Genomic DNA, 60,948 nt, shown 5'->3' with positions numbered 1-60,948 from the left:
TATTTTGTGATTCTGCCAATGTAAAATTAAATTATCATAGTAAAGAATGGTGGTAAATTTTAAGCTAATTTTGTCGACAATTTGAAGATTAATTTTAAAAAATACTAGCATATAAATCACTGTGTATTAAACCTAATGTATGTCAATGAAGTCAAAAGCAATAAACAACAAACACAATGTATCTTTTTTTTTAGTTGCCAAAAGCCTCAGAACAATCTAAGCCTTTTTTAACACAAAAAATACTCAACTAATAGTGAATACCACAATACCTTAAAAGTTTATTAGCAGTCAGTGATGTGACAGTATATTCAAAAGTATGCAAGTACAAGCGTGCTTTTCTTAAGAAGAGGCAGTACATTACGTAGTAACAGAAAAACATGATCTTACAAACATCAGAAATATCTTATTTTTATTGTCATTAATGTTTATATTTGTGAAAGACAGCTTAAACTACATGATAATACTGTTACTTCTTCAATAAGATTATATAAAACCAATGGTGATACAACTATACTGTATACATACTGATGAAATTGGAAACCCAATAAAAGGAATACAATTCAGAGATGGGGGTATATAAGAAAATAATTGTTAGAAGAAGAAAATACCATGCTAACAGGTCTAACCTGTAGCAATACCATTGAGGTCATTCACGGTAAACTGCAAAAATATATTAATGTGCATACACCACATACCAAAAGTGCCAGTTACAAAAATGTAGACAATAATATTGAACCAAACATTTTCTAATTCACTCAAATGTCACAATTATAAACAAACATAATAAATGTCAAAAAATATTATTAAATGGTAGCAAAAAAAAGAAACAGCTGTGTTCAAAATTTTGCTTCAATATGGCAAATGCCAACATGGCATCTTCACTGGCAGTACTGATTGCTGTACTAGCTTGCCAGCACAGAATGTATGTGTAAACAAATAAGCTGTATACAGCTGCTGATATGAACATTTGGCATACAGTCTGATAGCATATTCAATTGTTTTTAAACTAAATACTGCATCATTATCTGGATGTTTTGGAAGTAGCTGAAAATGCTTGTGTGCTACCTTATGTATTTATGGCTTTATAACTCAAATCTAGGTTTATATAACAAACCTTGCTATGGTTGAATTTTAGTCTGCCTAATAACATTTAAATGAAAGTAGTACATCTATGCCTAATAACTATTGCTCTTGAGGAGTGATTTTTGTAATTTTTGTTCTACACCTTTGATATCTGGTGTATAATACACATTAACAAAATATCTAAAAGCTATAACCTTCACTAAACTCAATGATATTTTCACAAGGTGAGCTTACAACAATACTATTGTTTTCCTATACCTCACCATTTTTCATTTATTTTTCTATCAACTGACTTTTGATTGTTTGTTTGTTTTGAAGTTCGAGCAAAGATACAAGGACTATCCACACTAATCATCCCTAATTTAGCAGTGTATCACCACCTACTGCCAACTCATGGGCTACTCTTTTATGATTGAATAGTATGTGGAATTGACCATAACATTAGAATACCTCCATGGCTGAAAGTGTGAGCATGTTTGGTAGGATAGGAATTTGAACCTTCAACCCTAAGAATGCAAGTCGAGTGCTTTGACTTCCTGGTTATGACAAACCTGACTGACTTTTGAATAACCCTGTTCATACAATTTCTAAGGTATACAATAATTAGAATTTTCTTTTGTCATAATTTCTTTAGACAAATGATGGACCAAAAATTTATGTAGGTATATAAGCAAGTTTACAAGATTCTATTGATAAATGACTTTCTTCTTGCATTATATAGTTATTCAGTTAAAATTTTGTACTTGAAACTAAACTCTCAAAAATCAATATAATTTATATAGAAATTGCCTAAAACTTTACATAAAAATAAAATGAAACTTTTAAACTGCAATTCTGTATGCAGTGCCATTGCCAAGGTGTGTTCATGTTAAACCGGTACACTTGCACATGGGTCTCCTATACAAAGGAGTTTATAGTCACAAATATCCATAACTTCACATTATCTCACCTGTTTCAAAACAAACAAATTAATACAATTTATTCTAAAAGTTTTCCTCTCACATTAAAGTATAAACTGGTTTCAAAATTATGTAATTTCAGATTTATTTTAGAAGGAATTACTTGACCAGTTTTTTAAATTACTGTGTTTTCACTTTCTTTTACACACAAAAAATATATTAAAAATTACTCCATTTGGTTGTTAAAAGTGCCCTATATTTTTAACATGCAACAGGGGGCTTTGTGCCACCCCCCTGTTGCATGTTGAAAATATAGGGCCTGTGACAACAAACCTGTTTGTCCCACATTTTATATTTATGTCTTTTATAAAATTATTAAAATGTTCATGATAATATTTCTTTCTGCAACTCTACACAAAAAAATCTTGAGATTCTTAAGTTCAGAGAATATTAAATAGTGTTAAGCCTAATATTTACAATCTATTTCATGTTCTCTAGGAATTTTGAACATATGTTCAAATATATATTTCCCTTATTTCAAAAGATCTGAAAATGTTCTTGTTATCCCTTATTGTGAGTTTTGATGAATGTATATCTGAACAGAATTTGTATGAAACAGGAACTAATATGACTTCAGTCAACATCAACATACACTTTCTATTTTCAACTAGTTCCATAAGTCATATCACAAGAGGTGTGACTTAAGGAGATACTGTACAATGACATTTATTCTCATGTCTGAAAATATATTTTGGAAGTTACCTACAACAGATGGCACACAAATCCATTCTGTTAAAGGTGTACGTAACAATATAGATCAAAGCTGCACAAAACTTTGTAGATACAACTTTTCAATAGTTCCTTGTAATGAAAAAAAAAAAGACCACTCATTTGACTTAGCCTAAAAATCTGTTTTAAACTGGGATTACCAATTTGTAATACCACTCCTCATTACCAGATTTAAGAAAGCATTAAATTTACTATTAATATATCATGCTTGTACTACTTGTCCAGCTTTCAAGGTGTCAAAGGCCAAAAAATTAATTAAACAATAAATCACTATTTTAACTGTAACCAAGTGTGCTGTGACTTATCTATGTATCATCATATTAATATCCTGCATGAAAACGTGTTTTACTTTAATTGCTTTAATTTTTTTAATAAATCCATTTTAGTACCTTTCTGATAGTATGCTAGACCAGAACTCAAATTCGGTATATATATTCCACATTGATGACTATTAATTATTTAACAAAACAAATTTTTTCTTTGCTGTTTATTTTAAAAAGTTGTGAACAAAAGAATAAAATCCCCATAAACTGAGAAGTAATATTCAAAATTTAAATTAAAATAAATGTTTTATAATTTTCTAATGTACTTATTTTTTGCTCAATAGAAATAAGCTTTTTTTTATTAACACATGTTTCGTGCATGTGTGTATACACACACACAGAATTATGAAAATATTTTATCAAGATTCCTTTTACTTCTTATTGATGAGAAAATATTTTTAAAAGAGCATATTTGTAATATAATATTTAAGAAACATTATGACAGTTTTCAGTGCCCAATCAAGAGATGTCTTCCTAAATATCTCTTATAAGCATGTTTTACAAGCAATAAAATGCACTTATTTTACTTTGAAATACTAAAACAGCTTGATTAAAAATGTAACTCCATAATATCTATACTCTCACAAGAAATATTAATTCTAAATGAGCTTTAATTATAACTTTGTGAATAAATTATGAACAGTATTAACTTCAGGTATGGTACTTGCTTTTTATTTCTTAGAATATATTTCTTTTTTGTAATTCTGAAATGTATCTAAATTTTTACCTTCAGAAAATTATAAAGAAATTAATACTAATTCTTAGTACAGACTAAAAAAACAAAATAAAATTTAAACGGTAACGTGTAAATACACAGTGCACAAGGCCAAACACAAAATGACATGGTAACAGATTTCTCAAAGAAGGAATAAAAAGACATCAAAAAATGCCAAGACAAAAAACAATCCACAAAGAAACTTAAGACAGATGTGTTGACACAGAAATCACAAGGAAACAAAGCAGTTAAAAGCAAGAATAACAAGAAATATTCCAAGACAGAAGCATCAATCTAAAATTAACTAGAATATAAGAAATTTAAAGTGTTGACACAAAGAACAACTAGAACTAAAAATTAACTCAGAAGTCAGAGAGATACAAAATGTAATCCAAGGATAACGTCTTAATGCAAAATCAAAAAGTTATCCACCACAAACAAGTCAACAGAAATCAACTGGAAACAAGTAATTAAAAATAGATGCAAGCATTGACAATGAAGATTCCATGTTTTCTAATACGTGACCTCTAGATTAACATTAATATAGTTTTATACAAATTTATTTTGATCGGTAACATATTTCATACATATGGATCAGAGATATTTATATTCTGTTTACTGATTTTACAATTCAATAATCAAACTGAAATGTCTATCTACCCTAGTCTCTCATACTAGAAAATTTAAGAATTTACTGACAAAAATTTATAACATCAGGCTCTTTATCAAAAGTCAAACCACAATGAAGAAAAGTTAATATCAAGAAAAGTAATTCTTTAATAAATTATGTCACAAGATTCTGTTTTTACACCTCACTCAACTTTTTGTCATATCACTTAAAATTCAACAGTTATTTTAAAAAAAAATTCAACAAGAGGATAGATCACTTGATCATGCTGTGATGTTTTGGTAAAATATTCTTACATAACTGACTTCTACTGTATCCTATTCTCCATTTCTCAAACAACTCTTTGAACATTATATTCATATATATAATTTTAAATTTTAAATGCTTTGATTCTACCTACAGTATATTATTGAATTTTATGAAAATAGATTAAATGGAACAGGATTCAAACCAACATACCTACTAATTAGAAAGGTTATTTTAATCAGTGAGCTACATTTTTAGTATAGTTTATTAAAGCACCTTCAGGGTTAGCAGGGAGTGTTGATTTTTAATCTAAGTCTGTCAAAATTCAAAATGAAATTTTCCATTTCTCCTTTGACTTCCTAGCATCCCAAGTAACAGCTAAGCAGCAAAGGAAATATCTACTTACGCTCCACAGTTTCAACAATTCATGTCTAATATCACAGGCATATACAAAAATGAGAATCTCTGCTCATCATTCAATCCCAACTTCTCTTAAGAAATGTTAATCATAACTATACAACATTGAAAGCATGTTTATATTTAATAGATCTTTCATTAACTTTCAGATAAAAGTTTGTTTTAAACACAATGGTGGACTAGAGAAAATATCATCACTTACTTTCAAAAATAGCAATCTGAGTGCCTTATGGTTATAATTTTAGATAGATAACAATCTCTTATGAATTCACTTTAAGCTAATTCTATGAAGTGCTTTATGTTAAAACAGATGAATTCCAAAAGCTAGAAAACTAATATTGTTATTAGAAGAGAAATAAAAACTAATTAGAAGCATTTACAAATGTCTTAATTTTTTTTATCAATAAAATTTCATAAATATTCCACATGTAAAACAATGACTGTGCTGATGTATAATTTTGCAAGTATAGAAATTACTATTTTGACAACACAAAGTGTTTATCAACAATGATCTGTGATATTTTAAAATGACAAAAAATTTAATGGATTCAGAATTATGTGAGCATATATCTACTGTGAGGAAGTAAGCTGTGAAGTTTAAAAGTATAGTGAATTTACTAAATAAGGAATGAAAAATCTATACAAGATCCATGATTTCATTAAATTAAAATTCATTGATTGAAATTTATAATAATGAATCAACCAATTTCAGTACAGATTTGATCTGTTTTAACACACAAATCCACAGCACGAAACAGAATAAACTGTACATGCACCCTAATTCAGATTTTCAGTGTGTACTTTTGAAAATATCAACAGATAAAAATCAATTATGAGCTTTAAACATGGAAGCATTCTCAAAATCCTTGTGCAAGGACGGTTTATATTCAGTATTTCAATCTACAAATTTCTGTAATACTAAAATATGTGGCTTCTTCAGCTGTAATTATAAAATAAATCTAAAGACAAAACCAAAAAATGCAAGGTTTTTGGGGAATGCTAAAATCATTGATACGTGGAAAAGTTCTTCAACTAAATTTTTAAAAACGTTGCATAACTAATTATAAACAGTTCTGTACATATTTCTTCTATTCTTACTGAAGGGAATATTTACAGACCAGTAACTCCTTTATTCAATAAGCTCTGTGGGATTTTGAAATTTCACAGAGTGAAATTCTTAACATATGCGAGAATCTTTTCTTTGTACTAACATCATCTTTCCTGCAACAAAACTATAACAAGTTCTAAGTCAGTTAAGATTTACAAGTTATCCTATTTGATAGAAAATATAAAAATAAAAGGTATTTTTTAATGTAAAACATAAGAATTTTAGACGCTAAAAAATGTAGCTTTACATATTAAAAAAATATAAAATTATTTATTTTTCTAATAGGTTAACTTAGGAAGTTAGAAAAAAAAAAATGCTTTCCTTATGCAAATTAAATAGTTTTTCATAATGTGTTTAATGAAAAATTAATTATGTAAACACACTATTAATAAACATTTTCTGTGTTCCGAAATCTTGAAAGAGTATCCCTTTAATATAAATGTTTTTCACATGTATTAAAAATCACATAGAACTCGTGTCTATCAATGAGCACTATGTCATGATTTGCTGTGGTCAATATACTCTAAGGTGAGCTGTACTATTGCTCAGGAACATTCAACAATAACAGTATACAAAACGTTAACAACAACAGGATTGAAAACAACACAGAGTATCAGTTTAGTTGTATACACATATCTTGAAAATCTTAACGCTGCTGCCGTGTTATAAATCGATAGTGAACAGATGTCAAACAACAGCAATATAACACTTACTAGTAGTGAGAATTAACCACACACTCTTAATCTATGTATATAATGGATTATAACATCATTAAACATCAAAATACCAACAAAGTAACCAAACTGGATGTGATTTCCACATGGGGGGAAGGGGACAAGAACAAGATAGTAAATGCTATATATATATTACATTTTCAATGATAAAAACTCTAATATGTATATGTAATTAACAGCAAATTAATTAGCATGTCTCTTTTGGGGAAGCATTGTGAGAAATAATGTGGATGTGTAGGAGATCTTGCAACAACCCTGATGAACCAGATCGGTGAAAAGTCACATTAGTGACAGACTTACGACATAGGAGAACAGGAGAGGATCGATGGACGAAATTGACTGAATATATCAGTGGAGAGGCCCCATGGAATTTTGCCGAGCTCTCTTAGCTTCTTCTTCGGTAATCTGCTGCTCAATAAGATACTGTGCAGTGCTAACAGAACTAGGGGATCCCGTTATCGTCACAATTCGATCACGAGTTCCAGGTGCAAAAATTCCTTTCTTAGAAATCTGAATATTTGCACCACTAAATCTTTGTATCTCAACCAGTGATTTTCCTCCAGGACCTAGAATGGCACCTACAATGTTTTCACCTACTTCAATTTCTAGCTTACTTGATTCAAATCCTATTTGACGATCACTGGGAGTGGAGCTTTTCTGGATAAATGAGGAACCAGGGCTGAAGCTTGTCCCAAGTCCAAAGGAATTGTTATTGATGGGTAAGTTAGGCACTCCTGGAGATCCCAAGGCAGGTGAATTTCTTCGAAAGGGATCATAAACTGCCTGGTCTGCTTGAAAAAGATATCTTTCACCTGATTTACTAACTGTGGGTGAGGAGAAATTTGGACCAAGTCCTAATCCTGATATGCCATTCCCTATGTTACCACTAAGTGTACCAAACATGTTGGATGTTCCACCCATGGATGCAGAAGAGGCAGCACTTACAGGACAGGAACCATCCATGGCAGAAATTGCTGTGCTTGAGTTAAACATTCCTTGACTGGCCAAACCACTCGGTGGAAGAGCTGCACAACTATTAGAGGCAGATGTACTAATTCCCATGCTACTCATCATTGGTGCTCCACCCATGTTATTTATCATACTTCCCAAACTGAGTCCTAATCCTAGCACTCCATAACTTGCTAGTGTATGCATTGCTGCAGTGATCTCTGCAGTAGCCTGATCTGAGTATCCATTTCCTCCAAGCATTGCTTTAATATTTTCAATCAGTTGAGCAATGCTACCTGGAGTTCCAATGCTCATTCCCATACCAGCTGAAAATTGCATAACTCCAGTTGGATTGCCTGCTCCCTGGGGGCTCCCAAAGTTGTTGTTAATAGTTGGACTTAGACTATTTAGACTGCAGTTAGAACTGTAGCTTGTGTTGCTTGCACTCACTCCACTACTTCCTTGAATATTACCAGCAGCAGCAAAAGGAGAACCAGTTGGATTAAAATTTGCCACAGGTCCAGATGTTTCTGCATAACTAACATTCAAGCAACTACCACTCTGAGGATCTTCAATAATCTTAGCTAAAATCATTTCACAGGCTTTTTTGTTATTTTCTACTTCCCCTATGACAGTAATACACCTTTCAGCTAATGCATGGTCTTGCGCTTTCTGTGATACTTGCACATATGCACCACTTTCTTCTTTAATCTGCTTAATGTAACTTCCACCTTTTCCAATGATCATTCCAGCAGTGCTATTGGGAACTAATATTTTTACCTAAAGAAAGAAATAATAAGGGTATTAAAATAAAGGTGACAATCTCTTTTTAAATACTTGTTTTATCTTTATTAATATACAGTTGTACATGAAAATTGATCAGAAATTATATACGATTAACATGTTTTATATACAAAAAATGTTTAATATGTGTACATGGAAGCCAAAGTTTAAATACCAACCTTCCTTTACATCTAGCTTTTCAAAGTAGGTTAACCTTTCCTATTGAAATTAGTTTCATACTTCAAAATCTCAACAGCCACTGTTTACTGACAACAATTATAGTTAGCTTAACATAACACAATATACTGAAGGACCTCTACCTCACTACCAGTTAGATGAATTTCAACATACTACTATCTACTAAAAGTATTTGAATATCCCATTATTTGCTGGAAAGGGATATACTTGTCAACAGAGTTTAGTCCTAACAGAAATATCTTAGGTACTGGATTCTGATAAAAAGAATATATAATGTTTTAATACAAAATTACTTTACAAAGTGAAATGTGCCTAATGATCATTTCTCTCTTGATTATTCTCATATATATTTCAGTCATTTATACAAAGATAAATAATTAATAAATAACTACATTTCTTCAAGGAGCTCAATCCAGATAAACTATTTAAATCAATAACCACAAAGGCCATTTACATTCTTAATAATACAGATATTTTATTACATTTAAAGAACTTCATTTTTTAAGAAATAAAGTAAATTAACAAAACTATATTTGAAACACGTTGTCAATAATGTACTAAATACCTTCAGAAAATAAACTGAGATTAAAGTACATAGTGTTCACCTCTCACATTTGTTATTCCTTATAACGAAAGATGAAAATATTCTGTTAAATCATCTTTTGGTTATACAAAATTTACATTATATTACTTGCTAAAAACGTTATAATATTACTACAGCCCAAAATTGTAGTTCATGACTGTTTAGGGCATGGATGTTATTCTACACGAGTTGGTATATTCTACTAACAGTACACACACATCATGTTACCCAAAGTATAGGACAGAATATCTTTTGTTCAAAATGGCCCGCCTTCAATGAATTTGTATGTAAACCCCAGGTTTCACTGCAACACACACTGAGTTTAAGTTGAGATGAATTATTACTGAAGCAAATCAACCATGGGTTGTGATGAAGAAACAGAAGATCAACTAATAACTCTTTAACCCACACAAACTGAAATATTTTGAAAACTCAAATCTGGCATTGAACTGAATAACCACTACTCTAATGAGAGTGTACAACTACAGGCAAGTACAGCAATTGGTTTAAAGAGATTCAAGCTTCTATATTTTACAAAATAAGACTGCAGTTCTTAAAATGCTAATCACAAGTGTATTATCATTTGGAAATATAAATACTATTACCTATATTTGTTTTAGGTGGACAGCAATTTAGATATGGATGTGACTATAGCATCCCAACCATGATGAATGGTAGGGTTAACAACATAGTACAAGCTTATTTTAACTTGTATGGACTTAAACCACTGATCACAGTTCAGAAAATGATTAATTTCTTGCTATATTCTAACTTTCCAGTTAATGCTGCAACAATGAAAGTATGTGAGGAAGGAGCACCATTTGTTCAGCATGATAACATACCATTTCATACAACATGCTCACCCAGTAGCTTTTTTTGAAAATGACATCAAGAACCTGACTTGGCATATCAAAAGCCAAAACCTGAATTTAACTGACCTACTCAAGAATTTTCATGACATCACAAAATGAACAGAAGATATCAGACCTTGAAACCTAATAACTCTTGAAATTGGTTTGCTAATGAGAGGTTGACTATGCAACTAGTTGTGTACTAATGACTGGAATGCAACCTTGGTCAATATCATAGCTGCTAGAAGTGATGTTATTTTTATTATTAAACTTAGTCACATTATCAAAGAATTATCTGTAAGCACAACTTTGTGGGTGTGTGTATGTGTGTCACTCACACCAGACTATACAGGTTCTCTTGCACTAATATACATGTAAAAAAGCTCTACCTAACTCACTTGAGTTTCATAATGGCAAAGTACTTGTATATGATATTTTTTGCACATTTAGCTATTTTATCCTCATAGACATAAAAAAAGAAGTTTTTACAACTGACTTATGATTGGTTAAGCAATAATAATAGATGAAAGAAAAAACAAGAGAAGAAAAATAACATCCATGACAGTGAAATAACATAATAGAAATTTCACTGTACTGTAAAACTGTACTGGACCCAGCAAGGTAAACAATAAAGATAATTTAAGTTTTGCAATTTGCATCTACATCATGTTATAACAATATTCAGAACTTTGTTGAAAACATCTTCTGAATACTTTAGATTATCAGGCATGTTTAACATTTTTCACTACAACATTTTAATGACTGTGTATATTTGCAAAAAAATAAAGTATTAGTGACAACAAAAGTAAAGTACTTGTCTTTTAATCTCATTAATTTCCTTTTATATTTCATAATCTTTTTTAAATTATAGTTCTGGTATTTGCAAACTTTGCAAATTCATTTACTTCCAACTTACGTAATTAGGAAAGAAAAAATGTTCATTCAATTACTTCTAAAAAAACAAAAGAGCATACAACTTTAAGATTAATTATTTTACAATATTTGTCTTTACTGTATCTTTATTTTTTTCAAATGATTATACAAAAAGACAAGAACCCTTTCCAATTTATCTGGACAATACAACAAGGTTTTTCAACATTTTCCAAGACTGAACTCTAAATCCAAAACACTTTCACAAGTTTGTCACACTTTTTGTCTCTTATAGTTCATTTTCAATCTTTTCCTCCCTATATCTGTATGTATTCTCATATCCTTGTGGCTACAATAAGGAAAAATATACAGATTAATTACTTTAAATTAGAAAGTCCCTTTTGTTTCCAAATTCAGTTGAAACTATTAAATTTTTGTGGCTCACATCCAAAATACTCCCAAATACTTATTTTGAAATACATATAGATTATTACAGCCTAGAATTATTAATTTATGTGTTATTAGATCCACTACCTCCTAATAAATTTAGAATAAAATATTGTCAATAATGAACATACTCAATATGTAAGCCTAACCTATTATGAATGGTGTGAACTAGTATAAAAACAAGTCAGTAACTTAAGGGTTAACCAGTTTTTATCTATACTCCTTCAATTTAACATGTACAAAGACACATAGTTCAGCACACTTCATGAGACTATTACACACACATAATATTTTACCTGCATATCTCGTTCTGCAGGTTGCTTGTGATCAAAATCAATAGCCATTTTAGCATTAGGATCAGGTTTTTCTTTGATCTTTTCCATTATGAACTCATGAGCTTGAAAAATTCCATCTACATTACCTGTAACAAGACATACTCTTTCTGTTGTTCCTAAAAAATGAGATGACACAAATTATACACATGCTGAGCTACAGTGCTTACAATGACAGTAAAATTGAGGGGGTTTATTTCAATAGCACATCCCACTGTTCCAGTTCCTATAAATATACACTAGAAACCTCATTTGAAATTCTAGTTATTTAATTTTAATGGAATTCTGAAATTCAGCTAATATTTTATTAACACTATTAAGATTTTAAGTATTAAGAAGAAAATCAGAACAGTTAAGGGTATGACATACAAACAGTAGCATAAACTAACTTATTATTTGTAGATTTTACTGTAGAAGCAACATACCTGCATCAAAATGCATGAACTTCTGACACAATTCTCTAACCAGCATTAACCCAAAAGAACTGAAACACTTGCATAATCAAATGTCACAAGCAATTACAGTATCCAAATAATTTATTTCTTGACTTATATTTAAAGAACTAAAAACCATTAGATTACACAGTATAAAAATTCCTTATCACAATTAATAATAAGAAGTGTGTTGAAGTTTCAGTTGTTCAGAGTAAATGTTAAGGTTACAGACAAAAGGCTAGATTTGACTTAAGATTAATTGGAAGTTATATAATGACATATCATGGGTGAAATTTGGGATCAAACTGTGTGTACTTAAGTATTGTGAATGTTGTGTACACTATAACAGAAAGTGGGCATGTAACTTCTTCACATTCACCCCTATAACCCTGCCTATAAGAGAGAGATACAAAATTTACATTGATTTTAAGTCACACTTGATATTGCTAATAAAAGGACAAAAAAAATGAACTTATGTGATCTGCAAAGAATGAAAACTAAATATCATGTAAAATTTTCACTGATTTCATTGAGCTGGTCAATGGAATTTTTTGTTCTGTCAGATTTTTCAAGAAACAGAAAATAATTATATATACTTAATTCAGGCTTAATCAGCAAAATCTCTGAATAACAACTCTCTTAATGTTCTCATGTATCTAACTGTAAAGTTATATGAACTCATTTCTCACCACAACAATATTATCACATGTGACAGAGCATCCATGGCCAAACTTTTGGTGTTTTTGGCTTTCTAGGCATATCTTCTCAATATTCTTTATTCTCCTGATGAAGAACAGTGAACTATTCAAAGGCACTTGATTTTTCAATTTCATTTGAAAACCATTACAACTTTTGTGTGTGGTTCTATATACTAACTTCATAAAAAATCATATTAGGTAGGCTTTTCATTAACTTTTTTTAACTATTTGATAATTAATGGTGGTTATAAATCCAACACCTAATATGCATACTACTACTGATATAACTGTACATATTTATTAAGCATCTTATGTTCCCCAGTAGTTACCCATCAAAGTACTATACAGGTTCAATGCAGTTTGACTTCAGTGACCAGAAATAGCATTTTATTTTGAGCATGATACACTTATTATCAAAGGTATTTCTTATTACCATTATATAATCAATATACAACGTGCAAGTTACAACACTTCTTACCGAAAAATATATCTCATATAGATAGATCTCTGCACCACAGGGTTGTTACATCACAATAGTGCCATGTAAATTCCTGCACATGCCAAAAAACTTTCAACACAGGTCCCACCCTTTACGTGTCAACATATTGTGCTGCCAGCCTATGATGCACTCATCATTAGTCTCTTCACCAACACATCCTTCATGCACAATAATCCCTCATGAGCACTAGCATCTAATAAAAGGCTCTTTCTTGACAAGGAAAACAAAATACAGAACAAATAGGATGGAGGGATAAGAAGTGGTGTAAAGAGGTGAGTATCTATATGAAATACATTTTCAGGAAAGGAAAATAATTTCAAAAACACTACTCGCTTCTCTGCACCAAAGAGTTAGAATCTAACAATGAAGGTGAAGATGGGTTGGTGCAAAGAACAAAAACACTACTCACTTCTCTACACCAAAGAGCTAGAATCTAACAATGAAGGTAAAGATGGGTTGGTGCAAAGAACAAAAACACTACTCGCTTCTCTGCACCAAAGAGCTAGAATCTAACAATGAAGGTGAAGATGGGTTGGTGCAAAGAACAAAAACACTACTCACTTCTCTACACCAAAGAGCTAGAATCTAACAATGAAGGTGAAGATGGGTTGGTGCAAAGAACAAAAACACTACTCACTTCTCTACACCAAAGAGCTAGAATCTAACAATGAAGGTAAAGATGGGTTAGTGCAAAGAACAAAAATTCTACTCACTTCTCTGCACCAAAGAGCTAGAATCTAACAATCAAGATGAAAGATGGGTTGGTGCAAAGAAAAAAAATAGACATAAGCTCCTTCCTAAAATAGTAGCAAGAAGGGGAAAGACCATGGAGGGTTACATTTACTAGGCTAAGGGTAGGGGAAGTTAAAAGTGCAGCTCTTAGAAAAACAAAACCCATCTCAATAATGGAATTTATCCAATTTTATTTTGGCATTCATTGTTACGAAAAAAGGTAGGGCAAAAAAAAGTGTTACAGGAACATTTTGCATGGTGATTAAGTGTTATTAAGGTGGCCAAATTTTAAGATTGTTCATCACTTGCAGAAAACTTCATTTTAACAGAAGGCACTGAGTAGGGACATAATCATACTGACCAACTCAATATATATTCGTGGGAAGCATTCCCTGCAGGGCAACACTGACCATTCAGTAGGTTTGATTGTTTTTGAAATATATGTATATATATATATATATTTATTAAATAATGTAGTTGAGATCTTAAAAAAAGAAAGAAATTCACAACTCATTATCAGCTGGATAATGAAGAGTGGAGAGAGACAAAGCCATAGTAAATAACACCTCCCTGAGGTGTAAATAATGAAACAGAATAAGTCAGGGATTGTCCCCATCTCTACCTACAAAACCTTACATAGGGTACATCAATGGCTAGAAGAAAAGAAGCCATGAGATGACAAAAACGATGGGGCATCACTTATAGTAGAACAAAGAGGCTAGATGGAGTAAACAGTCCTATAACCTAACCAGGTAAAGTAGAAGTTGCTAATGGGAAAAAGTACTGACAAGTGTCCTAAAAAACAGTGGTAAAAGTAAGATAATGACAAATACACCATACTGAACAAAGCAGATGAACTCAGCTGGAATGACCATTGGGGAAAACAAAAACGAATAAGAAGGATGAATGAATAAAATATCCAATCACCTTTCCAAGACACCAAAAAAAGATCAACCTGCTCCTATACAAAATAGTGTGAGAGGGCAAAAACAAAGTGAGTGATAGCTTCAAAATGGGGAGAAAGGAAAAAGTATTTCAAACCAATAAAAGAACCACACCAGACACAGAGGATCTTCACACAGAACTGTACAGTATGAGAATAAAAAGCAAATTAGTAGAGACAAGGAATGGAGAGGAGGTGGAAAGTTAATGATGAAGAAGCATTCACATTAGAAGCAAACCCATTAAAGCTCCATTATTCTGGTAAGGGTCCAGGCCTAGGTAAGATAATCAATCTGATATCAGGGCCTAAGCATTTTAGAGATGATAGATCACCAACTGTATGTGGTAATTGTGGGCTCAAAAGAGAAGCACCAGAAGCAGGAAAAGAAGTCACTGGAACAATAGAAGAGTTGGTTGAACAAATTGTAAGACCAGATGGACAAGACAGAAGATGATGATAAGCCTGTTGAGTAGCCACCACTCAAGGGCTTAAAAATAGATAACTTGCTCCTTAAGAACAGACATCAGAAATGTATCAGCCATCCAAAACTGCACCTTACAAGAACAAAGACAGTAGAAAGGTGTGATCATAGGAATGGCTATCATCCAGCTAAAAGCAAAGAAAGCATTCACCATGGATGTTGGTGCCTACATATAAGTAAAAAGATCCCACAAACTAACTTCTGAGCCTGGAGAGCTCCAAACAGATGCACGTGTTGTTACAGTGAGGAAAGAGGAACATTCACAGTCATATAGGATTGAGTAATATACCATAAGAGATGAAAAGAATATAGTGTATCTCTGGAAATACCTGCACTGACAAGCCAGAAACCACTGATGAGGACACTAATGGACACATTAAAAACCAGTTAGTGAGTCAGATAAGAGATCCCTCCTCCACACACAAAAATTCATGCAATAAAGAAGACTCTCATATGAGAGTCCTGGTATCAAAAGCTCCATATAACAAAAACAACAAAGTAAGTTAGCTAGCCTCACTTATGAAGTGAGAGAGAGACTCCAAAGTGCATGAAACAAAAGGAGACTGAAATGTATAGCTGATCCAGCCACCCCAAATGAGACAAGTCCCAAAGGAATCATTGGAAAAGGCAAGTACAAGCTGTACACTTATACAGTAATGTAGCAATAAATCTCAAGAACATAACTTCTGATTAAAATCTCACCAAATCCACTAAAAAAAGATGGACCATACACAACTTAGAAGGACTGAGAAACAAATATTTTACCACTGCAGTCAAATCAAACAAAGCAAGTAGTGAGCAGAGAAAGTGGGATGCAGAAAGAGTGTCTGAGGCCTTAAACTGGATCATCCATTAACAGAAATAGCATCCACCAGAAAGGGGAAAAGCTATCTTTGTGGAAATGATAAAAGCTGGAAGTAAAATCTCAAAGTGAGGTTCAGAAATTGTCCCATAGCATTTAAAACAGTTGAGGTGTAGAGAAGAAACATAGGATAAACCCCTAAAGAATTCAATATGCTGTAAGAAAGAAAGTCCACCAGTGGACAAAGTGGGAAAGCAAAGCTCCTATAGAACCAGAACTAAGGAGTGGCTCCAGAAACAAATCACCTCCAAGAATCATGATATTCAACTCTCAAAGAAAGGTACTGTGGATAGTAACATGAGGACAAGGAACAGAAGAGCTGACCCCACAATGCAATATACAAGAAACCTTGTGGGGTCCCTTAGTCCCAAGGGCAAGAAACCAAAGTGAGAAGAGATGACTGCTGAAAAACTGTTATATGCTCAAGATACCAGTATTGAAGAGACACCCAACAAAAACCACATCACAAAGAGAAAGTATATGAAAGAGGTTCTAAAGAAGAGACTGAAGGAGACAAAAATCAGGAATTAAGACAATCTGACAAATTACATCTCAGAAACAAAGAAATCAAGGTAATTGGGCCAAAATGGAAGGCAACCAAAAGCAAAATTGAAAACAGGTAAGTGCAAGTTGCCCCAGTAAAGTTGAAATGATCATGGTGAAAAAAACTGCCAAATGAAAGAATGCAAAAGTTGAGCAACAAGTGAAGATGAGTAGAAGAAAAGAAAGGAAAAGGATGAGATCCTTAAACTAAAAGAAATGATTAAAGTGAAGAAGTCTCATACAAAAAGGGAGCCCAAGATTCAACAAAATCTTGGAGAAAGAGTAAACAAAAGATACAGACACTGAAGGACAACTAAGTACACACTAGAAAAAGGGAACTAGAAGCAAAGGCACGTATGAAAACAAACGTTGTGAAACACTAGACTGGAGCACGTAACAGAAAGAGAAAGTCTAGAATCCTGGATCCCAATGGCAATAATATCCTTGACCATCACTGTATGTGCGTGCACGCGCGTCTGTGTGCAGTTGCCACTACAATAATGATTCTCTTTCAGATTGTTTTGGTAGAATATTCATGATGAAAGTTGAATGGACAGAAACTGCATGTTATGAAAACACAAGTGTAGAGGATGTATTGAAAGTCTTCTGTAATTCATCTTAAGGTCAGTCTATATATGATGTAGTCAGTCTTTATAATGTATTAGTGGACTGTGGAGAGTGTGTTATGATTGGTTTGTTTATCCATGTTTTTGATTTGTGGAGAAATTTCCGATAGATTCAACCATATGTTACTCACCTCTAATCTGGAATATCTGTTTTAATGGTTTTATTGTGTTAAATGTAAAATGATTTTTAATCTTTGTCTTCAAAACTTGTCTGTGTCAATCCATCTAGTTTTTTTCAAGTTTATGTCCAGTTTACATGGTATGTTCTGCAATGGCAAAATGTTATATTTTCTTAAGTCTTTTATTTTTGTTGCTAGTCTTCTCCAATTTTTCCAATATATATTTCAGTGCAGGAACACAAAATTTTATAAATGACAACTATGTATTCCTCATTAGTAGTTTTGTTTTTTACCAGAATGGATCTCAATGTCTTGTAAGATTTCCATTGGATGTCTATGTTCAACTTAGTGGCTAAAAAATTCGAGTTTGTCCCTAACATATAGGGAGTAAATGGTTGTAGTGGGAGTGTTTTCCATATATTTTCTTTCTGTTGTGGTCTTCTTGGAGGAGGAGGAGGTATAATCATTTATTTAAAGCACTCTATGATCTTTTGACATTCTGTTTAAATGGATGACTAATTGAAAATATTTTCTTCTCTCTTGTTAAGGCATTGGATTATATCATGTTTTATCGAGTTTATGATAAGACTGGAAGTGTAGGTACACCTGTTAGTATGGATAAATTTTCTCTTATCTGCTGATTAGTACATCAAGAAATGGTAAGCTGTTTTGATCCTTTACTTCAATGCTTAAATGGATTCTTTTGTCTACAGAATTAAGATGTTCTAGGAAGGTTGGCAAGTTTTTCAAAACCATGGAACCAGATAATGGTGTCTTTAACATAATGTCTGTAGAAATTTGGTTTTAGTGTGTGTGTGTGTGCATGAGAGAGCTATTTCTTCAAAGTCTTCCATGAAAATGTGTGTTATAATTGGAAAGAGTGGTGATCCCATGGCTAGACCATCTGTTTGTGTGGAGAATTTCTTGTTGTATTGGAAATGAGTTGACTGTAAGCAAACGGTTGTTAGTTCCATGATGGCATCTCTCTTCATGTCAATTCTGTGTGGTAGAGTTGTTGGTTGCTTGATTTGGTGTTTTATTGCACAAAGCAGCTGGACTATCTGCACCAAATACCCAGTAAAAAGTTAAAGTAAATTTAGTAAAATTTTGGGAAAAAAATAATTAAGGTAAAACAAAACAAAGTTTAAAAAAACAACAACACAAATAGCATTAAAACCAATGTTTACATCTATCTACAGTGGTAAGAGAAAAACTACAGTAATACAAGTTGTAAAGGACTTTCTGTAGCATAACTGTAATTATCATAACTCTCCAGGAAGACTAACAGGTAAGTTCAAAAACTACCGTTAGTCACCTGAAGTCGGCCTTTCCAGTCCTGGTTCTGAGTTATTTGACATTATGGCCATTTTCAAAAAGTAAAGTAATAAATGTTTTAAAAGAATTGTAGCAAAATTTTAGTAACACCTCGCCAGGATGACTAACGGGTAGTTCAAACAGCAGCATGTCACCTGAAATTGGCCTTTCCAGTCCTGGTTTCAAGTTATCTGACGTTATGGCCATTTTCTAATTTTAAATCAAAACTAGATGGACTGTGATTCTTAAAATGGAATCACATTAAAAAAGGTTTAATGTATAAATTAAAAACTTAGATGGCATTAAAAAGATTAATGGCCTTTAAAAAACTAAATAGATTTCTGAGGTGGAGAATGTCACCATCACTAATAACACTGTCTAATGTTTTGGATAAACCTTGGGACAGAACATGTTTAAAATGATGCCCTCATTGATAGTCATGACGATGGCAAGACAGTAAAACTTGGCTTATTGTAACATGAGTGTTACACAGACTACACATTGGTGCATCAGCCCTAGATAAAAGAAAACGATGAGTTAAAAACTGACAAACATATAGTTTAGTTTGAACAACTTCCTCTTTCTGATCCTTATGGAAGCAAGTCCAATATGAAGTTTTATTTGGAAAAGCTCGTTTTCACATTGGTCACTCCAAGTCAAATGTCAACTGGCACAGAACCAAGCCTCGAATACAGAACCATAGTCCATGTATGGATCAGGCACAGCAGTGATAGTGCCAGAGCAGACAGATTTAGCTGCAGCATCAGTGAGCTCGTTCCTGCAAATATCAATGTGGCCTGGTATCTAGAAAAACTGGATAGAAATAGGATGTTAAACAAAATGGGTCACTCAGTTTTGAATATCAGCAAAAGCAGGGTGTGAACTAACATGAAACGATTCCAGGGCCAGTAGAGTACTAAGCAAGTCAGTATAAATAGTACAGTTTCAGTACTGCTTAGTTTCTATGTAATCCAGGGTAAGAGAAATGGTGTACAGTTCAGCAGTGAACACAGAAGCTGTACAGGGAATTCTGCGAGCAACTACCAAACCACAACAAACCATGGCAGAGCCTACACAGTCACCTGATTTTGAACCATCTGTATAAATGGGAATGGAAGGATGGTTCGAAAGATGTTTAGCAAATAACAGACAGTATTTCCAATCAGGAGTGTCTGCTTTCCTCAGATGGCTTAAAGATAGGTCATATTTGGGGACTGTAAAAAGCCATGGTGGGATGGGCTGACCAGTGGATTCAACAATTTTATCCAAAGAAAGACCCACTTCATCCAACTGCACCTTGATACAAAGGCCAAAAGAAGCAAGGACAAATCATCTGTTCTGAAAAAGTATGGCTCACTGAAGAAGGAAAACACAATCCCAAGTGAGATGCTTTGGAAAGGAATGAAGTTTCAAAGCATACAGTAAAGAAAGTTGAAAATGGCAGAGGTGCAAAGAAGACTCATGAGATTCTAGGTATAAGTTCTGAACTGGGGAAGTGTGGAAAGCCCCAGTGCAGAGCCAAAGTCCTTGATGATGAATATAGTCCAGCATCTTTGAGGCTGAAGTCCTGGCAGAGCCATAGACCAGTGATCCATAGTTGAGTTTCGAACAAATAAGAGCACGATATATCTTTAGCATAGAACATCGATTCTCTCCTCAAGTGGTGGAAGAGAAACATAGAGGATGTTCAGTGTTCTTGTACCTTTGATCTGTAGCTGCTTGATGTGTGGTATAAAGATCAGCTTACAGTCAAAGATAAGCCCAAGAGCTTTGTCTCAGGGACCACAGGCAGCATAACTTCACTGATACGGAGTTCAGGATGAGGGTGAATATCCCAGTGAAGGCAAATGTGCTGCAAATGGTTTTAGGTACAGAGAAGTTAAAGCCGTTTGCTGTGGTCCACTTCAGTAAACAATTGAGGGCAGTCTGTAGCTGCCACTCAATATACCATGTTTAACGACTGACATAAGATGTGAAAGCTGTCGACAAAGAGCCCGTTTGCAACAGTAAGAGGGAGTTGTTAAGTGACGACATTAATCTTTATACTGAAAAGTGTGACACTCCAAACACAGCCCTGAGGGAATCCATGTTCCTGTAGAAAAGAACGGGTAGGTGTCAAACCCACATGAATTTGGAATCTCCTATCCATTAAAAATTTTTATTAAAAACAGGCAAATGGCCATGTAACCCACATATATGGAAGTCTTACAAAATGCTATACCTCCATGTTGTATCATAAGCCTTCTCAATGTCAAAGAATATTGACAAAAGATGTTACCCTTTGAGAAAGGCTTCTCTGATTGACATTTCAAGTCAAATCAGGTGGTCCACGGTGGAGTGCTATCACTGGAACCCACCCTGGATGGGCAAGAGGAGATTGTTTGATTCGAGGAACCAAATGAGATGAGCATTAACCACCATCCTCTTTAAGGTCTTACAGTGATAGCTCATCAAAGCAATTGGATGGTAGCTTGAAGGAATCTTGGGATCCTTCCCAGGCTTAGAAAAAGGTGGGACAATAGCCTGGCACCAGGCATAAGGAAAACATTCTCCTGCCAGATCTGGTTAAAAGTAATCAGAAGAATAGCAAGAGAAGCAGGAGATAGATAGCACAGCAATGTACTGCCAGATCAATGAAGAACCAGTTTGAATTCCAACAGTGTAAAGAGACAACTATAGTCATAGAGACAATCAGCTCAAAAAGAAAGAGATGATCACTTTGCCTGAGTCTTGATGGTTAAGAAGGTGAAGCAAGAAGCAGAAGTCTTAGATACCTGGCAAAAGCTTTCACCTAGAGTATCAGTAATACTCCAGGTATCAGCTACTTACTGGCCATCAGAGAGCAAGATCAAGAGGGGGACAGAATTATATTGCCCACTGACCTTTCGAATCTTGTCCCATATGACTTTGAAATTGTAGAAGATATGGTGGTTGTGAACTTAATCCAATATTCCTTCTGGCTTTGACATGTTACCCATTGAGCACATGCGCAGACCTGCTGGAAAGCAATGTAGTGCAAGAGTGTGGGATACCTATGAAATGTATCCCAGGACCATTTTTGAGCCTTCTGTGCCATGTAGCAGGTAGGATTCCATTACGGATGAGGAGATCATAAAAAACTTGTCGAAGTTTTAGAAAACATTGAGCAGCTGCTTGTATAACACACTCAGTTACTGATGCCATACAGTCGTCTATTGATGGCACACAAACGATGGCATGATAAAGTTCTGCAAGAGCAGTGAAGGAGGGCCAGTTTGCTTGATCCAGCTTCCATCAGGTCACGTGAGTTGGGTGGTATTGACCAAGGCCAGTCTTTCTCAAAATTATCGGAAAATAATCATTGTCTCATGGATTATTGTCAACCCTCTGCAAAAATTGGAAAAATAGTGAAGGGGAGTAAATTGAGAGGTCAATAGTAGTAAAGGACTGACTAGATGCATGAAAATAAGTAGAAGAACCAGTACTGAAAAGAGAAAGGTTGTGATTAGAGAGTATATGCTCTACAGAGCAACCCTTCCTATCAATATCAGCATTTCCCCAGAGGGATGATGTCCTTTAAAGTCCCCCAGGATTAAAAAGGGAGACAGCAACTGTTCAATAAGAGCATCAAGGTTTGATTGATCACAGGTCTCTCCAGACAACAGGTAGAGAGAACAAACAGTGATGGTACAACTCAAGGAAACACAGATGGCTACAGCCTCCAAGGGTGTGTTAAGCAGCAAAGATAGGGTGGGCACATGCTGATCAACCAACAGTGCAACCCCTCCGTTCACTTGTGTGATCACAGCCTGTCATTTCTGTGCAAAGAAAACTGCCAAAAGGTGAATGTATTGGCAGGTTTAAGAAATGTTTCCTCTAAGGAAAGAGATACAGGACAGTAGCAAGCAATCAGCATTTAGATGTCATCCAAATTAGAACGCAAACTTCGACAGTTCCATTATATCAAGGTGGCCATTTTTATTTATGTGTAGGTGAATTGAGTAGAGAACCCTTCTGTTTATGACCACGTCCTTTTTCTGTACTGTCATTATTCCAGGGATATCTATCTACCTCCATGGATTCTGCCCTAGGTCGATTGGGCAGGTCTTTGCTGTTGGAAGAGGATTCCAGTAACTGAGGACGTGAAAGAATGATCATTTTGCCTCTTGGGGTGGGAGAAGAATATGTATCCAAGGAAATGCCTGTACCCGGAACCAAAGGAAGTGGATCATGGGATTTGCTGGAATGTATGTAAGGGACAGAGATGGGTGTTGAAGTTGATTCATCAACTTTTATAACCATGGAAGTCAAATGACTTTTCATTTGGTTTAAGAATGATTCTTTTGGAGGCACAGAGAGATTTGTCTACAATCCCACTGTAGTAGTGGAATGAAGTGCAGCAGCATACATTTGGGATGAAGTGGTGGATGGCATCTTTTGAGCTTCAGGATAAGTAACGTAATGAATTGCTTTCAAACACTACACCTCTTTTTCTTTCAACCATTTAGGGCAAGAATGAAAGTAGGATGGATGAGAGCCACTGCAAATGATGCAAAGAGGGTCCATTTCACACTGATAGGCATCTTGGTCCTTGCCACCTCAATGAGCACATGTCAAGGAACCATGACATGATGTCTTTGAGTGACCAAACTGCTGACACTGGAAACATCTGACAGGGTTTGGAATGTATGGCCACACCCTGCAATTAAGATAACCTGCCTTGATAGTGGCAGGTGGATGTAAATGTCAAAATGAGGACATTGTTCAGCATCATAATTCTATCTTTGCAGGTGGAGATACACCTCACTGCAGAAACTCCTTGAGTGGAGAAACTAGTGAGAATCTCTAACATGGGGATGTTCTTCAAATCCCTCTCAATAATAACTCCTCGTGATGAATTCAAAGTAGCATGAGGTGTAATGAGGTGTAGCAATAGGTATATCCCCAATTGCCTTTGAATGCAAGAGGAGTTCACTGTGTTGAGATATGGATGTTTCCACCAATATCTCACCAGATTGAAGCTTTTTTACTGACTTTGGAGAGCCAGCAAGTCCCTCTAGTTCCTTCTGAATGAAAAAGGGAGACATTTGTCCAAAAGGTTTGCCTGAAAGAGAATGTAGTATAAGAAAATGAGGTGCAACAGGTGTTACAGATGTTGAAGATTGCTGCTCAGAATCTTCAAGATGAGGTCATTTACCTATGGACTGTTGTTTCACGATTTCATTTAAGTTTTTATTTGGAGGATCCATGATGACAAAAAAAAAGAATATTTTGGTGCCCACTGACCCTACCCACCATGGAGCCCTATGAGGGGATATACTACAATGTCAAACAAGGACACTGCAGCAACACCAGTGTTTTGTGATCACTAAACCCAAACACCAGCATCAGATACAATGTCCACAACACATGTTGAGAGCATCCAACACTGGTACTTGGTTGACCATAGCCCAGGTGGACCAGCTAATTGACCCAAGGGAGGCTATCCCAAGGCCACCCATCTAGAGGAATTGAAGACCAAAGTGGTGGGTTAGGGTTGGACCCCTCAACCACCAGGATCCTCTCCTCCCCTAAACAATTCACCATGCATGGGAAACACGTGGGTGGATGTTTAGATCCCAGAGGAGGTAAACTGAAAGAACAGAACCTTCCCCCTGGGAGGTTCCCTCACCACATACAGAAATCCACACCAAAGAGGTAGTGTTGTTTTCTGGTGGCATGAAAGGTTTCTGAGTTTTGAACAATGGTAAATGGGTTTTTGATGTCAAAACCAACCAGAATATTCTAGAATCTGATGTGTTGCATTTTTAAGTTGTTCAATGAAATCTGTAAAGTTGTGAATGTGATGTTTAGTATTTCCTCATAGTGGAGATATGATATGTACCAAAAACGTAACAAGTTGATTGCAAGGTGAGTTTATAGTACTGGTGATAGGCCTTAAAGGTATATTAGGTAGTACATAGAGATTGATGGGGAAGGTTTATCACATATAATTATAATAATGTTTTAATTGAAAACATATCACAATTTAAAATAATCAAGTAGCTATTTCGCCAATTTATTCATGTATACTGTTAGAACAGAATAAACATAATATTCAATAGATGTGATTTAAGTCAAAATATTTAGTTGTCACCTACTATACTTATTACAGAACATTTCTGTAGTTACAGAAAACAAAAACATTTTCACAGATGAAAAGAGCATTTAAAGAAACTATATAAATTTACCAGCTCTGTAGTTTGTGAGTCTTCAAAACTTCCCATCATATGGCTTTTGTTAATTCTACAGGAACTCCACCAAAAACTTTCCCATAAAACCATAAATTACTGTTGAAACCATTTTATTCACTATTATATCATGAAAGTGTAATTCTTTCTTTATCCAATTAAGCTAAAATTCTCTTTACAGCTGTTTCCAAAGCTATAGTCCATTAGTAATATTTAAACCACTTGATGTGACATAGTGGACAAAAGACTATGAAAATGCTTAACATTAAAGAATGGATAATATATTTTCATGGAGTGATATTTTCTCAGCAAAAATAAAACTTCCAAAGAAATTGATAAATATGTTATTAACAACCAAAATTCCTTAAGACTGGCAGAAATGATAATTTGAGGTGTTTTTTTTTATAAATCATGTTTAATAGTTAGAAAATGACAAAACATTATTTGTAAAATATTCTGAATTAAAACTAAAATAAAGAAAGAATGTAACACAAAATTGACTTGCAAATATGTGACTCAAAACATTTTATTAAAGTGATAGCAACAAAAACAATACAATTTAGGATTAATTTGCATAGTCATGCTAAACTGTTAAAAATATATCATACACTAAATGTAGTACAATATATGAAACTACTTAAAAATATGATTAACAGTGTTCCATGAATTTTACCCATACACATTTCCACAAACCTAATGAAACTAGTGCACTATGGTTAATGAAAATAAACCTTACTTCCTTCTACTAATTTTTAATTAGCAAAATACTAAACAGCAACTACTTAGATTATTGGGTGCAGATGAACATCAGCTTCGTTCTCAGAATGAAACTTAGGATTTTGAACGAATGCAAGTATATCAAAACAATAAATCATGTAAGGAAAAGAACGTACACAACTACATTTACAAAATCAGGCACGTGGATCATCACTGTACAGAAGGACAATAAACTTCACTTGTCGGAGGTAGAGAACAAAATTATCACACGTATAAAATTAGTCATTATTTTGTACACAACAATGTTCTAGTGAGATTAAGCCAATAATGCATTATTTTGCATCAGTAAAACACTAATTCCATATATATCTATTCTTATTACATGTTTATTTGTAATTACACATTAGGGAAAACTAAAATTAATTACATGCTTGTGATAACAATACCAAAATTGATAGTATGTATGTAGGATTTAAATATTTTCTTAAACATTATTACACTGCATTGTAGCACATCAAAATAAATTGTATTTTATGTATTTCTGTTAACTCATGAATTAAGTTATTAAAAAAAAAAACTCTTTTGTGTCTATTAATTTAGTAAATGTGTCATTTTGATTCCTTCTTATAACATATGTCCCATAAAAGGCTATACACTAAAGTACACATTTGCCTAGATAGGTTTTCAAAAATACACAGTAGGAAAGTAGTAACTGTAGTTGATTTACACTTAGTAATTTAAAGAACAAGTATTTATTAACCCACACTATGTATATGTGCTAATTAGTATAATTTATTATTAGTCAGTCACAAAAATTAAATATAACCCCACATAATACCATCCACTTACCATATCAAATTTTAGAACCTTGACAATATCTGTTTAAATGTTCCATAAATAATGTGCCAACACCTACTGAACAAACCCATAATGTACAAATTAAACAGCAAATATTTACTGTTTAAACATTATCTTTAAAATGTTACAAGGAACATTTACAAAACAGAATATCACAGTATCCTTTTTCTTTAACTCATTAAATGCCACTTGGAAAAGCATAAATAAAACTTTGACATCACTGGTTGAAACTGTAGGATAATTTTTTAAAATTACTATTAATGACCAAATGTGCCAACCCTGGAATGAAGAAGAAATACTGATGAAGGGTGGCAAGCTTCTAGTCAAATGTACAAGTTTGTTGTACAAAAAAAACCAAAGAAAAACAGATATGTTGCAAAGTATTGTACTTAAGATGTGTTTGAGAATTGCTAATGTTAGACTCTGACAAGTTGGAGTGCACGGTGAATTAATGCCATGAATAAAAATACTTTTGTTCATCTCACAATTTGCATTTGATAACTTCTAGAACCACTATAAATTAAATCATTTTTCTTTTAATATCTTTGAAAACTGCATTTGGTATTTACTCTCTATTTAATGTACATATGTATCTGTTATGTTTATGATCTTAAAAATAGTTTATTTGACCTTTATTGAATAACTGTTTTCAATTTCCATGAATATCATAAATACAACTAATCTGTACTTGCAGGTGGCAAATTCTTGTTTGTATTTTGTAAAAAATGATGTATAATAGTAATTGTAAATCATACAAATAATATGTTGTATATCTTGTTGATGAAAGTAACCAGATCTGTAACCAGATGTATATTTTCAAATAATTTTAATTTTTGTAACCATTTAAACAAATCCTCTCAACTTTAATGGTCACATTATAAACATACAATATACAAATTAAATTTCTAGTAGTTACTAAAAAACTTTTGAAATCTAAAATACAGGGAGTCCAAAAATTACTGAATCACTTTATTTATTGAATAGAATGAGCTATGTATAATAAATAATTTCAGTTTGTGGCAAAACAGAGGCTGACATCTCAAGTTTGTCCATGGTCAGTGTCATAATTAGTAAGACTATCATTTGTAGTGTTTATGACTTGAATTGAAGGATGTTCAAGTGATAAGCAATCTCAACTCATGTGTGCTAAGATCTCCAACTTATCATTACAACAGTAGTGGTTATTTGACAATGCAACATTGCCATATCCAGTATCTTTGTCCCACTGACAATATCCTTTAGATATCCCTAACCCAAACTAGTGGGAGGACTTTTAATATTAAGCTCCCACATATCATGAACTGAAACTGTTTATCTCATGTTGTTCCTATTCTATTTGTGGTTCAAAAATTTATGGATACTCTGTAACACTAGAAGTACTTGAAATATGAAAGATATATTATGAAGGTTTCACAAACCTGGATAATAATCATTGGCTTTAGACATTTTTATCCGAGTACCAGTCTTTTTCTGTAATTGAGCAACTGTTTCACCACCTTTACCAATGATAGCCCCAGCAGCCACAGAGGGCACCAGAATCTTAAAATGGTAAGTTCCATTGACTGAAATTAACAAAACATAAGTAATTACAACTTTTTCTTTTCTAAAAACTACATCTCATTATAAAATAAACTGCATAAAATGTACCACATTCATAAAAAATTTATAATGATCAATTTGTTTGGATAAAGCTTCTGTAACCAGATGGCATAGCATTGTTCAATAATACATTCTAAACTATTGTTACTAGAATATCCTTATTTAAATACTGTAAGAAGATGGCATTCATTTACCATTACCAGATGACACTTTTTAATATAGTGTCACCAGAAAGTTTTATATTTAAGCAATATTACAAGGTGAGATTTATCTACTATTACCAAATGACATTTATATATTTTGTTACCAGATTGAAAGTTGTTTAAATACAAGGTGAGATTTATCTACTGTTAACAAATGATAAAAATTACAACACTGTAACCAGACAACACTTACTAATCTGCTGTCACAAGCTTATCAACTGTTAGGAAATGGCATTTTCATTATCATTATAACTTTATAATGTTTATAGTCTACTACCAACTTAAACTGTAGTCAAATAATATTTGCTCTTCTGACACCAGTTTACAAATACTTACCAGTGTCACTTTGTTTGTTTTAATACCGTTGGCAGATATTTGTTTATTGTTGCTAATTCTATACCCTTTAAATATATAAACATTTATAATGTTATACCTAATAAACAATTAACTGTCCTTCAACTTACTAATATAATGAATTTAAAGTTATTTAATCCAGCTTGGAAATTATTACTTTTAACTTTACTTTTTTTTTTCTCTTGTTAAATGACACTATGTTTTTAACCTGATGATTCATATAAAATATAATGGTCTAAATGCATTCTTTTAGTGTCTTGATTTCTAATAATTCTATACTTGATGTTGTATAGCCCAATATACACTTCCCTGGAGAAATAAAATCAGCATAACTTTATATTACAATAACCTTCAGTAAACACCAATTCAAGAACATTTATGTTAACATGAACAAAGTGTAATAATGTTTGAAAAACCAAATCTTATGAATGCAAAGCTTCTACATAATAAATTACTTTTTTTGTGTTAGATAATCTACTATGGAGCAAGATCTTAGAAGAAATGTAGCAGTGGTACTGTCATGTTTATATTTTTACTTCCTATGGTTTGTTCTCTTCCTTAGCCTTGTTGGCTATACATTAAAGGACCAAAATGTGTGTTCTGTTCCACTTTTTAGGATTTTGATACTTTTTATTTTATTAAATTTGATGGGAAACATTAATTACCTCCAAAATTTGATATTTATAAAACACTTGCATCTCTCCTCTGATCTCCAACACAGCATGAGACCTGATAACCATTAATGATATCATAAACACTTAGAAAACCCAACATACCCAGTGATTCTTTAATCCATTATAAATCACTAACAGTTTTCCAAGAAAAGGTAAGCTATAAAACCATTAAATTACACAGTAAGTCAGAATGGTCTCCGAGTGAAGATGGGCAGTACCTAATAATGCATTTTACAACAATGGTACATGTTCTATTTAGGGCAAAAAAACAACTGAAAAATCAGAGTTCTGTAATTAGTCAATAGAATATACTAAATTACAGTATATATCAAGAAAGATCTACCCTTCTTAAAAGTATAGAACTTTCCCATAAATTTTAAATTAATTAGGCATATCTGTTATAAGACAGTAATAAAAAAAAAAGCAAAGAATTTTCTTTTCTGCTTTTTATAGGACCTTCAAACTGGCCTCCATCACCTTAACATAATCCCAACAAATCAGATTGAGAAAATAAACATTAAGACAGAGAATATACTTTTACGTATGTTTTTACTATAACTCAAAATTTAAAATCAAACTATGATTCCACCAAGTTGAGAGGTGAGATGAAGATCTAATTGGTTAAGCAATAAAATACAGAAAATGATTTGATCCTTTTAATTCTTTTAGGAATGTATTTGATAAAACTATTTCAAGAAAAATGTGTATTAATATATTACTTCATGGTTCATTTTCATTAGAAAAGTGGTTTTTTAATCTGTCATTTTGTCACTCAAAAGTTTAAATATTACTTATGAAACACAGAAGATAAATGAGTGATAATTTTAAATAAATATCAGTGCTGTTACTATACACATGCAGTGTTCATAAATATTAGCTTTTGAATGTGAAAACCTGGTATGTACAAAACGTCCATCAATATAAATGAAATGTAGCCAGGTCTTCAATTATGATGGAAAAACTATAAGTTGCACAGCACTTTGAAAGGCATATGTGTACATAAAGCGTAGTCTGAAACAAATACAAGCATAGGCTATCACTACTAAGTGCACGAATGTTAACCACAGAATTATCCAATCTCAATAAAAAATAAATGCTACTTTCATGAAGGCTATATATATTCTTAATGTATTCAGAGAGTCATACATTATAGTTCACTATTTTCAAAACTATAAATAGCTAATGACATGTATATAGCTACAATAAGAAACACATAAGATGCAAGTGAAAACTAATGTTTTCTTTCTAACACAGTAATTTAATTTAATGCTAATAATACTACTTATTAATGAAAAACACACACAGTACACTGTTATAAGCTACATTTTCAATGTTTTAATTTAAAATGTTAGCTTGAGGGTGCTGGAGCTTAAGATCTAGTAAATTTAACTAAGATCTAAATAGACACATTAGTAATAAATAAGAGTAAACAGCTAGTAATGTCTGTTTTTTTTAAGTTAGCACAAAGCTACTTGTTCAGTAAAGTATGTTGATCAGTGTTAATCATTGTGCATATTCAGTCACTGGTCATGAAATTTTAAATGTAAGTTCATTTGTACATCATTTGTAGCATCATTAGTAAATATTTCTTTGCTGAAAAACTCTGATTGTGAGCTTTGTTAGGCCTACATGTAGAACTGTGTACAAATGATAATAGCCTACAGATTAAGGAAGAAAACTTATTTGCCATTATGTGGAATGGACATTAAATTATTTTTACACAGAGAGGAAAACCTTACCACAATGGCAAAATGTCTGGATTAAGTTTCTATGTTCTAACAACGAAACAAGACACACTCATTGAAGATTAAATTACTCTCTTTACTCGTACATTTTGTTAGTTAGGAATGTAGTAATAATAATTTCAAATGAAATGAAAATATTTACCTACTTAGCATGTACCAAACAGTTTGAGTTAACACACTATTCTGAAAAGAAAAACTAACACACAAAAAAATACAATTTATTTTTTTTAACTAGTTTGCAATAATGAATTTAGCATATTTTCAAAGGAAAACCTTGCAAAATTCATGGTGGAAATGTTCTTTTTGTCTATATCATGAAATAAAACTATTAATATCGTTATTTATGGTATGGAAAAAATAGTAGCCTTTTAACTAATATTTACAATTATACAGCTATTTATGAGCAAAGGAGTTGCATGTATCTACAATTAGAACTAGCTGATAATAACAATGTGAAATATTAATTAATAAAACTTTTCTTTAGAAGATTTACTTTCAGAGGACATCTTCCAATAAACTAGGGGATATTTGAATTACTATTAACAAATGATTATTATCTGTGTTTCTAACTATTTGAATCCTGGGAAGCAGAAAGAAATGAGATTTTGAGAAGACAAGAGGTTGTGTTGTAAATTACAAGTCTATTAACTTTTTACACCAAAGGACTGAGTCCTGTTATATGAGCACAGAGATCAGCATAGCGATAGGTCATACAGTCATAAAATACAAAGCTAGAAGATGCGAGGTTAAGTATCATATAAAATAATATCTTGATCCTTATAGAAGAAAAAACAAAATGTTAAAGGTAGGTCTTAGCTACATAATATTTATACCATTACAATGTCATACTTTTACCTAAGTACTTCTTAATTTTTACAAGTTTATAAACATTTATTAAATTTTCCAGTGTTTTCAGGTTTTGTATGAAGCAGTGCTAAGTACCATGCACTTACAAGTTTTGGTTGAAGCTATTACATTTTCGGTTTTTGAATGTTTTTAGTACATAAAAATCACTGTGAACATTTCAAATTGCTGATAGCTGACAACAGAAACTCTTTCAGCTTTGCTGATAATTCATACAAGTGTTGGAATATTATTTATAAACAATTTGGGAATAAGGAGAATGACCAAAATGATTTCTTAAAAAGAAATAAGCTTATCATGGTCTTAAACTTGGAGTGAAGAATTTGTCTGTGAAACAACAAAACACATATTAATCCTGATTAAATAATAAGAAAGCTAATTATGTTGGTACCAGCTTGATACTTATTTTAAAGCATACTATTTAGAAAAAAAGAAATATGTTGTTCAGAGGTCAGCCATTAAAGGATCATTCCTTTACTAATCTAATACTTTTGTAACTAGTGCAAATATTAAAACAAAAATTCAATGTAACACTACAGAATTTCACATTCTGGTAAATATTACTCTTAAATATCCAAACAACAGATTTTTAGATACAATATTTTTAAAACTCAAGAAATAATTACCTCCAGTGGACAAATTACAGTAAAACATATTCAATATTCATGTAAAAGTAATTAAAATATAAGGCAACCTCCAGCACTCTGATGGAACACACCCTGTCTCTTCAGCAAGCATTATAGACCTATACAGCCATATGATGCACCTTACATTTAAGTATACCTGGACTGGGACAACTCACCACACAGCAGGTTCCAGGAAAGAAGAAAGAGACACTGTAAAGGGAAGAAATAAAAAAGTAAGAACTTACATGTTCAGAGCTGTAGTGAGGTATGAAGAATGATGATGGATGGTAAGTGATAGCCAGATGAAGAGGAGATAGCTAAGTGATGCAGGTAGTTGGCAATAAATATGTGAGGTATAGTCCACATACCAGGGCTACATAATCTTTTCCAATAGCTAATGGAAGTGAATAGCCAGAGAAAAGGTGAGATGATGGATTAAGTGGAAGGGAACATAAAAATGGAATAAGAAGTGAGATATTTGAATAACAACACAAGTTATATTAAGGGTGGCAGGAAAAAGATGACAGGTAAAGGTGAAGTTCTAGAGTATAATAAATGGGAATAAAAGCCACAGAAAAAAGCAGTGCTGGTAACATAGCAACACAGATACCATAACAGATAATGATGATGATCTGGATTCAGTGTGAAATACAAAAAAAAGAGGAAAATAGCAAGGAAAGTGTTCCCTTAATGAACTGCCAACAATGTCTTGAGAAAAAAAAACAACTAGAATAGAGGAGGACTTGGGTATGGTAAGAAAAAACAACAACAACAAAAAACATGGGAGATTTTGATAGCAAAGATATCAAACCTATGACACCCACATGTGAAGAAAAGGAAGAAATACATCTTGAGGGAGAGTTGGTATAAAGAGCCAAAGGTTCAAAGGGAATAAGGATAAATTCATGAAAAACAACACTGAGATTCTAATATAATAAAACAACTGGGTTGGGTTGGATAAATAAGATGAAAAGAGCAAGACAGGAGAAAAAAAATATATGATGGAAGCTGAAGAAATAAAAGGTATTGGATAAGACTGTTTTATAGCCTGCAGTAGCAGAAACAAATAAACCAGTGCTGAAAAGTTATGTAGACAAGTTACAGATGGGAATGTGAGAGGCCTAAGACCAATGATGAAAATGGCAGTAAAGTATCAAAGAAGAGCAGACTGAGCAAATAAGAAGTCTACCCATGCAAAGAGTCCAGACAGTCTTACTAGGGATTAGACAAAAATCCATGCATGAAGACAGAGTGTGACTACAGTGGAATGAAAGATAGAGAATTGAGGTTGCCAGAGAAGGAATGTGGAATGGGGAAGTGGTATGGGAAATAACCAAAGGAAGTACAACAATGAAAACTATAGTTGTGTAGGCCAGAATGGAGATGATGAGAAGGACTTAACATTGAGTGGCTTGTATAAGAGACAGAATACAGGGAATAAGATAGATAGGAGAATAAAGATACAGATAAATAAGTGTCTACTTCTGACTAAAAGACATCCACCACTAAAGCTGAAGAATGCAGAACAGCAGACCAAAAGATGGGAACCTAGCTAGAAGCATAACTACTGGAAAACTTTAGAAGACAAGAGATAACTTTATGAGCAGAATTTTGTTGGGGCAATGTAGCTAATCTGTAACAAGATTCAGAAAAGTAAGATGGACAAGCTGAAATTGGGTCCAGAAAATGATACCCAGCATTTGAAAGCAAACAGTATCAAGCACTCTCTTGATGCAAGAGACAACAGGTAAATTGTTGGAATATATCATGACTAGTTGACCCCATATCACTGGTAGGAAATTATCCAAAGCCCAACAAACAGCTAGAAGTTCCAAAAGATTGATACATAAGGAAGATTCAACCACTGACCAATAACAGACAATCCAAATATGCTCCCAATCCCACAAGAGAAGCAGCTGTAAAGAGATGCAAACTGGGATGAGAAACACCTGTTGAGGTGTTGTTCCTGTAGAGCCATCAGGCAAAGTCGACTTATAGGGAAGGAAGATGCCATAGTCCAAGGGATCCTGAACGAGATTCCACTGATTGTGAAGTGCCCACTGAAGACAATGAATATGCATGAACCTAAGGGATGAGCAATTCCATAGAAATACAGGACCTCAAAAGAGAGAAAGAACCTCATGTACTAAAGAAAAGACATGGCTTTGGAATCTAAGAGATTCATCACTTTCAAATGAAGATGAGAACGTTGCACCCTGCTTACACAGATATCAAAAGAATAAGATATTTTGTGGGATTGATATGGAACTTCTCTAGTTTGCCAAGCCAACTCCTGGAGTTGCAGGATTCAAAAATGCAATGATGAATAATTTAGTAACTGTCTGCAAAAACCCAGGAATGTAAAACCCAGTAAAGCAGAGGATGCGATAGGAGGAAATAGGATAACAGAAGCAGGAGAGGATTAAGCAAGAAAAAAGAGGAATGTTCATGTACAGCCTCCACCTGAAACTCTAAATTCAAGGAGTTACTCCAAAACTGACTAGTGCAAAAAAGAAGCCAGATTCACATATGAAAATAAGGTGCTTCTATCAAGACAAGAAGTAGCTGATACCTGGAGCATCACCAATACTCTAGGTAAAAGCTTTTGCCAGGTATCTAGCACTTCTGCTTCATCCTCCACCTTCTTAGCCATCAAGACCAGGGCAGAGTGATCACCTCTTTCCTTTTGAGCTGATTGTCTCTAACTATAATCATCAACAAATGAGCCATGTATGAAAGGTCAAAGCAAAGAAAGATATATTTACCAACACATTAAAAAGATGTAGAGGGCCTGTCCAAAATCCCATCAAAGAATAGTGAGCAGCTTTGTAAAAGAGGTGAATTGATGAGAGATAATGGAAGACGATAGTAAAAGTGAGATGTAGATAAGAGAACTGAGCAAAAAAAAATCATAACATTGTAGCAGGATCAGAGCTCAATAGCTAAATCAGACTAATGTACGAGAATCCAAAAAGAGAAACTCTAACCCATGTTATAAAAAAGCATGAGTTAGCCAAATGTGGGAGCTGAGGCATGCTCGCCCTCAAATACAAGTTGTTCAGGCAAGGGAAAAAAAAAATTAGATGATGAGGAAAAAAACAAGTAATCTAACTTTAAGGTAGAATGTAGAAGAGAGGTAGAGGAATCATAATGCATAGGAGAAATTAAAGAAGTAACCTATCTGAAAAATCATGTCCAAAAAATGCATATGAAGAACAAGGTAAATCAAGAACATTACAATGGATAGGCATAAGGTGGAAAATGGCTGTTCAAATCTTCCCCTTTAGAAACAGATTCTGTAGGAAAAGGTAATGAAGATGTAGCTGGCTATAACAGAATGGCTGAGACATCTTCCACTGAAAATGTGGAACCCAAAGCCACAAAAGTAGCAATTTTTGTTGGTTCAATGCTAGCATGTTCCATACCAGAAGCCATTGTATTAATACCATAAATAGTTAATTATGATAAAATGGAAGATAAAAGAAAAAATCTCATTTTTTTTACAAAAAAAGAAAAAGAAATTACAACAATCTAAAGTTCTTAATAAAGTATTATTTAGAGAAATTGCACAGCATAATATAAAACATGGAGCAAAAACCAGGTACAACTACATGCTAAACTGCTCTACAGTACAGAGGGAGTCAGCTTTGCTGGGAGAGTGTATCATACTTCTATTGGTAGAGGGTTGTTGCATGATACAATACAGCATACTACATGAGGGTAGGTTGCAGCATCAAGGTTGGTAGCAAGTGAAAATTGCACAAATAGAGCAGCAAAAGTCAAGAAAAGCTATTACAAAAATTAAAGTTTCATATCACAATTAAATATGTCTGAAGTCAAGCAGTGCCTAGGAAATGATGAGCTTTTGTTGTAACACCAGTGCTAATGTGTCAGCATGATGTATGTATTGTCCTCCCACCAGTGGAGGGTTATAGTCTAGTGATAAATACATCACAGGTTGACATAAGCCCACGTTAACACATATAGGGTAGAAGTTTCATACTAGGGATTTGGCATTCACCAAAATCTGTTATCAAGAATTGCACAAGATAACAACTATGTACTACAAAGAAGCGAATACCATTTTTGAACTGAGCCCTGCAAACAGTTAAAATCCTTCCAAAAATCACTTTTATTCACTACTTACAAACCAAGTTTACTGTTCTTAAACTTATTTTGTAATTTCAAAATGCCACTTTCATAATTTAATTAATCTCTGTTAAAATCCTAAAGATAATTCTTTCCTTAAAATTTTCCTACACATTTCTCTCCTGAGGCTTGGAACATTGTTAATTTTATGAATTTAAAAATGGCATAACCACTTGACACCCATAACACTGCTGCATGGAATTTATCTTTTTTTAAATTTCCATGTGTAAGAGAAATATTCTTAAGTAACCAAACATTGTTTTCCTTTAAATCCTCAGCCAGTTATTTCTTAAATTTCTACTTCTGGGTAAAACATCTTACTGTATATTTATTCAATCTTTATTCATGGAAGAGTAATTACTTTTAACTTTTATTTTCACATTTGACAAACAAAACCAGGATGTAACAGTTACACTAATAACAGTTCTTATTTAATTAATTTGTTTCATACAATAAAACTGTAAATACTTTGAAAAGCAACATCAACACACAACTTACAGTGCAATGACTTCAATGAAACAGTACTTTTACTTGTGCTATACTTACTACCTATAACTGATTTTACTGAAAGATAATTCAAGGGATATAACTCACATCTTACACATCAATTTTTCCTGCAAGCAAACTATTACAACTTCCCTCTAGATGAACACCAAACATATTCAGTTATGGAAAACTGAAGTAAATGTACATATATATTTTTCTCTACAAGTGGGTTTTTCTCAACATCACTGATTAAATGTACATTTATGGCATAAGGATTCCAACAAAATACTTAAAAACATTAATAAGAAACACACCTAATAGATTAACTGTACAACTTTTATTACTAGTAATTGGTGCATAAGTCATATATGCAAGGCACAGTATTGTGTATGAATCAAAGTAACCATAAACAACTAAAAATATTGTTAAGATAAATCAAGATATCAAAAATCAGATATCGTTTGCAAAGTATATGTACATGTAGTTATATGTAAATACATTAACACACATTAGGTAACAAAACAATAACACAGCTACCAGAAAATTGCAATTTAAGGCAGTATTAATCTCAATAGCCTAATTAGTTCAAGTCTTTAAGACCTACAGCACAAAAACAAGTTATGCATGACATTCTGAAAATCATGAAAGGCTTCTAAACTCAGTTCAACATGCTCCTAATATTGAGATAGGTCCCAACTAAAAACTCACTGATCCAAAGATGAGATGGCAGCAGTCTTAAGTTATTAAGAATGCTAACCCAAGACCTTAACATGTTCATGAGAAGAAACAATGCCAGAAATTCTACATGAAAGGTAAATTAATAGTGGGATACATTACAAAAGAGTTACTGAAATAGTTGAACACAACTACACTCCAGTCTTATAAACAAGCATAGATTGAAAGAAACACAACTTGTTAGCAAGTTTAAAATGTCTAAGACACTTAAAACATACATCATACATCTCTCAAAGTAAGGTATTTAAAGTCAGTGAATATTGCATGAAACTACAAAGCTATAAAGAATGATGGATATATCTTTGAGCTCTGAGACAGGAAAACTAGAAATACTTGTCAGTGTAAATATTATACTTTTTTGGATAATACAACTTTTTCCTATTACTAAATCTCAGAATACCTATTTTACTTTATTTTATATAAAGTAGTTAGAAATAAAGTGTTATGTTTTATCATTGTAGATACAGCTAGGCCTAAAATTATGCTATAAGGCTCAACACTGGATCATAAAACTCAATGTTTTTGGTTTTTTTTGTATGTGGAGGTGGAGGTAGTAATACTAAGAAACAATAAACACGTAACATCACATTTTATGTGATAAAGCAAATAAAAAGATATTCCAGGACCAGGATTTGAACTTGGTGTCTATGGCTAATGTAGCCTATGCTCTGCCACTGAGCTATCAAAGAACAGGAGTCATATAATAGACCATAAGGCTGAACATGAAAAACATGCTTAAAAATGAACTTTCATTGCAACAACTTGAACATTGAGTATTCTCAACAGTTTTCATTAGTATAAACCATTTTCTCCATTTCAAAAAATGCAGTTTTCTGTCAGGAAGCAGTCAAAGCTGACAGGCTTCAAAATAGCATTTTGAAGTTTGTGGTAATTATTAAATGCTAACAAAAAATGATCAAAGTAGAGTGCAATATTTGGTATATTCAGAAGCACATATCTTGGAATCTGTAGCTGCATACACTCTATTTTACAAAAACAATGAGAAAAAATTAATTTTTCCATAACAAGCATTCCATTTGAAAGTTTGGTGCCATATTAAAACATTAAAAAATTTAGCAAAGTAAACTGAAACCTGATGTCTCAATAGGCATAATCCTAGTGTGTAAATCTTAAGAACTCAGATGAATATAGGTAGTATACAGATGTTTTACAGAGAAAAGTGAAATACTAGTTTCATACAAAAAGTGTATTATTTTTAGTTTGTATACATACAGAAACACGAATAAAAAAATTAAAATCTGGAATAAGGTATGTTTATAAGTTTATACTCAATAACTGTATCTTGATAGTTATGTAAAAACTGCTGGTTTGGGTTGAGAGAAGTTTTTATGTAGAGAAGAGAACAACGTCTCGACCTTCTTAGGTCATTGTCAGGTTTACAAAGAAAGAAAGAGGTATGGGCTTGAGTTGTTGTATAAATAAGGCTTCTTTAATTTTGCATTTGTTTATGTTTGTTTCGTTATTTAGTATTTGGGTGTTTTCTATGGTTATGCTGTGTTTATTTGATTTACAGTGTTCAAAAATGTGTGAAGATGACTTTTTGTGTTCTTTGAATTTGGTTTCCATTTTTCTACTTGTTTCTCCAATGTAGAAGTCGTGGCAGTTATCACATTGTATTTTATAAATAATGTTGGTGTGGTGTTTGTCAGTGTAAATTTTCTCAACTCAAACCAGTCATTTTTACACATACATTTTTCTCTACAAGTGCATTTTCTCATCATCACCGCTTGATAGTTATGGCTATGTATGTTATGTTGATGTTTCACACACAAAAAATATTAAAAATGGATTCTTTTTTATACAAAAAACACACCATTTGAAGGTTTGATGCAATAACCAAACATTAATCATAATAATAAAAAGAGAGTAAACTCAAACCTGAAATTCTGTGTTTTGGTAGGCACAAACATATTGGTCACAACAGCTGTATATGGCCTTTTAAAGAAGTTACAGGTCACTAAATATTCTGTACCTGATCTAAAAATTAGTTCAGCTAATGTGAAAGCATCTTCAACTCAGTAAAAAATAGAATATAGACAATTGTGATAATACATTACTAGAAAGGAATAGTCACATCCTTTGTTTTTGGATTTTGGCTGGATCCTTCAGCCAGTCAGGTAGCACTGGTTCCTTTTTTATCCATGTTATGACAAAGTGGCTTTTGACTTTGTGCCAGTCATACCCCACAGCTGGACAAACAAACACTAGGCTGAAGAGAACATGTGAAGTGTTAAAACTACTTTAAATTTAAGTTTGGTATGATTCTGTTAGTGGATATAAATATTATTGTTAATTAACTTACTTGGTATTGTGTATTTAACTTTTCTTATCTGTGAAATAATTTGCCTACTTTAGTTACTACAATGAAAACCCACAGTTTTCTTAAACTACCTACAGGACTGAATGATGACCCAGCCTTTCATTACATAATCACTGGCAATATAAAGTCCTTCAGAATTAATAAAAATTAAATCAAAAAAGAAAAATAATAGTAAGTACAGGAAGTAACATTTTATTAAATATCAGTAACAGACATGTTAGTTGCAAAAATATTTATAAATGCTTCTTATTATATTCAGTGGTAACCACTTTGTACTATTTCATAAAGTGGCCATTAATTTATACTGAAAACAATCACAGTCTTGTTTTCAAGTTTGCAATGCAAAAAAGTTGCCATGGTGTCTGTATCAAGACTCCATTATGTGTGAACCTTTTTCCAGCACAGAAAAGGACCTCTTATAGTCACTATTAGTTTGGGGGTTCACACAGTAAAGTATCTGTGTTATGTGAATGCAACTGTAAGTGCAATAAATTCACTTCTGTTTTCGTGACAGCTTCAATTAATTTGGCACTGGAATCGGGTGTTGCTAAAAAAAAAAAAAAAAGAGAGAGAGAGAAGTTGAGGCTGCTGGCTTTCATGAGTCTCTCACTTAAACATCTGTATATGTTTAATCACACTGAAGATACCTGACCCTGTTACTTCCTGGTCATGACTGCACATAGTACATGATCACAACTTTCTCTTAGAGTGTATTTGGCAGTCACCCCATAAAATTTTTACCACATACTTTCACACTTTCTCATGACATTCGCTTTTTTTTTGCAAGGAGTCACCATTTTCAAAGAAAGAAGTTGAAACACTGATACAATCACTCATGTAGAATAATACAGTTGGGTATTACTTGATGGAACTAAAAAGATCACAAATCATGGCACAACATTGTGGGACAACATAGGACCTATTGGTCTATCTTAGCTCTTACACACTTTAAATTATATTTACTTTAACAAAAATACTTAAAATCAGCCTTTATCATTCATATACTTATCAAGCTTTTCTTAAACTCATTTAAACTTACTGCCTCCATGACATCTAGAGGCAACCCATTCCAAAGACCAACCACCATGTTAGAAAAATAAAATTGTCTTAGCTGAAAATATATAATGGTGTCCCCTAGTCTGATTATTCTCTGTTAAATATGAAAAAAGACGAGGCATCAACAATATCAATTCCTTTTACAATCTTAATCACTTTAATCAGATTTCCCCTAACTCTCAATTTCAATAATTCCAGCCTCTCCTCATATAACAACCCCTTCATCCCAGGCACCATTCAAGTAACTCTTCTATGAACCCCCTCAAACAGTCTGATGCCTTTCTTAAAGTATAGAGTCTAAGACAAAAATTAAACTCTAACCCAACACTCACACCAGAGAAAACAGTGATATGGTCATGTTCTCTTTAAATTAACACTCCTACGAAAAGTGGGGCCTAATAGGCCCCAGAGCAACTTGAAAGGTTATTAATATTAGGCTAATAATTTTGTATTTAAATGAAATTGCCATTTAAATCCATTAATGAATGGATTAACAAGATTCCCACTGTCCCTATCTACTATCTAGCGAAACCACAGCCAGGGGAATGGGCTTGGAGAAATCAGGACTAGAAACGTCTTTTCGTAGGAGTGTTAAAAAAAAGGTCACTACAACCAACATACAGGACCTGACAAGTATGAGCAGCCAATGCAGGAGACAAATGTTTGTCTTATTTTGGTTTTAGTATAATTTCAAGTTCAAAGCTAGTGGCTCTTTGGCTGGTCAAAGGTGAAATAAACATAAAACAAGAGCATCAGAAAATCTTACTTGGTCAAAGTTAGGCCTACTTATAGAAATTTGCATTTGATAAGACAAAATGGCAAATACATAACCAAGTCCAAAATGTACTTCTTTCAAGGGGACACATACTCACATTTAAAAAATATGGGATTTCCATGATCTTGCACTCCTAGCAAAACACTGCTTATCCCATGGGCAAAATATCAACTGAAAGAATACCATCATATTATTTCAAGACAAAAAATTTAAGCCTCTTTTAGTGATTTGATTTCTCTATGCAGATATCTTTCAACCAGCTCATTGTTAAACTTTTTCTATCCTTCCTAAAGTAAGTTTTCTCCTGTCTTATGCAAGGTCACATACAATTCACTTATCCTTGATCTAATTTCTACTAGAAAACATAGTATTTTATAGATATTTTCAATACTAATATATATATATTTTGCTTCTTCTGACAACAATACTTTTGTCTCGCAAGCAACACATTTTCATATCCCATGAGTAAAACCTAAAACTTCTTAACATCAAAACTTTCCACATTCAGGGTTACCATTAAGACTGATACCTTTTCTGAACAAGATATCTTCTCTTTCCAACACTTCAGTGTAATCAAAAGATCTGAAAATGTTATAGTCAAAGATGCTATACAAATCCAAAAATGTTATTAATAAGTCTGAAAACCTTGAGACATCCAACTAGTTAAATTACATGTACATATTTTTAAGAATTCATTGCTTTTAACCACCAAGTCAATTTTATATATATCCACTTAAGTCTTCTTCCAGTTCCATAAACATCTTAATTCCTAAGTCAAAAAGCAAAAGCCTCACAAAGTACATTAAGGTCTTATCCACACTACCTAATTTTAGACACTTGACACTTGTCTGTGTATCAATTAGTGACACCTGATAAGACTGCAAGCTAACACTAAGAGAATTTTTCATTTTGTTTCAAATGAAGAATAAGTGAACATCAAAACATTTCTAATCATATTTCTATTATAATTTTCATCACCTTACACCTGTTTCTTCAATCTCTTGCAATTCATCTTAGCACAGGATTTCCAAACACCAGAACAAACAAAAACTGACAAAGGATGTTCTTATCAATAAAAGCCCTAACAAAAAACATTCCAACACTTTGATAAGGCATGGAAACTCATTTTCTAAAGTCAACATGAAAATAACTTGTTTATAATTTAAACACACAGCAGAAAGAGCCCTCAACATATTTTACAGGGAATGTTCCAAGTGAAGGAAACATAGTGCTGAAATTTGTTTCCTAGCATTTTTAATTTTAAGACAGAAGCAATTCCAAAGTTAACTTTAGATAGGAAAGATTATCCTTAAATTCTATGTTTGTAAAGAACTAATTGTTGTAAAGTCTAAAACACTTCATTTTAATAATAGCCTACAGATCCATATCATTAATGCTATAACTACAAATGAGCTCTGTAGTTAGTGAGGGAATTTTTTTTTTAAATTTTAACAACTAAGAAAATCTCATTTTTGTAAAACCCCTATTTCCAACATGAAAGGAACAAGGTATAATATAAGAATTTCACTTTGAATTAGGCCTGGCATGGCCAAGCGTGTTAAGGTGTGACTCATAATCTGAGGGTCGCGAGTTTGCATCCCCGTCTTGCCAAACATGCTCGCCCTTTCAGCCATGGGAGCATTATAATGTGACGGTCAATCCCACTATTCGTTGGTAAAAGAGTAGCCCAAGAATTGGCGGTGGGTGGTGATGACTAGCTGCCTTCCCTCTAGTCTTACACTACTAAATTAGGCACGGCTAGCACAGATAGCCCTCAAGTAGCTTTGTGCGAAATTCAAAAACAAACAAACAAAACAAACACTTTGAATTATGTTGTTAACAAGGTTTGAACATTTATTTTCAAAAGCAATTCAGAAAATAATTCAGTAAGTTGGCATTTAAATAGTAATTCTGAACATTCTTTTGCATGTACATGTAATATTAATTTGTTGGAATTTACCTGTAAGACCTTCCATCTTTAGGATGGAGCACACAAGATAGTGCATATTTTGACTTAAAGAAAATTTTTAACAAAGTATCTCACAAAAAAGTTACTTTGTATGTTGTGTTTGTGGAATAGGTGGAAAATGATGAAACAGGAAAAAAGACCAACAGCAGAAATTAAAGAGTTGTGACAAATTATAATTTTTCAAGTTGGAACAATACAATTAGTATTTCTTTTATGTACTTGTTTTGAAGTAGTTATCATTTATTGTCACTGATTTGGATAATATTTTTGAGTAATATTTTACCATTCAGTAATGATATTAGCATTATGAAAATTAATTATACTGAAATTCCTTTATTCATATAGATTTTGACAGCCTTGGTGTACAAGCCCAAAAGTGATGAATGAATTTTAATTAGCAAATAGTTAAAAAGTTGAAGATTTTAACTTCTACAAAAGGACTGTTTCTGATGTTGAGAAAGAAACTGCTTTAAATGTAATCAATAAATATCTGAAACTTTTTCACAAGTACTTGTCTTTGACACAAATACTCTCAATAATAAATATTTTATTTTTACTGATATATTTGATCATGTAACAAGAACATAATTATTTCATTATTTTTAAACTTCTAATATGTGACTACAGAAATAATAAAAAGTGTGATATTTGCATATTTATGGTAAAATCTTAAAATTGTAAGCAATTTATTCAGTTTAAACAATATTTGTCCACTGACTTAAAAATACTGTATAACATTTTCTTGGATATAACATCTAATAATATTAATTAATATGTAATATTAATATATCACCAAGTGATTGAAACACTGCATACTCATGTGCCTCATGTTTATTTTTTAATCACAATATTCATATTACTCGAATCATGTAAAGAAAAGTATGGCCTGAAGAGATATAAATTACAACTAAAACTGACAGCAAATTATTCACAAAAATATTATTATGACATTTTAAAGCAACGCCTTTGATATAGTGTGAGTTTGAGTAATTTGAGCTTTTCTGTGAATTTGGTTACGTGGCCGGCGCGACACACACCGGTATGGGCTGGAATCACCGGACACGTACCACGGTTAGCAACCACTAGCACTATCGTACAACACACATCATTAACGTACGTAGCATATGGTCCAAAAGTCATAACCCGTTACTTTCATTTTCCGTCACACACACACATACAGTCATTAATTTCAAACTTATACAACACATTCACCCACCATGATGTGATCGTTTGGTAGATGCAATATCTAATTCAGTATCCAATGTCCTTTTTCTCGAATCTCCAATATCAGACTCAGTACAACCATTCACCTCTCCTAAGTTCGTCGCCATCTTCAGTGCAGACTTTAGCCTTCTGACGTCAAAAATGACGTCATTTACTGATCATCTTGGCAATGAAACGATATATTCATACAATACAAATAATATTTTAAGAAATAGTTTTCATTTTACCGAGCGTTTTACTGCTAAAAATTAATTTATTTGACTGTTCAATAATATGTACATCATGAAATTCCCATTTACCTGAATCGCACACAAGTCTCCTCCCTTGAAACATTGGAAACCGGTAGTAACGGGATTCGCACCTAGGTCATTTCCTGCACTATAATGACACGTATGTGTGTGTGTTTCATGACAATACCAAACTAACTTTCAGAAAAGCATAAAAAGAATCAAAGCCAATATAAAAGATGTGAAATTATTTCTTATTTGTTACGATAATAAAAATTAACAAGAACTTTTCTGGTAGTTACTTCACAATAATAGAATACATTGATGCTCTGATTACTCATATATTATGCACGGGTAGAAATTATAAGACCGTTAAAATCTTGCTATAAAAATTAGCATCCAATTACAGTTTACCAGATTAAAATAGCTGATTTAAAAATGTTTTAGCACAGTAGCTTTTTCAAGATAGCTTAGTGTATGATTGAAAATGATAGTTGAAAAGAAAAAATAACAGCAAAATTAGGTTAAAAATATTTCGATGAGTTTAACTATGTTAAATAATTGTTTTACAAATAATAAAACCGTATACATTTTGAAATCAACAAACCATTTGATTTTAATCGGTGAAATATATTTATATATGCTAAATTTGCTTTTACATTGAAAAGTCTCATCATATTCCGTGATGACGAGAAAATCCACTTGTAGAGACAATTATATATTTCAAAACAGCTGATATGAATAGAAAAAGCACTAATAGAGGAGCGAACAACATTTCGACATTCTTCAGTCATCGTCAGGTTCAGAAAGAAAGAAAGTGTTACTGACCGGTAGCTGACCACATGTTTGAAGGCAGTTGTGTAATTGAGTGTAGGAATATAGAGGGCGTACTTAGATGTTGAATATATTTATTAATATAGGTATAAAGGTGTTCCTTTGTATTGGTTTATTTTGGGCTCAGCTGTGGGGCGTTATAAAGTTATAACCAATCCCACTATTCGTTGATAAAAAGAGTATCCCAAGAGTTGACGGTGGGTGGTGATAACTGGCTGCCTTTCCTCTAGTTTTACACTACCAAATTAAGGACGGCTAGGGCAGATAGACCTCGTGTAGCTTTGCACGAAATTCAAAACAAACAAACATTTTATTTTATCTGAATATGAAATCGCTAATTTAATTTAAAATGTAGACAACAGTTAAAAATATGTGTCGTGTTTATAAAGATAAAACACGATTACACTCATAGCAGGTTGTTAATTTTAGTTTGTTTGAAATTAAGTACAAAGTTACACACTGGGTTTTGCATGCTCTGCCCACCAAGGGTATTGAAACCGCTTTCTAGCAGTGGGAGTCTATAAACATATCGTTGGAAGACGTGCAAGTTAGTTGATTACTCTAAGTATTCTCAACATTAAATATTACTATTTTGGTCTTTGTTCTATTTGAATGAAGCTATTTGTGTAAAAATATTCGTACCAATTTTCTGATTTTAGGAGAATTATGTCCAAAACTGTTTTTTTTGTGTTTTTTTTTGCTGTCGGAACGAGTTGGTTAAGAATTTTGGAAGCATATTTTTTATTTGCTAACATTTAGTGTTGTGTAAAAGATTTTGTTCATTTGTAATTACAAAAAAAACCAGATCAAAAACATAAGCAAGAAGAATTTGCCACTTCAACTGTTTGCATTGTTTTTCTCTTGGATTAAAACCGATATAAATATAATAGTGCTGTTTGTTGTATGTTCATGTAAATACATCGCAGGGTGTGAATGGACCTTTGTCAAATTTGATATGGAAAGTCATTGGATCTATGGGGAGATAATATATATCTTAAGTTTTGTATTTTGTGTTTGGCAGTTTTTATGGGCGTTTTTACAATTACATATGAGGGTTATGGGTTTGTCGTTTTATAGCCCGAAGCAACTAGGCTATGTGCGTATTTATATAACGGAAACCACTTTTCATGTCCAACGATAATCTTTCATTAATAATGAATTTACATAACTTCCGTTCAGGGAACGAGTACGCCAGCTAATTTAGAAATAAGAACAACAAATCTTACAAAATAAGTATCAAAACATTTACATAGGTGTTTTAAATATGATTATCGTATTTTCAGAATAAATATTTGAGGTAAAAACGATGCACTTATAATTTAGTTATTTAGCTATTTTACTTAACTTGGTATTTTGTTTTTGCATTCAACATGACAGATGGCACTAGACAAAATTATCCCGATTTTAAAATGGAGAAGAGGTAATAGACATAAGTCGGTTGGACTTTTGGAAATACAGGATATACTTCTAACCTTCCTTTTGAGAGAGTTATCTTCATTTATCTGGGCAAAAGAGCAGTAACAAGTACTCGTTGAAGAAACAAACAGAAACTGTCAACGCGACGAAGCTTGAGACTTTACCTGGTCGACGAAAATGTGGGTCACCAAACAAAGAGCTAGGCCGAAAACCGCAAAGGAAAATAGCAACATAACGTTCAGAAACCAAGACGCATGCTCTACCAGTGGTCTGAAAAACAAGCTAAGTTAAGTCTAGTTGAATAGGTGGCCAGAAATTAGATTTAGTTTTAAATGAAGTAAATAATTCTTCATTAATAGCCTTATGCATTGTGGCCGAAAAACAGTTGATGTAGCCACAAACCAAGAACAAAATGATGAACAAGACACTGAAAAACAATATTTTACACTAGTTGTATCAAAAAGAAAAAACAAAATTCAGCAAAAAGTGATAATCTACACTCTAAAAACATAACATCAAAATCTAAACAACCCCAATACTCTATTATAATCAAAGGTATTCCTGGCACATACAATAAACCCCTACTTGCGGTGGAAATCAGACGATGTAAACCAGGTGTTGTAATAGCCAGTGTCATGCGTCTACTCAGGGGCGGTGTCCTTGTCCGAAAACAAGAGACTGCCGACCTCAATAAGCTGCTAAAAGAATGGCCAAAGGACGCTTTCACACCTGGAAACAATAAGATCCACCTACCAGATAGCAGACCACAGGAGTGCACTATACAACAACCATAGAAGACATACAACAAGTACCAGAGGATCAAAATATACCTTACAACAAAGTTGAAAGAATAATTTCCAAAGTAAAAACAAACTTAATAACAGTATACACAGGACAAAATAAAAACATTTTGAAACTGATAAATAATGGTATCATTCTATGGTATCAAAGATTTCAAGTAAAACAATTGAAAATACCAGTAATTGTAGTTACACAATGCTACAATTGCTAAAGATATGGTCATGTCTCAGTGGTATGTCTAGCAACACCGAGCTGCTGTGGATGTGGCAGTGAGTACCGTATATCTATGTGTAAAAAAATAACAAGAAAAATCTAAATGTTGGAACTGTGGAGAAACACACACAGTGAACTACAAAGATTGCGACAAATACAGAAAAATAAAACAATGTATCTACAAAATAAAAACAGCGAAACCGATTGCAAACAATTCAACTAATACAATTTCACAACAAAGAAACACTGGTACAATAACAGGTACAGTGACATACGTACAAAAGCTGAATGAAAACATTACACAACAAAAATCACAAACAAAACAACAAAAACCAACCAAAACAGTAAACAATACACAAAATCTTAACAAAAATGCAACTAACCCCCAAGAAAACAACACTCGTACAATAAAAGAAAGCACAAATGACAAAACGAGTTTAGTAGTAAATTTAATTAAAAACATCTTCACATATTTCACTGCAGAATATACAAAACTGTCCCAAACAAAAAACTGCATTCATCTTTTTATAAGCACTGCCAAAAAATACATAATACCATACATACCATAATTACAACAATCACTGGATGGTTACTAAACACATAAATTCACAGTTGTAGGTCTCAACATCCAAGGCGCACTTGCTTCCAAGAAACACGAGTTCAATGATATAATACAAACTATAATACTAACCCTGATATTATTTTTCTAAGTGAAACCCTGATTTATTGCAGCAATAGATTTAAAATATTGAATTATACAGCAATTAGAAAAGATATAACAAACAACCGTGACATAAATAAAGGAATTATGTTGCTATATAAAAACATTTTTTTAGTAACAGAAATTAAAATGGAAAGCAATAATGAAAATATATTTGATATCCTGCTAGATAACCACTCAATTATAACAATAGCAGGAACTTATTGTTCACCAACAAAATGCATTGATATAAACCTATTCCACAACATCTTTTCTCATAACCAAAATACAATTGTAATAGGTGATCTCAGTAGTAAACATAAGAACTTAGGATGTAAATCCACCAACACAGATGGAAGACACCTATTACAATTCATCGATGAAAATAACATAGCCCTAATAAACGACAGTACACCTACGCATACTATGTACGCTACAAATACAAGTGACATCTTAGACATCTGCCTTACCTCGTTTAATATCAGACAAAAGTTATTAAATTTTAATGTGGGAAAAGACGTTGACAGTGATCATCTACCTATATGGTGTATCTTCGATTTCACCCCTCATAAAGATATAACCTTTAAACAAGATAAATTTGATTACAATAAAGCTAATTGGCAAGAATATCAGAAAGAATTAGATAACATATTACCAGATAATGCTAAGCATACAGCCAACAACAAATCAGAAATTGACAGTTGTAGTGTAATAATCACAGAGTGCTTACTGAAAGCAGCAATGGACACTGTACCAAAGCAACAATATAAAATTATAAATAATGCATAGTAAGTTAAACAAACAACTAATAACACTGATAAAACAATGAAGACAAATAAGAATACAGTTCATGGCAACAAGAGATGAAGAAATAAAAACATAAATTTATTGTATGAGAAATGAAATCTGAGCAGAAATTAAATTGTTAAAACAGAAAAAAATGAGAAAACTTCTGCTCCCATCTAAATGAAAAACCAATCCTGGAAAGTTTTGGTCACATCTAAAAAGACACCAATGAAGCCACAATAAGAAAATACCCAACACTGGGACATAATAACACTTTAGATCATACCAACAAAGAAAAAGCAGAAGCCTTCAGACAACTACAGAACACTTTCAAAACACATAATGACCCAGACATGAACAACTATTTTTACAATACAATAAACAACCGTGTAACAAAAAATCCAGAATTATACAAGTTATATTTCCCAGTCAATATCAACAACAATAACACAAATTATTATAATAATTTACTGCTTACCAAAAAAAATCACACTAACAGAACTCAAAAAACAAATCACCAGGAAATGATGGTATACAAGCAATTATTTGACCATCTATTAGCAATCTCTAATATATCATTTTACTCTGGCTATATCCCAGTTTCTTGGAAGTAAGCCGATATACTAACGTTCCATAAAGAAGGTAAGCCAGCCAATAAACCAAACAGTTATTGACCAATCAGCCTGACCAGCTGTGTAGGCAAAATTATTGAATGAATAATAAGCAATAGACTCTCCACATGTTTGGAGAAAAGATCTAAATTATCTGAGGTACAAAATGGATTCAGAAAATTTAGTTAGGTTAACTGAAGCAATAAAAAATAGTTTTAATAAAAAATAATGCCCTGTCGCTTGCTTCTTCGACATTGAGAAGGCATTTGGCACTTTATGGCATAATGGTCTTTGGTTTCATATGAATGAAATGGGACTATTACGTGGAATTATTTGCTGACTTTCTAACTTTTTGGAAAATAGGCTGTAGAGTAAATGTAGAGGGAACTTACTCAGAGTTCTACACTCCAGAAGCTGACGTCCCTCAAGGAGGGGTGTTTAGCCCTATTCTTTTCATCATGTATGTGAACAATATGCCAATTAAAGATCCAATTCATGGATACTTGTCATAGTTCACTGATGATGTTGCAATCTGAAAAAGTGCCTCAACACCAGCAGTAGCAGCCACAAACATACAACTGCAATTAAACAGAATATGTGAATACTGCCACAAATATAGAATCAAATTAAACACAGCAAAAACCCAACTAGTGATATTTTCAAAGTCAATGAAACATTAAAAAACACAACCACAGATTTACATGAATGGAACACTTCTCCAACTGTTACATCTGCAAAATTTCTAGGATTTACGTATAATTCTAAACTTACATGGACAAACCAGGTAAATAATATAAAAACTAAAATTTGGTGAAGAATAAACCATGCTAGGAGTCTAACTGGTAAAAACAGGGGAACAACACCTGAAAACATCCTTAAAATATACAAAACGTATACAAGACCTGTAATAGACTATGCAATTCCAGCATGGATTAATGTAAACAAAGAACAACTGAAAACCAAACTACAGGCATTACGAAATACGCTACTTATGACAGCAATAGAGTACCGAGAATCACCTCATCAAAGTTTATGCATAAATATTAAAGCACATAAACAATAGCAGATAGACTATTACATAGTACAATAAAATATTTTGGTAAAAATTGGAGAAAAAATGAACTATTATGCGAATTTGACAGGTACTGCATATATGATGAAGATAATCAATCGGGGAGAGCTGTTTAGGATTTATACATTAGTAACTTAAGATAAAATTATTAAATAATTAAAAATAAATAAAAACAAAATAAGCCACCTATGAGCTAGACATTAGTGAAGGAACTGATGGTGCAAAATACATGGACATTGCCTGATAGGGGCCTGAGTAAATGTGGGAAAGGAAAAGGAAGGAGAAAGAAGTCATGTGCACCTGACCCTCCCTACACGTATATACCCAAACAACGAGAGAGAGAGATTAGGCGCTTTCAATTCCAGCATCTTATGGTCTCTACTTTTATTGGGTTAGGTTAATAATGTAAGTAGTGATGTATGAATTTTCAAAAACTACACTTGTTTGTTTGTTTGCTTGTCATAATTAGTTGCAAGCTAGATAAGTATTTATCTTAACTTATAATTAGAATGAAGGTGTAGGCTTATCCGAGTTGTTGAAAGAATGTAATTTTTTGTTGCCATGGTACTGTTGTGTGTAGATTCAAATAACTGCAGTTAGAAATTTAAAATATAACAATTAACTTTATTCAGGTTAGCAAACACAGGTTTGACATAATCTTTTGCACCCAAGTCATGTTGAATAATAACATTTAACTTATTGCATAATTCCTGAATTTTCCACCGACCTGTTTAAAATTCCTGTAGTTGAATCGAATTTTAAATCTAAGGTAGAAGAACTCCATAAGTATGCAGAAATGTTATTTCTAATTGTTTTGTGTATTGCTTTATTTGATGATGTGATATTAATATATTGTTATTGCTTATATTGAACAATTCAAATTTAAATTTTGACAATAACAACTACAAAGTAAAATGTAAATCTAACATGACTACTACCTTTTTTTCTCTGGCATAAAAATAATTGTGATTTGAAAGTGCTTGAAAGTAGCATGCTGAGTTTGGTATGGATATCTAAGTATATTGCATTTTTGCTGTTACTTAGTGTATAATTTATATCTATTGTGATGTTATAATCTTTCTTAAGTTACAATTACATTATTTATTCAATTAACTGTATTCATACTGTGGCAGCTGAAATGAAGAGCAAATCACAAAAAAATTTAAAACCACCTTTCAGATTTAAATTTTAAGCTCAAGATTCCATTTTTAGATGTTTTCTACTTTTATAGGTTTTAATTATCAGGGTTTTTAAAAAGTTGATCTAGAGTGTTAATTCTGTGGGCTGTAAGAACCTTATAATTAAATTAAACTCTGTTTAATAAATGGTTTTTACACTATTTTTTGTTTTGTGGAGAGAGAAGATTTGTCTTTTTTTTCTAATGAAACATAACATTAGAAAGTTTTTTTTTTTAAATTGGATATTTCATTTTGTAAATTTATTATTGTTATTTTCTTCATTAATATTTCTTAGTTATAAAAATAAATGAAATACTCTACTATTGCATTTTGGGCATCATTAACATGACTAAAATATCGTGTAAATTAAATTAGTATATTATTGTGTAAATTAAACTAGTATATTATCGTGTAAATTAAACTAGTATATTATCGTGTAAATTAAACTAGTATATTTGCTTGTTTTAAATTAAAATTTAAAAGGTGTTTTGAGAGAAACATTTAAAAATTAGTTTTTAAGCTGGAATATTTAATAAAAATTATGTATACTAATACATTTCATATTTACATATGGATAAAAAGAAATCCAGAGTTTTCTTTTTATACAAACGAGTGTGGTATACATGCATGATTTTTATGGCTTTGAACCTCGTGTCAGTAGTGTAAATGTAAAAAACACTTGGTGTAAAGTTTATGCTACAACTGCTGTAGAAGTTCTACTAGGTCTAGAATTATGTAGCATAACCACCTTAACACTGTACACTTTCCCATTGGAATGTAGCTTGTTAGCATGATATAATTGCAGTCCATTTAATGTTTCAATAGGTATGCAAAAAATTCAGTGTGTGTGACTATTGATACTAGAACTTCTTATTTACAGGAAATTCTTTGCACTATTTCAGTACCATAGAAATACTGAAAATATATTTTATTAAAAGTTTAAGTAACAACACAATATGTCAATCAAGTAAACAATTCCACAAATGTGTACAGAGATGTACTTCCAAATACAGGGTGTTCAGAAAGTCACTGTGCACTTATATATTTATTAACAGACATGTTTCAGTATAGAATACAGGAGGTAAATATGAATGACAATTATAAACAATGTTGAAAGTGACCCCTGTTGGCATCAGTACTGGCTTGCATCCTTTTTTTTTTTTTTTTCTAAACACTTCTATCAGTTGCTGGCTTGAAATAATCTGAATGAATACTGTTATCACTGCTTTCAAAACTGCACAGTGACTTTCCAAACACCCTGTATAATTTAGAAAGTGCTAGAGAAAACAGTTACTGCAAAGCTGCTAAGGAAAATTTGCAGATTATTAACATCAAATATCAGTTTCTATTTTATTTTTTAGTTACAGTTTTGCTTATTGATTATGTATTTTTCTATCATTTGGTTTAGCTATATTTGTAATTAATTTAAGATGTAGTGCAGTTTTGTTGAGAGCATACTTGGAAACATACTCATGTTTTAAACCCTGAAGGGATGGCCTGTAATGGCCAATTGGATAAGGCACTCGACTCATAATTTTAGGGTCCCAGATTTGGATCCCTGTCACACCAAACATGCTCGCCTTCTCAGCCATGGGGGCATTATAGTGCTATGGTCAATTACACTATTTGTTGGTAAAAAAGTAGCCCAAGAGTTGGCAGTGGATGGTGATGACTAGCTGTCTTCCCTCTAGTCTTACACTGCTAAATCAGGGATGGGTAGTGCAGATAGCCCTCATGTAGCTTTGCATGAAATTAAAAAAAAACAACTGAAGGCAGTAATAAGATAGTAAGCACATAAGTTGCAGATTTTTTTCATGCATTATCTTAATTTAACTATGATTAGCACAGATAAGTTTATTGCCTTTAATTTGTAAGATAGTGAATTCTGCTCTTCTTTATTTACTTTTCATTTATTATTCTTTCTGTCATTTAATTCAACTATGAATTTTTAGTTATACTAAAGTGTCAACTCACCTTCTATCTAGAGCATATTATTTTTGAGTATGTATTATGAAACAGGCACAAGCTTCTTGTAATAGTGAGGAAATATATTAAATTTGTGAATGATTATGTAGATTTATTGTAATAGTTAGTCAGTGAGATGTAATTTTGTGGTTTAACCATTAAATCAACAGTATTCCTTGATCTTAAATGTGCTAGTTTACAAGATATAGTTTGAAATAATTATTGCATGATATTGCTTTTTAAACATTATGTTTTATGTTCTGGTGAGTTAGTTTTTAAATTATTTGTTACCTCATTTTTTTTGCTTTCTCTTTCTTCTTAGTCCTTTACTTATTGATGAAATTAATCATGTTTAGATTTATGTTCTGTTTTTTAATGTTTGTACTGAATTTTGACCAGGCACAGGCTTACGAATTGCATTTTTAAATGATAAAACTTTCATCCTAGTTTGAAAGTTTGTTTTTGATTTGTGTGACTATATTTAATAAATTGTTTTTGTTTGACCTGTTGTAGCAGTATTCTTATTTAAACCATTAAAATCCTTTGCCAGCTTTTGTCATATGAATTATAACTTTTAATAATAAAAATTCTTTTTTTTATAGGATGGCTATTGGGAGAGAGGTATTTGCAAGTACCAAATTTTGTCAATCTGGACACTTGTTTCATCTCTGTTTTTAACACCTGTGTTTCTCAAAATAAGAAATAAATGTTTTAAGTTTTCTTACTTCAGTTGAGTCATCACATACTTTCCAGATTTGAAACAATTGTTTTACCTTCTTTTGCACTCATAAATTGCTAATAATATGGAACATAATTTTAAAAAATTCAAAAATTATCATTGTTATTATTATTTTTTGTATTTGAAAAACCTGAGATATCAATGAACAGTAGATTGTCAGCAAATATACCCAGCAGTGCCAAGTTTAAAATATAATGTCCTGTCCGTACAGAGGTACTCATGCTGTTTGTGACATCAAATGTCTCTTTCATTTGATGCTGGTTGTACATACTCACCTACTGAGATGCTTTCTCAGTTGAGCCCTCTTTGGACTTAAAATGCTGTAAGATGGGTTTTGATACCTGTGGTGAGCAGAGCACAAATAGCTTGTTGTGTAGCTTTGTGCTTAACCACAAACAAACAAATAGTTGAGCTCCCATTCCTGTCATTAAGGTGGTAAAATTGGAGAGGCTGCCAAACTTAAACTGCTCATTTATTTGTATATCCATTTGAACTTTATTGTGGGAGGAGGAATTCCTCAATCAAATTGTAGTGGAATTGGTTCAACTAGTATCTCTAACTTGTGATGTCATACACAGACAAGTGGACAGGCTTGCCATATGTTTACAGATCAGACATTTTAGAAATATTTTATTCAGTTGTATTAAAATAGATTAATATATTGCTGGAATTATCATAAGTTATAAAAGTTAAAGTAAGTTTTTTTTAGGAGGGTAACTGAATTGTTAATGAACATATCTGAAAATATATCTTAAATCTTAATTCCAAAACATGCTTACCTTTCTCACACTACAGCTATTACTTGACTGCTAGCATTACTTTTTTTAGCCCATCTAGGCATTGGTCTGATTTTTTTTCTCACTTGCTCCTTTTTTTTTTTTTATTCCTCACCTAATTGGTCTTGGCAATATTTATCTCATGACACTCTCCACCACTGCCATTATGCCCTATATCCTGATACTGTGTATAAGGACCTCATTTGGTTAATACTATCACTTTTTTTGGACAAAGCATTTACTAATGGATTTCTCTGGATTACAGTCATTGGATATACTACAAGGGTTCTTCTGGTTACCTAGTTTATTTTCGTGAAAAAGAAATTTGTTTGGCAATCTGATATAAGGCATGAATTCCCAGACTACTTTTTTTGGCATGAAGTCAAATCAAGTTCTTTGTTATCTCACTTCTGATATCTAGTGTTGCTCAACAGTCGTGGAAGAATCACTCTCATTTGAGGTTGTTTATGACTTCATTCTTATTGAGATGAAGATATATATTCAATCTGGTGGTATTTCTAAGAGGGCTCTAGGGCTGCAGTTATGGGTAATCCTGGACATTCTGTAGAGAGATATGTTTTTTCAGTACCTTCCTATAGTCTGTCAGATTCTCATAAGGCCAGTTTGGATCAACCATCCCTGACTCCTTTTCTTGAGTCATTAAACTGAGTGTGTGAAATTTTGAGTCTTACTTGTGTTTTCCTTTATGGCAGAAATGTCTGGGAGCAAATACTTATCTTAACTGCAGGTATCTGTGACTTGTTGGTGATAAATTCAAAGACTAAATGGACAACACACAATTCACTTGTTTTAAAATAATGTATTCAAAAGAAGTCAAATGTATATACAGAAAATTCTTTACACTATAGGATATCATAGTTGTACCTAAAACTCCAAATATCTCTCTTATTGTCAAAAGCCCACGAAGGTTGATTCAGTTACTTTAGAATCCAACAAACAACATAAATTATTTTTCTCTCCTCTGTTTCTTACTATATAATTTGTGATAGATTCACTTACTCTGTGGGTTACCACAGTTATATCTCAAACTTTAAATAATTGTTTTTGTCAAAGTACATACAGATGGGTTCAATTACTTTCAAACACCTTTCAGTAAGACAGATTATTTTCCCCATCTCTCTTAAACTGTGAAACTCACTTTGAAATATTGCTTGTTGTGGTTAAACTAACAATCAGACAGTCTAACTTCACTTTCACAAACTTAATGTTTTCTGACTTAACTTTTGTTGGTTAGCACAGTTGTATCCAGAGTCTTAAATAATTGTCTCTTTTCTTTCACCAGAAGTCCACATATATTGGTTCAGTTGCTTTAGAACCCAATTGGCAAGACAAATTATTTTTCCTCTGTTTTTACAATATGGCTGTAAAACACACTATAGAAATCACCCATTAAAGCTAATCATTTACATGCTGCTTGGCTAATTTCACATATTCTTTTACTGACTACTTTTTTCTGATGGAACTTTCCTTGACTTGTACTCACATTTTCTTTTTAAAACTTAGAACTTTCTGCAAGCTGGGAGATGCTGTCATTCAGCAATACTTACATAGAGAGAAAATCTTAGAGGTTTTGAGAAAAATACATTATCAATACTACAACAATTGAATTATACAACATACAATTCTTACTTATAAAATTAATTTTTAACAGTTGTTATGAAATCTAAATATTTATTAAATATTAAATTATTAAATAAATTAAATAATAACTATTAAGTTGAACAGGCTTGTATATGCAATATTGCAGTTCATTCAGGAGGGTTTACTGCTCATTTATGAGAAGAGATGGCTGTGCCTTGGGTGTCAAGTTTGTTAGAATAATATTCTTTTTCTTATCATTGCCACGTGAATATGTGTTTAGACTTTCTTCTCTTTTAATTGTAGGGTTTCAGAATGAAGTCTGTGGTTAAACTAAATAGATACAATTTTCTAGGATTTGTCTGACTCTAACTGTGGTTCTGAGATATTTGTCATCCCTCCACATTTTGTTAGAAGCTGCTTGGTGATCACCACATCAATTTGATGATGAGGTGGGACCATTGTTGGTACCTCCCTTAGTTGGTTGTCAGATTCTGTATTTTCCATAGTCTTTTGGTTGCTATGTTGTTGGGGTTTGCTGCAGAGAAATGCATTGTTGAAGGGTACTTCTCTACCGATTGCCACCCCCCATGAGCTACATCAGGCACTCTTTACAAACCCTTAGCTTTTTGAAGTGTTTCAGAGTCTTTGGAATTAAGGGTTGATGTCACCTGTCTGCATTCATATCCATCATTATTGATACCCAGAATATATTTTGTCCATATCCATGAGGCTCTTCCACTTGGTTGGAATGTCACCAGTAGTGATGGTAACTACCTTTTGCTTTAAGGATCTGTCAGAACTTGGCTTTTGGAATTTCTGGATGTATGGGAAAATCTTTACCATGGATCCACGAGTACTACAGGCCCATGCATCATGATTAGTCATTAATTTCACATTACCATCATCTCCCCAACCTGTAGTGTTTCTTCCTCTTGTAGATTTTTAGATTTTGGAATTTTACATCAGACTTATCAGGAATTTGTTGGTAAGGCAATGAAAAAAGTTGTTCCAGTTCTTCCAGGGTTTTATTTCTATGTGTTTGTCTGTTGTGCTCATGAAGGTAGGAATTTAGCATCTGATTATTAGTCTTTCACATCTCAGTTAATTCATACATCTTCCAAGGTTTCTCAATGGAGTTATTCCTCACTGCACATTTCATTTTTTTACCACGAATGTTGATGATGAAGTTTGATGTTTCCATCATTTGTCTACACATCCTCACAGTGAAGCCATCTCACCACAATCTGCATCTTGTGGACAATGGTCAGCCATGGAGTTCAGGACTCTGCCCTTCAAACTAACACTGGCATCATATGTGTTCTGCTGAATTACACAAGTTTTTTTTTATCACTTCCATTCTCTAGGTGTATGCATACAACATTACATGGACAACTGGTTACTACTGGTATCATCTCCTGGTTTCTAAGCAACCAAGACAGGTTTTAGATTTGAGAAATATATTTTCATTCCAACACAACATATTGTTCACCAAGATGTCTTTTTTTTTAACATGTTTCTCAGTTGGGCTCAGCTGACTCTTATTTGGCTTTATGCTGTAGAACAGAGTCTGACTCTTACTTACATTTCCTTCTCCCACTGCATGGATGATTCTTTTTCATTTTCAGGATGTGCACATCACTCAAATCCCTCATTATTTTAGGATGAGTGCATATGAGATCCTTCCAGTGGTCTCTGTGCAACCAATGGATAAGAAAAGTGATTTAATGTATTCCCCAGTTTCTTATTTAGGATTAACATCTTCAAACATGAATGGTGATTAGTTTGGAACAATATTGTGATAGGTGTTTATGCCACTATTTTGTTCAGAGATACATCTCCATCTAGGGTTCATATCTCAATAGTTAGGAATTGGTGGTTAGATTGGAACAACATTGTGATAGGTGTTCCTCTGCCACTATTTTGTCCAGAGATACATCTCTACACAGGGTACATATCTCAATAGTCAGGAATTCAAGGGCCTGTATAGAAGCTGAGGCTTCCTTACACATCGGTATTGTAGAACTTCTTGTTCTTCAAAGGGCAATGTCTTAAGGTCTGGACTTAATTGTAGGAAAGATCATCATACTTCACTTTGATAATCCCATGGTGGTGTCTTAACTTTCTCATCAAGGGGCACTTGGTTCAAATCTGTTTGTTTTCAAACTTTGCATCTTCTTTATTGGACCCACCCCTATTATATCATTCAGTATCTTGCCATTTTCTGAGGGTGATGAACATG

General features: G+C 32.8%; 1 protein-coding gene across 7 annotated transcripts; it reads right to left on the bottom strand.

Annotated features, from left to right (window-relative positions):
- Positions 1-257: 257 nt before the first annotated feature.
- On the bottom strand, positions 258-46,212 carry LOC143229817 (RNA-binding protein Pasilla-like). Of its 7 annotated transcripts, XM_076462622.1 has the most exons (6): positions 46,089-46,212; positions 40,503-40,654; positions 33,231-33,264; positions 28,408-28,551; positions 11,919-12,073; positions 258-8,670 (listed from the first exon to the last, which is right to left on the bottom strand). In XM_076462622.1, exons 4-6 carry the CDS (start codon positions 28,433-28,435, stop codon positions 7,291-7,293), a joined length of 1,563 nt encoding a protein of 520 aa, XP_076318737.1. In that variant the 5' UTR covers positions 28,436-28,551; positions 33,231-33,264; positions 40,503-40,654; positions 46,089-46,212; the 3' UTR covers positions 258-7,290. The 7 variants fall into 7 exon arrangements, with proteins under 7 accessions (XP_076318737.1, XP_076318736.1, XP_076318733.1 ...); XM_076462621.1 differs by lacking the exon at positions 33,231-33,264 and having other exon boundaries at positions 46,089-46,211; XM_076462618.1 differs by lacking the exons at positions 40,503-40,654; positions 46,089-46,212 and adding an exon at positions 45,782-45,903.
- Between the last annotated feature and the right edge of the window lie 14,736 nt (positions 46,213-60,948).

Source organism: Tachypleus tridentatus, chromosome 10, assembly GCF_004210375.1.
Source record: "Tachypleus tridentatus isolate NWPU-2018 chromosome 10, ASM421037v1, whole genome shotgun sequence".
NCBI lineage: Eukaryota > Metazoa > Arthropoda > Merostomata > Xiphosura > Limulidae > Tachypleus > Tachypleus tridentatus.
This window is presented reverse-complemented; position numbering and strand designations above follow the sequence as displayed.

Bases quoted from the DNA above. Each gene is read 5' to 3' on its own strand.
- LOC143229817 (XM_076462617.1), bottom strand. From the start codon at position 45,896: ATGGCGACGAACTTAGGAGAGGTGAATGGTTGTACTGAGTCTGATATT. The intron at 12,074-28,407 runs GTTTGTGAAACC...CTCATTTTTTAG, and splicing joins AGCCAATGATTATTATCCAG to GAACAACAGAAAGAGTATGT. The intron at 8,671-11,918 runs GTAAAATATTAT...TTCTTTCTTTAG, and splicing joins CTGCAGAACGAGATATGCAG to GTAAAAATATTAGTTCCCAA.